Below are 72089 nucleotides of genomic sequence, written 5' to 3' on the forward strand. Positions count from 1 at the left end.
TACACATGAAGTGTGCTCCTCAGATGGGAAGTCACAGATTACAATACACATGAAGTGTGCCCCTCAGTTGGGAAGTCACAGTTTAAAATATGCATGAAGAGTGTTTCTCAGATGGGAAGTCACAGCTTACAATGCACATGAAGTGTGCTCCTCAGATTGGAAGTCACAGCTTACAATGCACATGAAGTGTGCTCCTCAGATGGGAAGTCACAGTTTAAAATACATATGAAGCGTGCTTCTCAGATGGGAAGTCAAACCTACACAATACACATGAAATGTGCTCCTCAGATGGGAAGTCACAGTTTAAAATGCACAGGAAGTGTGCTCAACAGATGGGAAGTTACAGTTTAAAATATACGTGAAGTGTGCTCCTCAGAGGGGAAGTCACAGTTTAAAATACACATGAACTGTTTTCCTCAGACAGGAAGTCACAGTTTAAAATACACATGAAGTGTGCTCCGCAGACGGGAAATCACAGTTTAAAATACACATGAACTGTGCTCCTCAGATGGGAAGTCACAGCTTACAATATACAGGAAGTGTGGTCCGCAGACGGGAAGTCACAGTTTACAATGCACATGAAGTGTGCTCCTCAGATGGGAAGTCACAGTTTAAAACACACATGAAGTGTGCTCCGCAGACGGGAAATCACAGTTTAAAATATGCATGAAGAGTGTTTCTCAGAAGGGAAGTCACAGCTTACAATGCACATGAAGTGTGCTCCTCAGATGGGAAGTCACAGCTTACAATGCACATGAAGTGTGCTCCTCAGATGGGAAGTCACAGTTTAAAATACATATGAAGCGTGCTTCTCAGATGGGAAGTCAAACCTACACAATACACATGACGTGTGCTCCTCAGATGGGAAGTCACAGCATACAAAGCACATGAAGTGTGCTCCTCAGATGGGAAGTCACAGCTTACAATGCACATGAAGTGTGCTCCTCAGATGCGAAGTCACAGATTACAATACACATGAAGTGTGCTCCTCAGATGGGAAGTCACAGTTTACAATGCACATGAAGTGTGCTCCTCAGATGGGAAGTCACAGCTTACAATGCACATGAAGTGTGCTCCTCATATTGGAAGTCACAGCTTACAATGCACATGAAGTGTGCTCCTCAGATGGGAAGTCACAGTTTAAAATACATATGAAGCGTGCTTCTCAGATGGGAAGTCAAACCTACACAATACACATGAAATGTGCTCCTCAGATGGGAAGTCACAGTTTAAAATACATATGAAGCGTGCTTCTCAGATGGGAAGTCAAACCTACACAATACACATGAAGTGTGCTCCTCAGATGGGAAGTCACAGCTTACAATACACATGAAGTGTGCTCCTCAGATGGGAAGTCACAGCTTACAATACACATGAAGTGTGTTCCTCAGATGGGAAGTCACAGTTTAAAATGCACGGGAAGTATGCTCAACAGATGGGAAGTTACAGCTTAAAATATACGTGAAGTGTGCTCCTCAGAGGGGAAGTCACAGTTTAAAATACACATGAACTGTTTTCCTCAGACAGGAAGTCACAGTTTAAAATACACATGAAGTGTGCTCCACAGACGGGAAATCACAGTTTAAAATACACATGAAGTGTGCTCCTCAGATGGGAAGTCACAGTTTAAAACACACATGAAGTGTGCTCCGCAGACGGGAAATCACAGTTTAAAATATGCATGAAGAGTGCTCCTCAGATGGGAAGTCACAGCTTACAATATACAGGAAGTGTGGTCCGCAGACGGGAAGTCACAGTTTACAATGCACATGAAGTGTGCTCCTCAGATGGGAAGTCACAGTTTAAAACACACATGAAGTGTGCTCCGCAGACGGGAAATCACAGTTTAAAATATGCATGAAGAGTGTTTCTCAGAAGGGAAGTCACAGCTTACAATGCACATGAAGTGTGCTCCTCAGATGGGAAGTCACAGCTTACAATGCACATGACGTGTGCTCCTCAGATGGGAAGTCACAGTTTAAAATACATATGAAGCGTGCTTCTCAGATGGGAAGTCAAACCTACACAATACACATGACGTGTGCTCCTCAGATGGGAAGTCACAGCTTACAATGCACATGAAGTGTGCTCCACAGATGGGAAGTCACAGCATACAAAGCACATGAAGTGTGCTCCTCAGATGGGAAGTCACAGCTTACAATGCACATGAAGTGTGCTCCTCAGATGCGAAGTCACAGATTACAATACACATGAAGTGTGCTCCTCAGATGGGAAGTCACAGCTTACAATGCACATGAAGTGCTCTCCTCAGATGGGAAGTCACATATTACAATACACATGAAGTGTGCTCCTCAGATGGGAAGTCATAGCTTACAATGCACATGAAGTGTGCTCCTCAGATGGGAAGTCACAGCTTACAATGCACATGAAGTGTGCTCCTCAGATGCGAAGTCACAGATTACAATACACATGAAGTGTGCTCCTCAGATGGGAAGTCACAGTTTACAATGCACATGAAGTGTGCTCCTCAGATGGGAAGTCACAGATTACAATACACATGAAGTGTGCTCCTCAGATGGGAAGTCACAGATTACAATACACATGAAGTGTGCTCCTCAGATGGGAAGTCACAGTTTAAAATATGCATGAAGAGTGTTTCTCAGATGGGAAGTCACAGCTTACAATGCACATGAAGTGTGCTCCTCAGATTGGAAGTCACAGCTTACAATGCACATGAAGTGTGCTCCTCAGATGGGAAGTCACAGTTTAAAATACATATGAAGCGTGCTTCTCAGATGGGAAGTCAAACCTACACAATACACATGAAATGTGCTCCTCAGATGGGAAGTCACAGTTTAAAATACATATGAAGCGTGCTTCTCAGATGGGAAGTCAAACCTACACAATACACATGAAGTGTGCTCCTCAGATGGGAAGTCACAGCTTACAATACACATGAAGTGTGCTCCTCAGATGGGAAGTCACAGCTTACAATACACATGAAGTGTGTTCCTCAGATGGGAAGTCACAGTTTAAAATGCACGGGAAGTATGCTCAACAGATGGGAAGTTACAGCTTAAAATATACGTGAAGTGTGCTCCTCAGAGGGGAAGTCACAGTTTAAAATACACATGAACTGTTTTCCTCAGACAGGAAGTCACAGTTTAAAATACACATGAAGTGTGCTCCGCAGACGGGAAATCACAGTTTAAAATACACATGAACTGTGCTCCTCAGATGGGAAGTCACAGCTTACAATATACAGGAAGTGTGGTCCGCAGACGGGAAGTCCCAGCTTGCAATACACATGAACTGTAATCCTCAGACGGAAAGTCACAGTTTAAAATGCACATGAAGCGTTTCTCCTCAGAGAGAAAGTCACAGCTTACCTTACACATGAACTGTGCTCTTCAGATGGGAAGTCACAGTTTAAAAAACACATGAGGTGTGCTTCTCAGACGGGAAGTCACAGCTTACAATACACTTGAAGGAAGCTCCTCAGAGGGGAAGTCACAGTTTACAATACACATGAACTGTGGGCCTCAGACGGAAAGTCACAGTTTAAAATACACATGAAGTGTGCTCCTAAGACAGGAAGTCACAGCTTCCAATACACATGAACTGTACTCCTCACATGAAAAGTTATAGCTTACAATACACATGAAGTGTGCTCCTCAGAAGGGAAGTCATAGTTTAAAATACACATGAATTGTGCTCCTCAGGTGGGAAGTCACAATTTACAATGCACATGAACTGTGCTCCTCAGACGGGAAGTCACAGTTTAAAATGCAAATGAAACATGCTCCTCAGACTCGTAGTCACAGCTTACATTACACATGAAGTGTGCTCCTCAGACGGGAAGTCACATATTAAAATATACAAGACGAGTGTTTCTCAGAGGGTAAGTCACAGCTTACAATGCACATGAAGTGTGCTCCTCAGATGGGAAGTCACAGTTTAAAATATGCATGAAGAGTGTTTCTCAGATGGGAAGTCACAGTTTAAAATACACATGAAGTGTGCTCCTAAGACAGGAAGTCACAGCTTCCAATACACATGAACTGTACTCCTCACATGAAAAGTTATAGCTTACAATACACATGAAGTGTGCTCCTCAGATGGGAAGTTACTGTTTAAAATACACATGAAGTGTGCTCCTCAGAAGGGAACTCGCTTACTATACACAGGAAGTGTGATCCTCAGAAGGGAAGTCATAGTTTAAAATACACATGAATTGTGCTCCTCAGGTGGGAAGTCACAATTTACAATGCACATGAACTGTGCTCCTCAGACGGGAAGTCACAGTTTAAAATGCAAATGAAACATGCTCCTCAGACTCGTAGTCACAGCTTACATTACACATGAAGTGTGCTCCTCAGACGGGAAGTCACATATTAAAATATACAAGACGAGTGTTTCTCAGAGGGTAAGTCACAGCTTACAATGCACATGAAGTGTGCTCCTCAGATGGGAAGTCACAGTTTAAAATATGCATGAAGAGTGTTTCTCAGATGGGAAGTCACAGCTTACAATACACATGAAGTGTGCTCCTCAGATGAGAAGTCACTGTTTAAAATTCATATGAAGTGTGCTCCACAGATGGGAAGTCACAGCATACAAAGCACATGAAGTGTGCTCCTCAGATGGGAAGTCACAGCTTACAATGCACATGAAGTGTGCTCCTTCAGACGGGAAGTCACAGCTTACAATGCACATGAAGTGTGCTCCTCAGATGGGAAGTCACAGTTTAAAATATGCATGAAGAGTGTTTCTCAGATGGGAAGTCACAGCTTACAATACACATGAAGTGTGCTCCTCAGATGAGAAGTCACTGTTTAAAATTCATATGAAGTGTGCTCCACAGATGGGAAGTCACAGCATACAAAGCACATGAAGTGTGCTCCTCAGATGGGAAGTCACAGCTTACAATGCACATGAAGTGTGCTCCTCAGATGGAAAGTCACAGTTTAAAATACAAATGAAGCGTGCACCTCAGACAGGAAGTCACATTTTAAAATACACATGATTGAAGCGTGCTCCTCAGATGGGAAGTCACAGCTTAGAGTACACATGAACTGTGCTCCTCAGATGGGAAGTCACAGCTTACAATACACAGGAAGTGTGGTCCGCAGACGGAAAGTCACAGCTTGCAATACACATGAACTGTGCTCCTCAGACGGGAAGTCACAGTTTAAAATGCCAGTCAGTCAGTCAAAAAAACTTTATTTCGGCTATACAGCCATAAAAGCACAAATAGTTATAACATTACATACTTTGCAATAGATTATTATACACAATTATAGAAAGCTAAAAAGGTTTTACAAAATACCATTGGCAGAATCAGGGATAAATTGCTACAGTTTTGTAGTAATGTATTCTGGCCCCCCTACTACACATCGCACTATGGTTGAGATCCTTATGTATCAACTAAAACCAAATTGTCTTATAAACTGAACTTTAAAAACAATTAAAAGCAATTCGGGTATAGGAGATTTTTTGTTATTTCTTAGTTTAAAAAAAAAAAAAAACTTTACAAAAAAACATCACCCTAGAAGGAGATATGTACAGATTTGATTCAGCAGCACATCTAACAAGAGGACACAGTTGAACTATTTTCCGACTCTTTTCCCTTTATAATGCCTCTGCGTATACACCACATCGCAAATAAAAATTTCGAGATTGTGGCTACAAATAGTGGGTGTGTCTCATATTTTAGTAGCCTGAAAACCTCGGTGTAGTTTCTAATCCCCAGTTTTCGGCAAAGTTGGAAGACCCACTTAGACCTAGACCTTCTATAGGCCGGACAGAAGAGTATAACATGAAGTTCTGTTTCATCTGACAAAGTACACCCAGGACAATCTAGTTAAATAGCTCCCTTCCATTTGTTTGTAAACGCGTGGAGTGGGAGCGTCCCGTGTCTAAATTGTAAAAATAATTTCTTTGCCATAAATGGTTGGATGCTGTCCTGGGCCAACTCCAGCTTGTATTCTTGTTAAACGTCCAGGAACCTTGATGTCAGGCAGCATGAATTCATGCTCTGGGACAAAAGAACAAATTTGTGTGCTTTAAATGCAAGGAGTAAGGACTTTTTAGAGATGGAGGGGTCGGTCTCTTCAGGGGTTAGCCATATGTTTGCCATCCCCAGTACATGCCATGTACTCCTGATGTGGGACAACCATGGTAGATTCCCTGCTCTCAAAATAGACAAAACATCCTTCAACTCCTGCCTATAGGATTCTAACTCAGGTGTGCTCCATAAGCGACGCGAAAATAAAAGTGGGCGAGAGGCAATTAAATCGGCAATAGGTCCAATGCCCAAATCCATCCTTAGTGGAGTTAATGGGGTTGTTAGAAGGTGGTTCTGACACTATGGGCCGCCCGGATTTTTCGCTTTTTGAGCACCTAATTGTTGAGCTTTTACTGTGGGGGAGCCTCATAGGTTGGGACTCACCCACAGTGAACTCAGGATGGAAGAAACATGCCAGGGAAAGTCAGTGTGTTTTACTGTGTTTTCACTTTATTATTCCCCTATGGGGATGTGGGGCCCATGGCTAGATTAACTTCAATTAGGCCTACAGATTCCAGACACACACTTAAGTCCAGTGTAGCAAATGTGAAAAGAAGTATTCTGCGGAGTCCAAAGTCATATTTGTACTGCTTTTGGGTCATCCAGAACAGTCATATTTCTCTGAGCCAGCCATGACCAGACCCAGGCTGAGGGCTGACCTCAGATGGATGGATTGATAACCTTTCTTCCACAAGCTAGGGCCTCCTCTCCACGAAGAGAAGATGGGTGGGGCTGCAGGCCAATCCATCAACTGCTGTCGCTGGGTGCCAGGCACCAGGCTGCACCAAGGAGGGAAGGAGTTGGGTTTCAGAGGCCATGTGGCCAGAGACACTGGACGACACCATTTTTTAACAAACCCAGAGGCTGGACAAGAAGGAGGGAGCAGGGGCAGGAAAGTGATGTGTCGCTGTTTGATAGGACCAACAGGGACTTCCTGCCAGCCCCCTACTCAACTTTTAAAAAGTGCTTGCACAGGAAGAGAAGCTCTCTCTGGGGTGTGGTCGGCGGAGGCTGAAGGTGCTGGAGCCTGGCGCAATGGGCAGTTGGAAGGCAGCACCAGAAGAAGAGTCCAGGACCGGTGCGAAGGAGCAGTGGCCTCTGCGCAGGGAGAAGTGAGGCCCCGAAGGAGAGCCAGGTGAAAGACTGGTGCAGGGAGCCAGTGAAGACCGTTCCCTGCAGAAGGCACCCTCTTGGAGACCCAGAGGGTGAAGGAGAGTGCTCTCAGTGGCTGGGGGGCGCCACCAGGAGCAAGAGGACATGAAAATGGAGGAGATCGGACCCCTGGGGGCTGAGATATCCCCCCCAGAAGGTACACGACCTTTGACCTTTGATGGGACCGACGACGAAGCACGTGGGGCTCCGCCGTCGGTCTGGAAACTGCCCACGGGGTGGGTCAGGTCTCGGGGGCTGCCCCCCAAGGAAGGAAAGTTGGGGTGCTCCATCGCGCACCCCGTGAAGGTTCCCCCGCGGGATGCCAGGAGCCCACCCTGGCCCCCGCCAAAAAAGGAGGAGGGGGAGCCCCATCGCACTCCCCGGGAAGGTGGCCTTTGGCAGGGGGCCAGGAGCCCACCCTGGCCACCACCGTTGCTGAGTGAGGGGGAGCGCCGTCACGCCCCCCCGAAGATGTTCGGAGCCCGGGACCCCATCCCCGGGCCCCGAGGGTGGAGAAGGTGGGGGGAAGTGCCGTAGCACTCCCCCCGAAGAACCGCTCCATGGAGGATGCGGAGTGTCTGCCCGCTGGAGCGGGCAGACGAGAAGAGTCGTGCCTGCTCCCGCGGCAGCACGCGAGGGTGCTAGCCGGGCAGGGAGCTGGTGATGGCAGCTGGGGGTGGGCTCCCCAGGCTGCCCCCCATCTCGGAGGCATGCGGGGGTCCCGGGTGGGACCGGGACCCCGAACATGAAGACGTGGAGGCGCAAGGGGCCCGGGTGTGACCGGGCCCCAGAAACAAGAAGGAGCGGCCGGGGGTGGGCTCCCCGAGCCGCCTATCGGCACCTGGGGGTCCGGGTGGGACCGGGCCCCCCACCGAAGGAAGAAGATGCGGCGAAGGCGCCGGCACCGCCAGCGCGGCTCTCTCCGGCACAGCGGGAGAGCCGCTCATCAAGTATGCAAAGGAAGGAGCTCTAAGCGCCCCATAATGCCTTGCAAGGCATGGGGAGAACCTCGTTTTTGGCGCCTGGTGGCCCCCAGAGGAGGGGGTCACCCTCAGGGGTGAATGGAAGTGCATGGGGGCTGCAGGAGCACCGCAGCCTCCCCCAGCAGAAAGGAGAACAGTCCCCCCATAAGTTTCCTGGGGCATCTGAAATAATAACCCCTCAAGGGCTCAGCCAGCATTTATCACCTTCTGGGCTGGGACTTATGTTCTACAGCTGAGGGTGTACGACGAAGTGCATCATGGACTGAAGGGCTGAGTTGGGGATGTCTGGAGAAGGGCATCCCCTGGAGGTGAAGCGGTGTAACTGCACCAAAATGCATTTACTAATGGTTATTTCTTTCAGAAGGACTGAAGTTCATTTGTTTAATGTGATGTGCTGGTGTAAGGTGATGTCATCATAAGCCAAGTGGGGTTATGTTGTCAGACAGTCCTGCTAGGGTGTCTGGCTGTATATGCGTAATCCTGTGATTTCATCTGTGATGTCTTTAGTGGCGGTAATTGTAATGCATTCAAATGATCAACTAAGGTAACGAGTACTGTCATTCTAAAGTGTGCGTAAACATGGATTCTTGCTGCTGCGCTTAGGTGAAGACCCCAGACTGCTAGCCCTTAAGATATAGAGGTGCATACTTTATGGTCAGTAGGAGATGCTCAGTCAGGGTCATGTGTCACCAAGGCAGGGTTACCCCTTTTTAATGCTTGTTGAGGTAATGGGGTGGGTCGCCACTGGGATGGTGCCAGTGCGCAGGGCTCTTGCTCCAGGTTATGTTCAACTAACTGCATTGGGGGCAAGTTGATGTGCATACATGGGAGTGGTGGTACTAGACCACACACCCCCTGCGGGAGGGGTGGAGATGTGATGCAATGTCACAAAGTAATTCCAACAGCCTATGTATATTTGTAAATTGGTGCATAGTATTGAGTAGTGTGTGTTTAATAAATGTACTCTTACTTTTATAAAGCAAAGTACAGACTGGACAATCAATTATTGAGTGTTATTTTTGTGCACCTGCAAATGGCGATTACTAGCCCACACCACCTCCCTTGAGTAAGCCTCAGACTGCTCTGCAACGCTACCCTCTGAGAGTCAGGCGCTACAATTGGGTGTATGGTTCCCAGTGAAGGACAAATGTAGTCATGTTATTTGTGCAGGTCTCACATATGCTGCCTCGTTTTCCAACAGGGGTGCTTTTTGGGAGACCTAACAGCTGCCTAATAAAAGTGTTCTCCGTTACAGATAAGATGTTGGAGAACGATGACCCCATAGTTCAGCTCCATATATTGAAGCTCCCCTTGCTTGAGTCTTGTAAATTTCTGCTGGTGGGCCAGCCACTTTCTGAGTACAGTTTTTATGTACTTTTAAAATACCCCCTATAGACTGTGTCAATTTTAGATTTGCTTTCTTTATTTGGGTCCCCTAATCCATTTTATCATTGAGGGTGAGGCCCAAATAATCAAAAATGGACACCCTCTCTAAAGGCCTGCCTTCCATTTGGGGGTGCGGGCAGTTACTAGTGTTGCATTAAAGACCATATATTTTGTTTTCTGGAGATTTATCTCCAAGTCCCTCTTCCTGCAAAATAAGCTGAACTCTTCCAATACCCGCTGCATGCCCATAGGTGATTTGGACAGGAGCAGCGTATCGTCCGCAAACATTAGTGCTGGTATTTTGCGGTTCGCTAGCCTTGGTGAATCTATATCCTTCACTGCCAGGAGAGTTTTGATTAACCCATTTAAAAAGAGGGAGAACAGGGTTGGCGCTAAGACACATCCCTGTCTCACCCTCTTCTCGACAGGGAAAGGAGCTGTCAATTGCCCTTTCTTACCATATCTAATCCTCGCATAGGTGCCTTCGTGTAAGCGCTTCAGCTGCTGGCAAAGGTATACTGGCACTCCCATATCAAGGAGTAAGCCCCATAGCTGGTCGCGCTGCACCATATCAAAAGCGGACTTGAGATCCACAAAGGTTAGGTAGAGACTACCACCCTCCAAGATTACAGTTTTCCAGTGGACCAATTGCAATCTAAAAATTTGGTCAATGATTGAGATTTTAGACCTAAAACCAGCTTGTAAAGGAGTCAACACATTCATCTCGTTCATCCAAGATTGCAATCGGCCCAAAAGGACACGGGCAAATATCTTTTGGATAACATCAATAAGGCTTATTGGCCGATAATTGCACATGAAACGTGCTCCTCAGAGTGGAAGTCACAGCTTACAATACACATGAACTGTGCTCCTCAGACGGAAAGTAACAGTTTAAAATATACATGAAGTGTGCTCCTAAGACAGGAAGTCCCAGCTTCCAATACACATGAACTGTACTCCTCATGTGAGAAGTTGTAGCTTAAAATGCACATGAAGTGTGCTCCTCAGATGGGAAGTTACTGTTTAAAATACAGATGAAGTGTGCACCTCAGACAGGAAGTCGCTTACAATACACAGGAAGTGTGCTCCTCAGAAGGGAAGTCATAGTTTAAAATACACATGAAGTGTGCTCCTCAGGTGGTAAGTCACAGCTTACAATGCACATGAACTGTTCTCCTCAGACAGGAGGTCACAGTTTAAAACACACATGAAGTGTGCTCTGCAGACGGGAAGACACAGTTTAAAATAAACACAAACTGTGCTCCTCAGATGGGAAGTCACAGCTTACAATACACAGGAAGTGTGCTCCACAGTCGGGAAGTCACAGCTTGCAATACACATGAACTGTGCTCCTCAGACGGGAAGTCACAGTTTAAAATGCACGTGAAGCGTGCTCCTCAGACTAGTAGTCACAGCTTACATTAAACATGAAGTGAGCTCCTCAGACGGGAATTCACAGTTTAAAATATACATGAAGAGTGTTTCTCAGATGGGAAGTCACAGCTTACAATACACATGAAGTGTGCTCCTCAGATGAGAAGTCACAGTTTAAAATATACATGAAGAGTGTTTCTCAGATGGGAAGTCACAGCTTACAATACACATGAAGTGTGATCCTCAGATGGGAAGTCACAGCATACAAAGCACATGAAGTGTGCTCCTCAGATGGGAAGTCACAGCTTACAATGCACATGAAGTGTGCTCCTCAGATGGGAAATCACAGCTTATAATGCACATGAAGTGTGCTCCTCATTTGGGAAGTCACAGCTTACAGTACACATGAAGTGTGCTCCTCAGATGTGAAGTCGCAGCTTACAAAACACATGATGTGTGCTCCCTCAAACGGGAAGTCACAGCACACAAAGCACATGAAGTGTGCTCCTCAGATGGGAAGTCACAGTTTACAATGCACATGAAGTGTGCTCCTCAGATGGGAAGTCACAGTTTAAAATATACATGAAGAGTGTTTCTCAGATGGGAAGTCACAGCTTACAATACACATGAAGTGTGATCCTCAGATGAGAAGTCACAGTTTAAAATTCATATGAAGTGTGCTTCACAGATGGGAAGTCACAGCATACAAAGCACATGAAGTGTGCTCCTCAGATGGGAAGTCACAGCTTACAATGCACATGAAGTGTGCTCCTTAGATGGGAAATCACAGCTTATAATGCACATGAAGTGTGCTCCTCATTTGGGAAGTCACAGCTTACAGTACACATGAAGTGTGCTCCTCAGATGGGAAGTCGCAGCTTACAAAACACATGATGTGTGCTCCCTCAAACGGGAAGTCACAGCATACAAAGCACATGAAGTGTGCTCCTCAGATGGGAAGTCACAGCTTACAATGCACATGAAGTGTGCTCCTCAGATGGGAAGTCACAGCATACAAAACACATGATGTGTGCTCCCTCAGACGGGAAGTCACAGCATACAATGCACATGAAGTGAGCTCCTCAGACGGGAATTCACAGTTTACAATATACATGAAGAGTGTTTCTCAGATGGGAAGTCACAGCTTACAATGCACATGAACTGTTCTCCTCAGACAGGAAGTCACAGTTTAAAACACACATGAAGTGTGCTCTGCAGACGGGAAGACACAGTTTAAAATAAACATAAACTGTGCTCCTCAGACGGGAAGTCACAGCTTACAATACACAGGAAGTGTGCTCCACAGACAGGAAGTCAGAGCTTGCAATACACATGAACTGTGCTCCTCAGACGGGAAGTCACAGTTTAAAATGCACGTGAAGCGTGCTCCTCAGACTAGTAGTCACAGCTTACATTAAACATGAAGTGAGCTCCTCAGACGGGAATTCACAGTTTAAAATATACATGAAGAGTGTTTCTCAGATGGGAAGTCACAGCTTACAATACACATGAAGTGTGCTCCTCAGATGAGAAGTCACAGTTTAAAATATACATGAAGAGTGTTTCTCAGATGGGAAGTCACAGCTTACAATACACATGAAGTGTGATCCTCAGATGAGAAGTCACAGTTTAAAATTCATATGAAGTGTGCTCCACAGATGGGAAGTCACAGCATACAAAGCACATAAAGTGTGCTCCTCAGATGGGAAGTCACAGCTTACAATGCACATGAAGTGTGCTCCTCAGCTGGGAAATCACAGCTTATAATGCACATGAAGTGTGCTCCTCATTTGGAAAGTCACAGCTTACAGTACACATGAAGTGTGCTCCTCAGATGGGAAGTCGCAGCTTACAAAACACATGATGTGTGCTCCCTCAAACGGGAAGTCACAGCATACAAAGCACATGAAGTGTGCTCCTCAGATGGGAAGTCACAGTTTACAATGCACATGAAGAGTGTTTCTCAGATGGGAAGTCACAGCTTACAACACACATGAAGTGTGATCCTCAGATGAGAAGTCACAGTTTAAAATTCATATGAAGTGTGCTCCACAGATGGGAAGTCACAGCATACAAAGCACATGAAGTGTGCTCCTCAGATGGGAAGTCACAGCTTACAATGCACATGAAGTGTGCTCCTCAGATGGGAAGTCACATCTTACAATGCACATGAAGTGTGCTCCTCAGATGGGAAATCACAGCTTATAATGCACATGAAGTGTGCTCCTCATTTGGGAAGTCACAGCTCACAGTACACATGAAGTGTGCTCCTCAGATGGGAAGTCGCAGCTTACAAAACACATGATGTGTGCTCCCTCAAACGGGAAGTCACAGCATACAAAGCACATGAAGTGTGCTCCTCAGATGGGAAGTCACAGTTTACAATGCACATGAAGTGTGCTCCTCAGATGGGAAGTCACAGTTTAAAATATACATGAAGAGTGTTTCTCAGATGGGAAGTCACAGCTTACAATACACATGAAGTGTGATCCTCAGATGAGAAGTCACAGTTTAAAATTCATATGAAGTGTGCTCCACAGATGGGAAGTCACAGCATACAAAGCACATGAAGTGTGCTCCTCAGATGGGAAGTCACAGCATACAATGCACATGAAGTGTGCTCCTTAGATGGGAAATCACAGCTTATAATGCACATGAAGTGTGCTCCTCATTTGGGAAGTCACAGCTTACAGTACACATGAAGTGTGCTCCTCAGATGGGAAGTCGCAGCTTACAAAACACATGATGTGTGCTCCCTCAAACGGGAAGTCACAGCATACAAAGCACATAAAGTGTGCTCCTCAGATGGGAAGTCACAGCTTACAATGCACATGAAGTGTGCTCCTCAGATGGGAAGTCACAGCATACAAAACACATGATGTGTGCTCCCTCAGACGGGAAGTCACAGCATACAATGCACATGAAGTGAGCTCCTCAGACGGGAATTCACAGTTTACAATATACATGAAGAGTGTTTCTCAGATGGGAAGTCACAGCTTACAATGCACATGAACTGTTCTCCTCAGACAGGAAGTCACAGTTTAAAACACACATGAAGTGTGCTCTGCAGACGGGAAGACACAGTTTAAAATAAACACAAACTGTGCTCCTCAGATGGGAAGTCACAGCTTACAATACACAGGAAGTGTGCTCCACAGACAGGAAGTCACAGCTTGCAATACACATGAACTGTGCTCCTCAGACGGGAAGTCACAGTTTAAAATGCACGTGAAGCGTGCTCCTCAGACTAGTAGTCACAGCTTACATTAAACATGAAGTGAGCTCCTCAGACGGGAATTCACAGTTTAAAATATACATGAAGAGTGTTTCTCAGATGGGAAGTCACAGCTTACAATACACATGAAGTGTGCTCCTCAGATGAGAAGTCACAGTTTAAAATATACATGAAGAGTGTTTCTCAGATGGGAAGTCACAGCTTACAATACACATGAAGTGTGATCCTCAGATGAGAAGTCACCGTTTAAAATTCATATGAAGTGTGCTCCACAGATGGGAAGTCACAGCATACAAAGCACATAAAGTGTGCTCCTCAGATGGGAAGTCACAGCTTACAATGCACATGAAGTGTGCTCCTCAGATGGGAAATCACAGCTTATAATGCACATGAAGTGTGCTCCTCATTTGGAAAGTCACAGCTTACAGTACACATGAAGTGTGCTCCTCAGATGGGAAGTCGCAGCTTACAAAACACATGATGTGTGCTCCCTCAAACGGGAAGTCACAGCATACAAAGCACATGAAGTGTGCTCCTCAGATGGGAAGTCACAGTTTACAATGCACATGAAGTGTGCTCCTCAGATGGGAAGTCACAGTTTAAAATATACATGAAGAGTGTTTCTCAGATGGGAAGTCACAGCTTACAATACACATGAAGTGTGATCCTCAGATGAGAAGTCACAGTTTAAAATTCATATGAAGTGTGCTCCACAGATGGGAAGTCACAGCATACAAAGCACATGAAGTGTGCTCCTCAGATGGGAAGTCACAGCTTACAATGCACATGAAGTGTGATCCTTAGATGGGAAATCACAGCTTATAATGCACATGAAGTGTGCTCCTCATTTGGGAAGTCACAACTTACAGTACACATGAAGTGTGCTCCTCAGATGGGAAGTCGCAGCTTACAAAACACATGATGTGTGCTCCCTCAAACGGGAAGTCACAGCATACAAAGCACATGAAGTGTGCTCCTCAGATGGGAAGTCACAGCTTACAATGCACATGAAGTGTGCTCCTCAGAGGGGAAGTCACAGCATACAAAACACATGATGTGTGCTCCCTCAGACGGGAAGTCACAGCATACAATGCACATGAAGTGAGCTCCTCAGACGGGAATTCACAGTTTAAAATATACATGAAGAGTGTTTCTCAGATGGGAAGTCACAGCTTACAATACACATGAAGTGTGCTCCTCAGATGAGAAGTCACAGTTTAAAATATACATGAAGAGTGTTTCTCAGATTGGAAGTCACAGCTTACAATACACATGAAGTGTGATCCTCAGATGAGAAGTCACAGTTTAAAATTCATATGAAGTGTGCTCCACAGATGGGAAGTCACAGCATACAAAGCACATGAAGTGTGCTCCTCAGATGGGAAGTCACAGCTTACAATGCACATGAAGTGTGCTCCTCAGGTGGGAAATCACAGCTTATAATGCACATGAAGTGTGCTCCTCATTTGGGAAGTCACAGCTTACAGTACACATGAAGTGTGCTCCTCAGATGGGAAGTCACAGCTTACAAAACACATGATGTGTGCTCCCTCAAACGGGAAGTCACAGCATACAAAGCACATGAAGTGTGCTCCTCAGATGGGAAGTCACAGCTTACAATGCACATGAAGTGCGCTCCTCAGATGGGAAGTCACAGTTTAAAATATACATGAAGAGTGTTTCTCAGATGGGAAGTCACAGCTTACAATACACATGAAGTGTGATCCTCAGATGAGAAGTCACAGTTTAAAATTCATATGAAGTGTGCTCCACAGATGGGAAGTCACAGCATACAAATCACATGAAGTGTGCTCCTCAGATGGGAAGTCACAGCTTACAATGCACATGAAGTGTGCTCCTTAGATGATAAATCACAGCTTATAATGCACATGAAGTGTGCTCCTCATTTGGGAAGTCACAGCTTACAGTACACATGAAGTGTGCTCCTCAGATGGGAAGTCGCAGCTTACAAAACACATGATGTGTGCTCCCTCAAACGGGAAGTCACAGCATACAAAGCACATGAAGTGTGCTCCTCAGATGGGAAGTCACAGTTTACAATGCACATGAAGTGTGCTCCTCAGATGGGAAGTCACAGCATACAAAACACATGATGTGTGCTCCCTCAGACGGGAAGTCACAGCATACAATGCACATGAAGTGTGCTCCTCAGATGGGAAGTCACAGTTTAAAATATACATGAAGAGTGTTTCTCAGATGGGAAGTCACAGCTTACAATACACATGAAGTGTGATCCTCAGATGAGAAGTCACAGTTTAAAATTCATATGAAGTGTGCTCCACAGATGGGAAGTCACAGCATACAAAGCACATGAAGTGTGCTCCTCAGATGGGAAGTCACAGCTTACAATGCACATGAAGTGTGCTCCTTAGATGGGAAATCACAGCTTATAATACACATGAAGTGTGCTCCTCATTTGGGAAGTCACAGTTTACAGTACACATGAAGTGTTCTCCTCAGATGGGAAGTCGCAGCTTACAAAACACATGATGTGGGCTCCCTCAAACGGGAAGTCACAGCATACAAAGCACATGAAGTGTGCTCCTCAGATGGGAAGTCACAGCTTACAATGCACATGAAGTGTGCTCCTCAGATGGGAAGTCACAGCATACAAAACACATGATGTGTGCTCCCTCAGACGGGAAGTCACAGCATACAATGCACATGAAGTGTGCTCCTCAGATGGGAAGTCACAGTTTAAAATGCAAATGAAGCGTGCACCTCAGACAGGAAGTCACAGTTTAAAATGCACATGAAGTGTGCTCCTCAGAATTGAAACCACATTCCCAGTCTCATGGACTTTATCAATTTTAGCTGCCTTGCATTTTTCGTTAACCTTGAACATACTAATTAAATAACATTATGATAAATAAATTGCAAAACAAAAGGAAGCAAAAGAAAAAAACCTCAAGAAGTTTCGATGTATTCTCCTCAAGCTGGTACATTTAATTGAGGGATCCGAAGTATTGGTTTTGAAGGCACCGCATACACCAATCAATGTCCTCCCCTGGTTCACTAAGGGCAGGCATCATCCTTTCCAGTCTAGGCTGGCACCACAGTAATATCATCAGCCACACTCCCAGCATAGAGCTCCAGTACCATCAGAGTCTGGGCTGGCCTCTCACTACTACCCTCAGCCACAAGCCTCTCATAGTGCTCCACATCCATCAGGGTCTGGGCTGGCACCACAGTAATATTGTATTGTATTGTAATTGCATTTATATAGCGCTTACTACCCCTGACGAGGCGTCAAAGCACTTTTTTGGTGAGTAGCATGCTACTCCGGAACCCATAAAGGATTAGTGTTGAATTAGTATAGTGAATTATGAAAGTAATTTGAGTGGTAAATAGGTTAGTCAGTTATTTGGATTCAGAAAGATAGCGGAAGGATAGAAGAGGAAAAAAAGGTTTGTATTTATATAGCGCTTGTTACCCTTGATGGGGTGTTGAATCCCTTTTTTGGCGAGTAGCACGCTACTCAGGAAACCCATAAAGGATTAGTGGTGAATTAGTATAGTTAAATATGAAAGTAATTTGAGTTGTGGATATAAGTCAGTTATTTGGAGTGAGAAGGATAGCGGAGGGATAGAAGAGGGAAAAGGTTTGTATTTATATAGCGCTTATTACCCATAATGGAGTGTTGAAGCGCTTTTTTGGTGAGTAGCGCGCTACTCCGGAACCCATAAAGGATTAGTGTTGAAAATGAGTATAGTGAAATTTGAAAGTAATTTGAGTGGTATATCATCAGTCACAATCCTGGCACAATGCACCAGTACCATCAGAATCTGGGTGGGCCTCGCAGTACTATCATCAGCCACAATCCTGGCACGGTGCACCAGTACCATCAGAATCTGGGTGGGCCTCGCAGTACTACCATCAGCCACAAGTCTGCAATAGTGCACCAGTATCATCAGAGTCTGGGCTGGCCTCACAGCACTACAATCAGCCACAAGCCTGGCGTAGTGTACCAGTACCATCAGAGCCTGGGATGACCTTGCAGTACTATCATCAGCCACAATCCTGCCACGGTGAACCACTACCATCAGCTTCTGGGATGGTGTCTCAGGACTACCATCAGCCACAAGCCTTGCATGATGCACACCAGTACCATCAGAGTGTGGCCTGGCCTTGCAGTACTATCATCAGCTCCAAGCCTGGCATAGTACACCAGTACCATCAGAGTCTGGGCTGGCCTCGCAGTACTATCATCAGCCACAATCCTGCCACGGTGCACCACTACCATCAGAGCCTGGGCTGGCCTTGCAGTACTAACATCAGCCACAAGCCTGGCATAGTATACCAGTACCATCAGAGTCTGGGCTAACATCGCAGCACTATCTTCAGCCACAAGCCTGGCATAGTACACCAGTACCATTAGAGCCTGGGCTGGCCTTGCAGTACTATCATCAGCCACAAGCCTGGCATAGTACACTTGTACCATCAGAGTCTGGGCTAACCTCGCAGTACAACCATCAGCCACAAGCCTGGCATAGTGCACCAGTACCATCAGAGCCTGGGCTGGCCTCGCAGTACTACCATCAGCCACAATCCTGGCATAGTGCACCAGTACCATCAGAGCCTGGCCTGGCCTCGCAGTACTACCATCAGCCACAAGTCTGCCATAGTGCACCAGTATCATCAGAGTCTGGGCTGGCCTCACAGCACTACAATCAGCCACAAGCCTGGCGTAGTGTACCAGTACCATCAGAGCCTGGGATGGCCTTGCAGTACTATCATCAGCCACAATCCTGCCACGGTGAACCACTACCATCAGCTTCTGGGATGGTGTCTCAGGACTACCATCAGCCACAAGCCTTGCATGGTGCACACCAGTACCATCAGAGTGTGGGCTAACCTCGCAGCACTATCATCAGCCACAAGCATGGCAAAGTGCACCAGTACCATCAGATTCTGGCCACAGGCACCCACTTAGCCTTTCATTCTTCTGAGGTAGATAAAATGAGTACCGTTGGGTACCAATAAACATCTGCTATTCAACCCCAAAATACCCTTCTGAGTGAACTGGCGCTTTACAAATACACATGCTATGCTAATCATGTACTTTTGGGAAATTTGAACAACATGATTACTGCACAATTACCAGTATTATGCTAATTATGTCAGTGTAATGTAAATGTTCCCAGGCACAACCCCAGGAACCATCATGCGCAGAACACAAGCATTACATAAGAAGCTGAACATAGACTGGGCTTGGCACAAACATGTGTTCATTGCCAAGATATCTTCACAAGTGATAGTGCTAGTTACAAATACACACAGCATGACCTGACGTTATCGCCTGAACTTGCTGCAGACAGAGCAGTCTAAGGCAGTTACCGCCAGTTTTCCTACTATTGGAAGTGTGGACTGGAATCCTCCAATGCGTGTTGTATTCTGCAATCCTGCCCTCCACTAAGAGAGCGGCTGAAAAGCGTCATGTGGCTCCATCGTCTGGCCGACCAATGGTAGGAGTGGGAGAAAAATATTCTTATTCTTCCAAAAAGGGTGAAAAAATGCTAGGAAGCTCTTGTTTTTGCGATCTTCTGCGAAAAGCATAATATTGGTGTTTCGTAGTGTTTGTTCTTTTCTTGTGTGATGGGACAGACAGCACTCAAGACCGGAAGTAGCATTTACTTCGCCATTGGGCTCCCTCATCCCTGGACCGCCCTCTAGTACCTGTGCCCATCAGCAGCTGAGATGCTCTTCAATAAGGACTTCTGGCCACAGCAAGTGCCAAAGAGGAGACACCGGTGACACCGATGCCATCAGTCCAGGATATGGAAGAACTCGCTGCCAGCCCAGGGACAGTGGCTTCCATCAGAAAGTCTTTACTGATGCAATAGGCGGGAGCTGATGGCAGTATACTGGGGTCTCCTATTGTCTACTCCCCATTTCTGGGGCCAAGTGGTACCATTCATCAAAGATAGAACAGTTACGAAGGCCAACTGGTACCATTCATCAAAGATAGCACAATTACAAAGGCCAACTGGTACCATTCATCAAATATAGCACAGTTACGGAAGCCATGTGGTACCATTCATCAAGGATAGCACAGTTGCGGAGGCCAAGTGGTACCATTCATCAAGGGTAGCACAGTTACGATGGACAAGTGGTACCATTCATCAAAGTTAGCACAGTTACGAAGGCCATGTGGTACCATTCATCAAGGATAGCACAGTTATGGAGGCCATGTGGTACCATTCATCAAGGATAGCACAGTTACGGAGGCCATGTGGTACCATTCATCAAAGATAGCACAGTTACGAAGGCCAACTGGTACCATTCATCAAAGATAGCACAGTTACGGAGGCCATGTGGTACCATTCATCAAGGATAGCACAGTTGCGGAGGCCAAGTGGTACCATTCATCATGGATGGCACAGTTACGGAGGCCATGTGCTACCATTCATCAAGGATAGCACACTTACGAAGGCCATGTGGTACCATTCATCAAGGATAGCACAGTTACGGAGGCCAAGTGGTACCATTCATCAAGGATAGCAGAGTTACGAAGGCCAAGTGGTACCATTCATCAAGGATAGCACAGTTACGGAGGCCAAGTGGTACCATTCATCAAGGATGGCACAGTTACGGAGGCCATGTGGTACCATTCATCAAGGATAGCACAGTTACGGTGGCCATGTGGTACCATTCATCAAGGATAGCACAGTTACGATGGACAAGTGGTACCATTCATCAAGGATAGCACAGTTACGAAGGTCATATGGTACCATTCATCAAGGATAGCACAGTTACGGAGGCCATGTGGTACCATTCATCAGGGATAGCACAGTTACGAAGGCCAAGTGGTACCATTCATCAAGGATAGCACAGTTACGGAGGCCAAGTGGTACCATTCATCAAGGGTAGCACAGTTACGATGGACAAGTGGTACCATTCAGCAAGGATAGCACAGTTGCGAAGGTCATGTGGTACCATTCATCAAGGATAGCACAGTTACGGAGGCCATGTGGTACCATTCATCAAGGATAGCACAGTTACGGAGGCCATGTGGTACCATTCATCAAGGATAGCACAGTTATGAAGGCCAAGTGGTACCATTCATCAAGGATAGCACAGTTACGGAGGCCAAGTGGTACCATTCATCAAGGATAGCACAGTTACGAAGGCCAACTGGTACCATTCATCAAAGATAGCACAGTTACGAAGGCCAACTGGTACCATTCATCAAAGATAGCACAGTTACGGAGGCCATGTGGTACCATTCATCAAGGATAGCACAGTTGCGGAGGCCAAGTGGTACCATTCATCAAGGGTAGCACAGTTACGATGGACAAGTGGTACCATTCATCAAAGATAGCACAGTTACGGAGGCCATATGGTACCATTCATCAAGGATAGCACAGTTGCGGAGGCCAAGTGGTACCATTCATCAAAGATAGCACAGTTACGAAGGCCAACTGGTACCATTCATCAAAGATAGCACAGTTACGGAGGCCATGTGGTACCATTCATCAAGGATAGCACAGTTGCGGAGGCCAAGTGGTACCATTCATCAAGGGTAGCACAGTTACGATGGACAAGTGGTACCATTCATCAAAGATAGCACAGTTACGAAGGCCATGTGGTACCATTCATCAAGGATAGCACAGTTACGGAGGCCATGTGGTACCATTCATCAAGGATAGCACAGTTACGGAGGCCAAGTGGTACCATTCATCAAGGATAGCACAGTTACGGAGGCCAAGTGGTACCATTCATCAAGGATAGCACAGTTACGAAGGCCATGTGGTACCATTCATCATGGATGGCACAGTTACGGAGGCCATGTGGTACCATTCATCAAGGATAGCACAGTTACGAAGGCCATGTGGTACCATTCATCAAGGATAGCACAGTTACGGAGGCCAAGTGGTACCATTCATCAAGGATAGCACAGTTACGGAGGCCAAGTGGTACCATTCATCAAGGATAGCACAGTTGCGGAGGCCAAGTGGTACCATTCATCAAGGGTAGCACAGTTACGATGGACAAGTGGTACCATTCATCAAAGATAGCACAGTTACGGAGGCCATGTGGTACCATTCATCAAGGATAGCACAGTTGCGGAGGCCATGTGGTACCATTCATCAAGGATAGCACAGTTACGGAGGCCATGTGGTACCATTCATCAAGGATAGCACAGTTACGGAGGCCAAGTGGTACCATTCATCAAGGATAGCACAGTTACGAAGGCCAACTGGTACCATTCATCAAAGATAGCACAGTTACGAAGGCCAACTGGTACCATTCATCAAAGATAGCACAGTTACGGAGGCCATGTGGTACCATTCATCAAGGATAGCACAGTTGCGGAGGCCAAGTGGTACCATTCATCAAGGGTAGCACAGTTACGATGGACAAGTGGTACCATTCATCAAAGATAGCACAGTTACGGAGGCCATATGGTACCATTCATCAAGGATAGCACAGTTGCGGAGGCCAAGTGGTACCATTCATCAAAGATAGCACAGTTACGAAGGCCAACTGGTACCATTCATCAAAGATAGCACAGTTACGGAGGCCATGTGGTACCATTCATCAAGGATAGCACAGTTGCGGAGGCCACGTGGTACCATTCATCAAGGGTAGCACAGTTACGATGGACAAGTGGTACCATTCATCAAAGATAGCACAGTTACGAAGGCCATGTGGTACCATTCATCAAGGATAGCACAGTTACGGAGGCCATGTGGTACCATTCATCAAGGATAGCACAGTTACGGAGGCCAAGTGGTACCATTCATCAAGGATAGCACAGTTACGGAGGCCAAGTGGTACCATTCATCAAGGATAGCACAGTTACGAAGGCCATGTGGTACCATTCATCATGGATGGCACAGTTACGGAGGCCATGTGGTACCATTCATCAAGGATAGCACAGTTACGAAGGCCATGTGGTACCATTCATCAAGGATAGCACAGTTACGGAGGCCAAGTGGTACCATTCATCAAGGATAGCACAGTTACGGAGGCCAAGTGGTACCATTCATCAAGGATAGCACAGTTGCGGAGGCCAAGTGGTACCATTCATCAAGGGTAGCACAGTTACGATGGACAAGTGGTACCATTCATCAAAGATAGCACAGTTACGGAGGCCATGTGGTACCATTCATCAAGGATAGCACAGTTGCGGAGGCCATGTGGTACCATTCATCAAAGATAGCACAGTTACGAAGGCCAACTGGTACCATTCATCAAAGATAGCACAGTTACGGAGGCCATGTAGTACGATTCATCAAGGATAGCACAGTTGCGGAGGCCAAGTGGTAACATTCATCAAGGGTAGCACAGTTACGATGGACAAGTGGTACCATTCATCAAAGATAGCACAGTTACGAAGGCCATGTTGTACCATTCATCAAGGATAGCACAGTTACGGAGGCCATGTGGTACCATTCATCAAGGATAGCACAGTTACGGAGGCCAAGTGGTACCATTCATCAAGGATAGCACAGTTACGGAGGCCAAGTGGTACCATTCTTCTAGCATAGCACAGTTACGAAGGCCATGTGGTACCATTCATCATGGATGGCACAGTTATGGAGGCCATGTGGTACCATTCATCAAGGATAGCACAGTTACGAAGGACATGTGGTACCATTCATCAAGGATAGCACAGTTACGGAGGCAGAGTGGTACTATTCATCAAGGATAGCAGAGTTACGAAGGCCAAGTGGTACCATTCATCAAGGATAGCACAGTTACGGAGGCCAAGTGGTACCATTCATCAAGGATAGCACAGTTGCGGAGGCCAAGTGGTACCATTCATCAAAGATAGCACAGTTACGAAGGCCAACTGGTACCATTCATCAAAGATAGCACAGTTACGGAGGCCATGTGGTACCATTCATCACGGATAGCACAGTTGCGGAGGCCACGTGGTACCATTCATCAAGGGTAGCACAGTTACGATGGACAAGTGGTACCATTCATCAAAGATAGCACAGTTACGAAGGCCATGTGGTACCATTCATCAAGGATAGCACAGTTACGGAGGCCATGTGGTACCATTCATCAAGGATAGCACAGTTACGGAGGCCAAGTGGTACCATTCATCAAGGATAGCACAGTTACGGAGGCCAAGTGGTACCATTCATCAAGGATAGCACAGTTACGAAGGCCATGTGGTACCATTCATCATGGATGGCACAGTTATGGAGGCCATGTGGTACCATTCATCAAGGATAGCACAGTTACGAAGGCCATGTGGTACCATTCATCAAGGATAGCACAGTTACGGAGGCCAAGTGGTACCATTCATCAAGGATAGCACAGTTACGGAGGCCAAGTGGTACCATTCATCAAGGATAGCACAGTTGCGGAGGCCAAGTGGTACCATTCATCAAGGGTAGCACAGTTACGATGGACAAGTGGTACCATTCATCAAAGATAGCACAGTTACGGAGGCCATGTGGTACCATTCATCAAGGATAGCACAGTTGCGGAGGCCATGTGGTACCATTCATCAAAGATAGCACAGTTACGAAGGCCAACTGGTACCATTCATCAAAGATAGCACAGTTACGGAGGCCATGTAGTACGATTCATCAAGGATAGCACAGTTGCGGAGGCCAAGTGGTAACATTCATCAAGGGTAGCACAGTTACGATGGACAAGTGGTACCATTCATCAAAGATAGCACAGTTACGAAGGCCATGTTGTACCATTCATCAAGGATAGCACAGTTACGGAGGCCATGTGGTACCATTCATCAAGGATAGCATAGTTACGGAGGCCAAGTGGTACCATTCATCAAGGATAGCACAGTTACGGAGGCCAAGTGGTACCATTCATCAAGGATAGCACAGTTACGAAGGCCATGTGGTACCATTCATCATGGATGGCACAGTTATGGAGGCCATGTGGTACCATTCATCAAGGATAGCACAGTTACGAAGGACATGTGGTACCATTCATCAAGGATAGCACAGTTACGGAGGCAGAGTGGTACTATTCATCAAGGATAGCAGAGTTACGAAGGCCAAGTGGTACCATTCATCAAGGATAGCACAGTTACGGAGGCCAAGTGGTACCATTCATCAAGGATGGCACAGTTACGGAGGCCATGTGGTACCATTCATCAAGGATAGCACAGTTACGGTGGCCATGTGGTACCATTCATCAAGGATAGCACAGTTACGATGGACAAGTGGTACCATTCATCAAGGATAGCACAGTTACGAAGGTCATATCGTACCATTCATCAAGGATAGCACAGTTACGGAGGCCAAGTGGTACCATTCATCAAGGGTAGCACAGTTACGATGGACAAGTGGTACCATTCAGCAAGGATAGCACAGTTGCGAAGGTCATGTGGTACCATTCATCAAGGATAGCACAGTTACGGAGGCCATGTGGTACCATTCATCAAGGGTAGCACAGTTACGATGGACAAGTGGTACCATTCATCAAAGATAGCACAGTTACGAAGGCCATGTGGTACCATTCATCAAGGATAGCACAGTTACGGTGGCCATGTGGTACCATTCATCAAGGATAGCACAGTTACGGAGGCCAAGTGGTACCATTCATCAAGGATAGCACAGTTACGGAGGCCAAGTGGTACCATTCATCAAGGATAGCACAGTTACGAAGGCCATGTGGTACCATTCATCATGGATGGCACAGTTACGGAGGCCATGTGGTACCATTCATCAAGGATAGCACAGTTACGAAGGCCATGTGGTACCATTCATCAAGGATAGCACAGTTACGGAGGCCAAGTGGTACCATTCATCAAGGATAGCAGAGTTACGAAGGCCAAGTGGTACCATTCATCAAGGATAGCACAATTACGGACGCCAAGTGGTACCATTCATCAAGGATGGCACAGTTACGGAGGCCATGTGGTACCATTCATCAAGGATAGCACAGTTACGGTGGCCATGTGGTACCATTCATCAAGGATAGCACAGTTACGATGGACAAGTGGCACCATTCATCAAGGATAGCACAGTTACGAAGGTCATATGGTACCATTCATCAAGGATAGCACAGTTACGGGGGCCATGTGGTACCATTCATGAGGGATAGCACAGTTACGGAGGCCATGTGGTACCATTCATGAAGGATAGCAGAGTTACGGAGGCCAAGTGGTACCATTCATCAAGGATAGCACAGTTACGAAGGCCAAGTGGTACCATTCATCAAGGAAAGCACAGTTACGGAGGCCAAGTGGTACCATTCATGAAGGATAGCACAGTTTCGGAGGCCAAGTCGTACCATTCATGAAGGATAGCTCAGTTACAGAGGCCAAGTGGTACCATTCATGAAGGATAGCACAGTTACGGAGGCCAAGTGGTACCATTCATAAAGGATAGCACAGTTACGGAGGCCAAGTGGTACCATTCAACAAGGGTGGCACAGTTACGGAGGCCATGTGGTACCATTCAACAAGGGTGGCACAGTTACGGAGGCCAAGTGGTACCATTCATCAAGGGTGGCACAGTTACGGAGGCCATGTGGCACCATTCATCAAGGATGGCAAAATTACGGAGGCCATGTGGTACCATTCATCAAGGATATCACAGTTACGGAGGCCATGTGGTACCATTCATCAAGGGTAGCACAGTTACGGAGGCCATGTGGTACCATTCATCAAGGATAGCACAGTTACGGAGGCCAAGTGGTACCATTTATCAAGGATAGCACAGTTACGAAGGCCATGTGGTACCATTCATCAAGGATAGCACAGTTGCCGAGGCCATGTGGTACCATTCATCAAGGATAGCACAGTTGCGGAGGCCATGTGGTACCATTCATCAAAGATAGCACAGTTACGAAGGCCAACTGGTACCATTCATCAAAGATAGCACAGTTACGGAGGCCATGTAGTACGATTCATCAAGGATAGCACAGTTGCGGAGGCCAAGTGGTAACATTCATCAAGGGTAGCACAGTTACGATGGACAAGTGGTACCATTCATCAAAGATAGCACAGTTACGAAGGCCATGTTGTACCATTCATCAAGGATAGCACAGTTACGGAGGCCATGTGGTACCATTCATCAAGGATAGCACAGTTACGGAGGCCAAGTGGTACCATTCATCAAGGATAGCACAGTTACGGAGGCCAAGTGGTACCATTCATCAAGGATAGCACAGTTACGAAGGCCATGTGGTACCATTCATCATGGATGGCACAGTTATGGAGGCCATGTGGTACCATTCATCAAGGATAGCACAGTTACGAAGGACATGTGGTACCATTCATCAAGGATAGCACAGTTACGGAGGCAGAGTGGTACTATTCATCAAGGATAGCAGAGTTACGAAGGCCAAGTGGTACCATTCATCAAGGATAGCACAGTTACGGAGGCCAAGTGGTACCATTCATCAAGGATGGCACAGTTACGGAGGCCATGTGGTACCATTCATCAAGGATAGCACAGTTACGGTGGCCATGTGGTACCATTCATCAAGGATAGCACAGTTACGATGGACAAGTGGTACCATTCATCAAGGATAGCACAGTTACGAAGGTCATATCGTACCATTCATCAAGGATAGCACAGTTACGGAGGCCAAGTGGTACCATTCATCAAGGGTAGCACAGTTACGATGGACAAGTGGTACCATTCAGCAAGGATAGCACAGTTGCGAAGGTCATGTGGTACCATTCATCAAGGATAGCACAGTTACGGAGGCCATGTGGTACCATTCATCAAGTGTAGGACAGTTACGATGGACAAGTGGTACCATTCATCAAAGATAGCACAGTTACGAAGGCCATGTGGTACCATTCATCAAGGATAGCACAGTTACGGTGGCCATGTGGTACCATTCATCAAGGATAGCACAGTTACGGAGGCCAAGTGGTACCATTCATCAAGGATAGCACAGTTACGGAGGCCAAGTGGTACCATTCATCAAGGATAGCACAGTTACGAAGGCCATGTGGTACCATTCATCATGGATGGCACAGTTACGGAGGCCATGTGGTACCATTCATCAAGGATAGCACAGTTACGAAGGCCATGTGGTACCATTCATCAAGGATAGCACAGTTACGGAGGCCAAGTGGTACCATTCATCAAGGATAGCAGAGTTACGAAGGCCAAGTGGTACCATTCATCAAGGATAGCACAATTACGGACGCCAAGTGGTACCATTCATCAAGGATGGCACAGTTACGGAGGCCATGTGGTACCATTCATCAAGGATAGCACAGTTACGGTGGCCATGTGGTACCATTCATCAAGGATAGCACAGTTACGATGGACAAGTGGTACCATTCATCAAGGATAGCACAGTTACGAAGGTCATATGGTACCATTCATCAAGGATAGCACAGTTACGGGGGCCATGTGGTACCATTCATGAGGGATAGCACAGTTACGGAGGCCATGTGGTACCATTCATGAAGGATAGCAGAGTTACGGAGGCCAAGTGGTACCATTCATCAAGGATAGCACAGTTACGAAGGCCAAGTGGTACCATTCATCAAGGAAAGCACAGTTATGGAGGCCAAGTGGTACCATTCATGAAGGATAGCACAGTTTCGGAGGCCAAGTGGTACCATTCATGAAGGATAGCACAGTTACAGAGGCCAAGTGGTACCATTCATGAAGGATAGCACAGTTACGGAGGCCAAGTGGTACCATTCATCAAGGATAGCACAGTTACGGAGGCCAAGTGGTACCATTCAACAAGGGTGGCACAGTTACGGAGGCCATGTGGTACCATTCAACAAGGGTGGCACAGTTACGGAGGCCAAGTGGTACCATTCATCAAGGGTGGCACAGTTACGGAGGCCATGTGGTACCATTCATCAAGGATGGCAAAGTTACGGAGGCCATGTGGTACCATTCATCAAGGATAGCACAGTTACGGAGGCCATGTGGTACCATTCATCAAGGGTAGCACAGTTACGGAGGGCATGTGGTACCATTCTTCAAGGATAGCACAGTTACGGAGGCCAAGTGGTACCATTTATCAAGGATAGCACAGTTACGAAGGCCATGTGGTACCATTCATCAAGGATAGCACAGTTACGGAGGCCATGTTTTACCATTCATCAAGGATGGCACAGTTACGGAGGCCATGTGGTGCCATTCATCAAGGATAGCACAGTTACGGAAGCCATGTGGTATCATTCATCAAGGATAGCACAGTTACGATGGACAAGTGGCACCATTCATCAAGGATAGCACAGTTACGAAGGTCATATGGTACCATTCATCAAGGATAGCACAGTTACGGGGGCCATGTGGTACCATTCATGAGGGATAGCACAGTTACGGAGGCCATGTGGTACCATTCATGAAGGATAGCAGAGTTACGGAGGCCAAGTGGTACCATTCATCAAGGATAGCACAGTTACGAAGGCCAAGTGGTAGCATTCATCAAGGAAAGCACAGTTACGGAGGCCAAGTGGTACCATTCATGAAGGATAGCACAGTTTCGGAGGCCAAGTCGTACCATTCATGAAGGATAGCTCAGTTACAGAGGCCAAGTGGTACCATTCATGAAGGATAGCACAGTTACGGAGGCCAAGTGGTACCATTCATAAAGGATAGCACAGTTACGGAGGCCAAGTGGTACCATTCAACAAGGGTGGCACAGTTACGGAGGCCATGTGGTACCATTCAACAAGGGTGGCACAGTTACGGAGGCCAAGTGGTACCATTCATCAAGGGTGGCACAGTTACGGAGGCCATGTGGCACCATTCATCAAGGATGGCAAAATTACGGAGGCCATGTGGTACCATTCATCAAGGATAGCACAGTTACGGAGGCCATGTGGTACCATTCATCAAGGGTAGCACAGTTACGGAGGCCATGTGGTACCATTCATCAAGGATAGCACAGTTACGGAGGCCAAGTGGTACCATTTATCAAGGATAGCACAGTTACGAAGGCCATGTGGTACCATTCATCAAGGATAGCACAGTTGCCGAGGCCATGTGGTACCATTCATCAAGGATAGCACAGTTGCGGAGGCCATGTGGTACCATTCATCAAAGATAGCACAGTTACGAAGGCCAACTGGTACCATTCATCAAAGATAGCACAGTTACGGAGGCCATGTAGTACGATTCATCAAGGATAGCACAGTTGCGGAGGCCAAGTGGTAACATTCATCAAGGGTAGCACAGTTACGATGGACAAGTGGTACCATTCATCAAAGATAGCACAGTTACGAAGGCCATGTTGTACCATTCATCAAGGATAGCACAGTTACGGAGGCCATGTGGTACCATTCATCAAGGATAGCACAGTTACGGAGGCCAAGTGGTACCATTCATCAAGGATAGCACAGTTACGGAGGCCAAGTGGTACCATTCATCAAGGATAGCACAGTTACGAAGGCCATGTGGTACCATTCATCATGGATGGCACAGTTATGGAGGCCATGTGGTACCATTCATCAAGGATAGCACAGTTACGAAGGACATGTGGTACCATTCATCAAGGATAGCACAGTTACGGAGGCAGAGTGGTACTATTCATCAAGGATAGCAGAGTTACGAAGGCCAAGTGGTACCATTCATCAAGGATAGCACAGTTACGGAGGCCAAGTGGTACCATTCATCAAGGATGGCACAGTTACGGAGGCCATGTGGTACCATTCATCAAGGATAGCACAGTTACGGTGGCCATGTGGTACCATTCATCAAGGATAGCACAGTTACGATGGACAAGTGGTACCATTCATCAAGGATAGCACAGTTACGAAGGTCATATCGTACCATTCATCAAGGATAGCACAGTTACGGAGGCCAAGTGGTACCATTCATCAAGGGTAGCACAGTTACGATGGACAAGTGGTACCATTCAGCAAGGATAGCACAGTTGCGAAGGTCATGTGGTACCATTCATCAAGGATAGCACAGTTACGGAGGCCATGTGGTACCATTCATCAAGTGTAGGACAGTTACGATGGACAAGTGGTACCATTCATCAAAGATAGCACAGTTACGAAGGCCATGTGGTACCATTCATCAAGGATAGCACAGTTACGGTGGCCATGTGGTACCATTCATCAAGGATAGCACAGTTACGGAGGCCAAGTGGTACCATTCATCAAGGATAGCACAGTTACGGAGGCCAAGTGGTACCATTCATCAAGGATAGCACAGTTACGAAGGCCATGTGGTACCATTCATCATGGATGGCACAGTTACGGAGGCCATGTGGTACCATTCATCAAGGATAGCACAGTTACGAAGGCCATGTGGTACCATTCATCAAGGATAGCACAGTTACGGAGGCCAAGTGGTACCATTCATCAAGGATAGCAGAGTTACGAAGGCCAAGTGGTACCATTCATCAAGGATAGCACAATTACGGACGCCAAGTGGTACCATTCATCAAGGATGGCACAGTTACGGAGGCCATGTGGTACCATTCATCAAGGATAGCACAGTTACGGTGGCCATGTGGTACCATTCATCAAGGATAGCACAGTTACGATGGACAAGTGGTACCATTCATCAAGGATAGCACAGTTACGAAGGTCATATGGTACCATTCATCAAGGATAGCACAGTTACGGGGGCCATGTGGTACCATTCATGAGGGATAGCACAGTTACGGAGGCCATGTGGTACCATTCATGAAGGATAGCAGAGTTACGGAGGCCAAGTGGTACCATTCATCAAGGATAGCACAGTTACGAAGGCCAAGTGGTACCATTCATCAAGGAAAGCACAGTTATGGAGGCCAAGTGGTACCATTCATGAAGGATAGCACAGTTTCGGAGGCCAAGTGGTACCATTCATGAAGGATAGCACAGTTACAGAGGCCAAGTGGTACCATTCATGAAGGATAGCACAGTTACGGAGGCCAAGTGGTACCATTCATCAAGGATAGCACAGTTACGGAGGCCAAGTGGTACCATTCAACAAGGGTGGCACAGTTACGGAGGCCATGTGGTACCATTCAACAAGGGTGGCACAGTTACGGAGGCCAAGTGGTACCATTCATCAAGGGTGGCACAGTTACGGAGGCCATGTGGTACCATTCATCAAGGATGGCAAAGTTACGGAGGCCATGTGGTACCATTCATCAAGGATAGCACAGTTACGGAGGCCATGTGGTACCATTCATCAAGGGTAGCACAGTTACGGAGGGCATGTGGTACCATTCTTCAAGGATAGCACAGTTACGGAGGCCAAGTGGTACCATTTATCAAGGATAGCACAGTTACGAAGGCCATGTGGTACCATTCATCAAGGATAGCACAGTTACGGAGGCCATGTTTTACCATTCATCAAGGATGGCACAGTTACGGAGGCCATGTGGTGCCATTCATCAAGGATAGCACAGTTACGGAAGCCATGTGGTATCATTCATCAAGGATAGCACAGTTACGATGGACAAGTGATACCATTCAAGGATAGCACAGTTACGAAGGTCATGTGGTACCATTCATCAAGGATAGCACAGTTACGGAGGCATTTGGTACCATTCATGAGGGATAGCACAGTTAAGAAGGCCAAGTGGTACCATTCATCAAGGATAACACCGTTACGGAGGCCAAGTGGTACCATTCATCAAGGATAGCAAAGTTACGATGGACAAGTGGTACCATTCATCAAGGATAGCACAGTTATGAAGGTCATGTGGTACCATTCATCAAGGATAGCACATTTACGGAGGCCATGTGGTACCATTCATCAAGGATGGCACAGTTACGGAGGCAATGTGGTACCATTCATCAAGGATAGCACAGTTACGAAGGCCAAGTGGTACCATTCATCAAGGATAGCACAGTTACGGAGGCCCAGTGGTACCATTCATCAAGGATAGCACAGTTACGGAGGCCATATGGTTCCATTCATCAAGGATAGCACAGTTACGGAGGCCATGTGGTACCATTCATCAAGGATAGCACAGTTACGGAGGCCATGTGGTACCATTCATCAAGGATAGCACAGTTACGGAGGCCTTGTGGTACCATTCATCAAGGATAGCACAGTTACGGAGGCCATGTGGTACCATTCATCAAGGATAGCACAGTTACGGAGGCCATGTGGTACCATTCATCAAGGTTAGCACAGTTGCGGAGGCCAAGTGGTACCATTCATCAAGGGTAGCACAGTTACGATGGACAAGTGGTACCATTCATCAAACATAGCACAGTTACGAAGGCCATGTGGTACCATTCATCAAGGATAGCACAGTTACGGAGGCCATGTGGTACCATTCATCAAGGATAGCACAGTTACGGAGGCCAAGTGGTACCATTCATCAAGGATAGCACAGTTACGGAGGCCAAGTGGTACCATTCATCAAGGATAGCACAGTTACGAAGGCCATGTGGTACCATTCATCATGGATGGCGCAGTTACGGAGGCCATGTGGTACCATTCATCAAGGATAGCACAGTTACGAAGGCCATGTGGTACCATTCATCAAGGATAGCACAGTTACGGAGGCCAAGTGGTACCATTCATCAAGGATAGCAGAGTTACGAAGGCCAAGTGGTACCATTCATCAAGGATAGCACAGTTACGGAGGCCAAGTGGTACCATTCATCAAGGATGGCACAGTTACGGAGGCCATGTGGTACCATTCATCAAGGATAGCACAGTTACGGTGGCCATGTGGTACCATTCATCAAGGATGGCACAGATACGAAGGCCATGTGGTACCATTCATCAAGGATAGCACAGTTACGGAGGCCAGGTGGTACCATTCATCAAGGATGGCACAGTTACGGAGGCCATGTGGTGCCATTCATCAAGGATAGCACAGTTACGGAAGCCATGTGGTATCATTCATCAAGGATAGCACAGTTACGATGGACAAGTGATACCATTCAAGGATAGCACAGTTACGAAGGTCATGTGGTACCATTCATCAAGGATAGCACAGTTACGGAGGCATTTGGTACCATTCATGAGGGATAGCACAGTTACGAAGGCCAAGTGGTACCATTCATCAAGGATAACACAGTTACGGAGGCCAAGTGGTACCATTCATCAAGGATAGCACAGTTACGATGGACAAGTGGTACCATTCATCAAGGATAGCACAGTTATGAAGGTCATGTGGTACCATTCATCAAGGATAGCACATTTACGGAGGCCATGTGGTACCATTCATCAAGGATGGCACAGTTACGGAGGCAATGTGGTACCATTCATCAAGGATAGCACAGTTACGAAGGCCAAGTGGTACCATTCATCAAGGATAGCACAGTTACGGAGGCCCAGTGGTACCATTCATCAAGGATAGCACAGTTACGGAGGCCATGTGGTTCCATTCATCAAGGATAGCACAGTTACGGAGGCCATGTGGTACCATTCATCAAGGATAGCACAGTTACGGAGGCCATGTGGTACCATTAATCAAGGATAGCACAGTTACGGAGGCCTTGTGGTACCATTCATCAATGATAGCACAGTTACGGAGGCCATGTGGTACCATTCATCAAGGATAGCACAGTTACGGAGGCCATGTGGTACCATTCATCAAGGTTAGCACAGTTGCGGAGGCCAAGTGGTACCATTCATCAAGGGTAGCACAGTTACGATGGACAAGTGGTACCATTCACCAAACATAGCACAGTTACGAAGGCCATGTGGTACCATTCATCAAGGATAGCACAGTTACGGAGGCCATGTGGTACTATTCATCAAGGATAGCACAGTTACGGAGGCCAAGTGGTACCATTCATCAAGGATAGCACAGTTAGGGAGGCCAAGTGGTACCATTCATCATGGATGGCACAGTTACGGAGGCCATGTGGTACCATTCATCAAGGATAGCACAGTTACGAAGGCCATGTGGTACCATTCATCAAGGATAGCACAGTTACGGAGGCCAAGTGGAACCATTCATCAAGGATAGCAGAGTTACGAAGGCCAAGTGGTACCATTCATCAAGGATAGCAGAGTTACGAAGGCCAAGTGGTACAATTCACCAAGGATAGCACAGTTACGGAGGCCAAGTGGTACCATTCATCAAGGATGGCACAGTTACGGAGGCCATGTGGTACCATTCATCAAGGATAGCACAGTTACGGTGGCCATGTGGTACCATTCATCAAGGATAGCACAGTTACGATGGACGAATGGTACCATTCATCAAGGATAGCACAGTTACGAAGGTCATTTGGTACCATTCATCAAGGATAGCACAGTTACGGAGGCCATGTGGTACCATTCATCAGGGATAGCACAGTTACGAAGGCCAAGTGGTACCATTCATCAAGGATAGCACAGTTACGGAGGCCAAGTGGTACCATTCATCAAGGGTAGCACAGTTACGATGGACAAGTGGTACCATTCAGCAAGGATAGCACAGTTGCGAACGTCATGTGGTACAGTTCATCAAGGATAGCACAGTTACGGAGGCCATGTGGTACCATTCATCAAGGATAGCACAGTTACGGAGGCCATGTGGTACCATTCATCAAGGATAGCACAGTTACGAAGGCCAAGTGGTACCATTCATCAAGGATAGCACAGTTACGGAGGCCAAGTGGTACCATTCATCAAGTATAGCACAGTTACGAAGGCCAACTGGTACCATTCATCAAAGATAGCACAGTTACGAAGGCAAACTGGTACCATTCATCAAAGATAGCACAGTTACGGAGGCCAAGTGGTACCATTCATCAAGGGTAGCACAGTTACGATGGACAAGTGGTACCATTCATCAAAGATAGCACAGTTACGGAGGCCATGTGGTACCATTCATCAAGGATAGCACAGTTGCGGAGGCCAAGTGGTACCATTCATCAAGGGTAGCACAGTTACGATGGACAAGTGGTACCATTCATCAAAGATAGCACAGTTACGAAGGCCATGTGGTACCATTCATCCATCATAGCACAGTTACGGAGGCCATGTGGTACCATTCATCAAGGATAGCACAGTTACGGAGGCCAAGTGGTACCATTCATCAAGGATAGCACAGTTACGGAGGCCAAGTGGTACCATTCATCAAGGATAGCACAGTTACGAAGGCCATATGGTACCATTCATCATGGATGGCACAGTTACGGAGGCCATGTGGTACCATTCATCAAGGATAGCACAGTTACGAAGGCCATGTGGTACCATTCATCAAGGATAGCACAGTTACGGAGGCCAAGTGGTACCATTCATCAAGGATAGCAGAGTTACGGAGGCCAAGTGGTACCATTCATCAAGGATGGCACAGTTACGGAGGCCATGCGGTACCATTCGTCAAGGATAGCACAGTTACGGTGGCCATGTGGTACCATTCATCAAGGATAGCACAGTTACGATGGACAAGTGGTACCATTCATTAAGGATAGCACAGTTACGAAGGTCATATGGTACCATTCATCAAGGATGGCACAGTTACGGAGGCCATGTGGTACCATTCATCAAGGATAGCACAGTTACGGTGGCCATGTGGTACCATTCATCAAGGATAGCACAGTTACGATGGACAAGTGGTACCATTCATTAAGGATAGCAAAGTTACGAAGGTCATATGGTACCATTCATCAAGGATAGCACAGTTACGGAGGCCATGTGGTACCATTCATCAGGGATAGCACAGTTACGAAGGCCAAGTGGTACCATTCATCAAGGATAGCACAGTTACGGAGGCCAAGTGGTACCATTCATCAAGGGTAGCACAGTTACGATGGACAAGTGGTACCATTCAGCAAGGATAGCACAGTTACGAAGGTCATGTGGTACCATTCATCAAGGATAGCACAGTTACGGAGGCCATGTGGTACCATTCATCAAGGATAGCACAGTTACGAAGGCCAAGTGGTACCATTCATCAAGGATAGCACAGTTACGGAGGCCATGTGGTACCATTCATCAAGGATAGCACAGTTACGAATGCCAAGTGGTAACATTCATCAAGGATAGCACAGTTACGGAGGCCATGTGGTACCATTCATCAAGGATAGCACAGTTACGGAGGCCAAGTGGTACCATTCATCAAGGATAGCACAGTTACGAAGGCCAACTGGTACCATTCATCAAAGATAGCACAGTTACGAAGGCCGAATGGTACCATTCCTCAAAGATAGCACAGTTACGGAGGCCATGTGGTACCATTCATCAAGGATAGCACAGTTGCGGAGGCCAAGTGGTACCATTCATCAAGGGTAGCACAGTTACGATGGACAAGTGGTACCATTCATCAAAGATAGCACAGTTACGGAGGCCATATGGTACCATTCATCAAGGATAGCACAGTTGCGGAGGCCAAGTGGTACCATTCATCAAAGATAGCACAGTTACGAAGGCCAACTGGTACCATTCATCAAAGATAGCACAGTTACGGAGGCCATGTGGTACCATTCATCAAGGATAGCACAGTTGCGGAGGCCACGTGGTACCATTCATCAAGGGTAGCACAGTTACGATGGACAAGTGGTACCATTCATTAAGGGTAGCACAGTTACGAAGGCCATGTGGTACCATTCATCAAGGATAGCACAGTTACGGAGGCCATGTGGTACCATTCATCAAGGATAGCACAGTTACGGAGGCCAAGTGGTACCATTCATCAAGGATAGCACAGTTACGGAGGCCAAGTGGTACCATTCATCAAGGATAGCACAGTTACGAAGGCCATGTGGTACCATTCATCATGGATGGCACAGTTACGGAGGCCATGTGGTACCATTCATCACGGATAGCACAGTTAGGAAGGCCATGTGGTACCATTCATCAAGGATAGCACAGTTACGGAGGCCAAGTGGTACCATTCATCAGGGATAGCACAGTTACGGAGGCCAAGTGGTACCATTCATCAAGGATAGCACAGTTGCGGAGGCCAAGTGGTACCATTCATCAAGGGTAGCACAGTTACGATGGACAAGTGGTACCATTCATCAAAGATAGCACAGTTACGGAGGCCATGTGGTACCATTCATCAAGGATAGCACAGTTGCGGAGGCCATGTGGTACCATTCATCAAAGATAGCACAGTTACGAAGGCCAAGTGGTACCATTCATCAAGGGTAGCACAGTTACGATGGACAAGTGGTACCATTCATCAAGGATAGCACAGTTACGGTGGCCATGTGGTACCATTCATCAAGGATAGCACAGTTACGATGGACAAGTGGTACCATTCATTAAGGATAGCACAGTTACGAAGGTCATATGGTACCATTCATCAAGGATGGCACAGTTACGGAGGCCATGTGGTACCATTCATCAAGGATAGCACAGTTACGGTGGCCATGTGGTACCATTCATCAATGATAGCACAGTTACGATGGACAAGTGGTGCCATTCATTAAGGATAGCACAGTTACGAAGGTCATATGGTACCATTCATCAAGGATAGCACAGTTACGGAGGCCATGTGGTACCATTCATCAGGGATAGCACAGTTACGAAGGCCAAGTGGTACCATTCATCAAGGATAGCACAGTTACGGAGGCCAAGTGGTACCATTCATCAAGGGTAGCACAGTTACGATGGACAAGTGGTACCATTCAGCAAGGATAGCACAGTTACGAAGGTCATGTGGTACCATTCATCAAGGATAGCACAGTTACGGAGGCCATGTGGTACCATTCATCAAGGATAGCACAGTTACGGGGGCCATGTGGTACCATTCATCAAGGATAGCACAGTTACGAAGGCCAAGTGGTACCATTCATCAAGGATAGCACAGTTACGGAGGCCATGTGGTACCATTCATCAAGGATAGCACAGTTACGAAGGCCAAGTGGTAACATTCATCAAGGATAGCACAGTTACGGAGGCCATGTGGTACCATTCATCAAGGATAGCACAGTTACGGAGGCCAAGTGGTACCATTCATCAAGGATAGCACAGTTACGAAGGCCAACTGGTACCATTCATCAAAGCTAGCACAGTTACGAAGGCCAACTGGTACCATTCATCAAAGATAGCACAGTTACGGAGGCCATGTGGTACCATTCATCAAGGATAGCACAGTTGCGGAGGCCAAGTGGTACCATTCATCAAGGGTAGCACAGTTACGATGGACAAGTGGTACCATTCATCAAAGATAGCACAGTTACGGAGGCCATATGGTACCATTCATCAAGGATAGCACAGTTGCGGAGGCCAAGTGGTACCATTCATCAAAGATAGCACAGTTACGAAGGCCAACTGGTACCATTCATCAAAGATAGCACAGTTACGGAGGCCATGTGGTACCATTCATCAAGGATAGCACAGTTGCGGAGGCCACGTGGTACCATTCATCAAGGGTAGCACAGTTACGATGGACAAGTGGTACCATTCATCAAGGGTAGCACAGTTACGAAGGCCATGTGGTACCATTCATCAAGGATAGCACAGTTACGGAGGCCATGTGGTACCATTCATCAAGGATAGCACAGTTACGGAGGCCAAGTGGTACCATTCATCAAGGATAGCACAGTTACGGAGGCCAAGTGGTACCATTCATCAAGGATAGCACAGTTACGAAGGCCATGTGGTACCATTCATCATGGATGGCACAGTTACGGAGGCCATGTGGTACCATTCATCAAGGATAGCACAGTTACGAAGGCCATGTGGTACCATTCATCAAGGATAGCACAGTTACGGAGGCCAAGTCGTACCATTCATCAAGGATAGCACAGTTACGGAGGCCAAGTGGTACCATTCATCAAGGATAGCACAGTTGCGGAGGCCAAGTGGTACCATTCATCAAGGGTAGCACAGTTACGATGGACAAGTGGTACCATTCATCAAAGATAGCACAGTTACGGAGGCCATGTGGTACCATTCATCAAGGATAGCACAGTTGCGGAGGCCATGTGGTACCATTCATCAAAGATAGCACAGTTACGAAGGCCAACTGGTACCATTCATCAAAGATAGCACAGTTACGGAGGCCATGTGGTACGATTCATCAAGGATAGCACAGTTGCGGAGGCCAAGTGGTAACATTCATCAAGGATAGCACAGTTACGGAGGCCAAGTGGTACCATTCATCAAGGATAGCACAGTTACGGAGGCCAAGTGGTACCATTCATCAAGGATAGCACAGTTGCGGAGGCCAAGTGGTACCATTCATCAAGGGTAGCACAGTTACGATGGACAAGTGGTACCATTCATCAAAGATAGCACAGTTACGGAGGCCATGTGGTACCATTCATCAAGGATAGCACAGTTGCGGAGGCCATGCGGTACCATTCATCAAAGATAGCACAGTTACGAAGGCCAACTGGTACCATTCATCAAAGATAGCACAGTTACGGAGGCCATGTGGTACGATTCATCAAGGATAGCACAGTTGCGGAGGCCAAGTGGTAACATTCATCAAGGGTAGCACAGTTACGATGGACAAGTGGTACCATTCATCAAAGATAGCACAGTTACGAAGGCCATGTGGTACCATTCATCAAGGATAGCACAGTTACGGAGGCCATGTGGTACCATTCATCAAGGATAGCACAGTTACGGAGGCCAAGTGGTACCATTCATCAAGGATAGCACAGTTACGGAGGCCAAGTGGTACCATTCATCAAGGATAGCACAGTTACGAAGGCCATGTGGTACCATTCATCATGGATGGCACAGTTATGGAGGCCATGTGGTACCATTCATCAAGGATAGCACAGTTACGAAGGACATGTGGTACCATTCATCAAGGATAGCACAGTTACGGAGGCAGAGTGGTACTATTCATCAAGGATAGCAGAGTTACGAAGGCCAAGTGGTACCATTCATCAAGGATAGCACAGTTACGGAGGCCAAGTGGTACCATTCATCAAGGATGGCACAGTTACGGAGGCCATGTGGTACCATTCATCAAGGATAGCACAGTTACGGTGGCCATGTGGTACCATTCATCAAGGATAGCACAGTTACGATGGACAAGTGGTACCATTCATCAAGGATAGCACAGTTACGAAGGTCATATGGTACCATTCATCAAGGATAGCACAGTTACGGAGGCCAAGTGGTACCATTCATCAAGGGTAGCACAGTTACGATGGACAAGTGGTACCATTCAGCAAGGATAGCACAGTTGCGAAGGTCATGTGGTACCATTCATCAAGGATAGCACAGTTACGGAGGCCATGTGGTACCATTCATCAAGGGTAGCACAGTTACGATGGACAAGTGGTACCATTCATCAAAGATAGCACAGTTACGAAGGCCATGTGGTACCATTCATCAAGGATAGCACAGTTACGGTGGCCATGTGGTACCATTCATCAAGGATAGCACAGTTGCGGAGGCCAAGTGGTACCATTCATCAAGGATAGCATAGTTACGGAGGCCAAGTGGTACCATTCATCAAGGATAGCACAGTTACGAAGGCCATGTGGTACCATTCATCATGGATGGCACAGTTACGGAGGCCATGTGGTACCATTCATCAAGGATAGCACAGTTACGAAGGCCATGTGGTACCATTCATCAAGGATAGCACAGTTACGGAGGCCAAGTGGTACCATTCATCAAGGATAGCAGAGTTACGAAGGCCAAGTGGTACCATTCATCAAGGATAGCACAGTTACGGAGGCCAAGTGGTACCATTCATCAAGGATAGCAGAGTTACGAAGGCCAAGTGGTACCATTCATCAAGGATAGCACAATTACGGACGCCAAGTGGTACCATTCATCAAGGATGGCACAGTTACGGAGGCCATGTGGTACCATTCATCAAGGATAGCACAGTTACGGTGGCCATGTGGTACCATTCATCAAGGATAGCACAGTTACGATGGACAAGTGGTACCATTCATCAAGGATAGCAGAGTTACGAAGGCCAAGTGGTACCATTCATCAAGGATAGCACAGTTACGGAGGCCAAGTGGTACCATTCATCAAGGATAGCAGAGTTACGAAGGCCAAGTGGTACCATTCATCAAGGATAGCACAATTACGGACGCCAAGTGGTACCATTCATCAAGGATGGCACAGTTACGGAGGCCATGTGGTACCATTCATCAAGGATAGCACAGTTACGGTGGCCATGTGGTACCATTCATCAAGGATAGCACAGTTACGATGGACAAGTGGTACCATTCATCAAGGATAGCACAGTTACGAAGGTCATATGGTACCATTCATCAAGGATAGCACAGTTAGGGAGGCCATGTGGTACCATTCATCAGGGATAGCACAGTTATGAAGGCCAAGTGGTACCATTCATCAAGGATAGCACAGTTACGGAGGCCAAGTGGTACCATTCACCAAACATAGCACAGTTACGAAGGCCATGTGGTACCATTCATCAAGGATAGCACAGTTACGGAGGCCATGTGGTACTATTCATCAAGGATAGCACAGTTACGGAGGCCAAGTGGTACCATTCATCAAGGATAGCACAGTTAGGGAGGCCAAGTGGTACCATTCATCATGGATGGCACAGTTACGGAGGCCATGTGGTACCATTCATCAAGGATAGCACAGTTACGAAGGCCATGTGGTACCATTCATCAAGGATAGCACAGTTACGGAGGCCAAGTGGAACCATTCATCAAGGATAGCAGAGTTACGAAGGCCAAGTGGTACCATTCATCAAGGATAGCAGAGTTACGAAGGCCAAGTGGTACAATTCACCAAGGATAGCACAGTTACGGAGGCCAAGTGGTACCATTCATCAAGGATGGCACAGTTACGGAGGCCATGTGGTACCATTCATCAAGGATAGCACAGTTACGGTGGCCATGTGGTACCATTCATCAAGGATAGCACAGTTACGATGGACGAATGGTACCATTCATCAAGGATAGCACAGTTACGAAGGTCATTTGGTACCATTCATCAAGGATAGCACAGTTACGGAGGCCATGTGGTACCATTCATCAGGGATAGCACAGTTACGAAGGCCAAGTGGTACCATTCATCAAGGATAGCACAGTTACGGAGGCCAAGTGGTACCATTCATCAAGGGTAGCACAGTTACGATGGACAAGTGGTACCATTCAGCAAGGATAGCACAGTTGCGAACGTCATGTGGTACAGTTCATCAAGGATAGCACAGTTACGGAGGCCATGTGGTACCATTCATCAAGGATAGCACAGTTACGGAGGCCATGTGGTACCATTCATCAAGGATAGCACAGTTACGAAGGCCAAGTGGTACCATTCATCAAGGATAGCACAGTTACGGAGGCCAAGTGGTACCATTCATCAAGTATAGCACAGTTACGAAGGCCAACTGGTACCATTCATCAAAGATAGCACAGTTACGAAGGCAAACTGGTACCATTCATCAAAGATAGCACAGTTACGGAGGCCAAGTGGTACCATTCATCAAGGGTAGCACAGTTACGATGGACAAGTGGTACCATTCATCAAAGATAGCACAGTTACGGAGGCCATGTGGTACCATTCATCAAGGATAGCACAGTTGCGGAGGCCAAGTGGTACCATTCATCAAGGGTAGCACAGTTACGATGGACAAGTGGTACCATTCATCAAAGATAGCACAGTTACGAAGGCCATGTGGTACCATTCATCCATCATAGCACAGTTACGGAGGCCATGTGGTACCATTCATCAAGGATAGCACAGTTACGGAGGCCAAGTGGTACCATTCATCAAGGATAGCACAGTTACGGAGGCCAAGTGGTACCATTCATCAAGGATAGCACAGTTACGAAGGCCATATGGTACCATTCATCATGGATGGCACAGTTACGGAGGCCATGTGGTACCATTCATCAAGGATAGCACAGTTACGAAGGCCATGTGGTACCATTCATCAAGGATAGCACAGTTACGGAGGCCAAGTGGTACCATTCATCAAGGATAGCAGAGTTACGGAGGCCAAGTGGTACCATTCATCAAGGATGGCACAGTTACGGAGGCCATGCGGTACCATTCGTCAAGGATAGCACAGTTACGGTGGCCATGTGGTACCATTCATCAAGGATAGCACAGTTACGATGGACAAGTGGTACCATTCATTAAGGATAGCACAGTTACGAAGGTCATATGGTACCATTCATCAAGGATGGCACAGTTACGGAGGCCATGTGGTACCATTCATCAAGGATAGCACAGTTACGGTGGCCATGTGGTACCATTCATCAAGGATAGCACAGTTACGATGGACAAGTGGTACCATTCATTAAGGATAGCAAAGTTACGAAGGTCATATGGTACCATTCATCAAGGATAGCACAGTTACGGAGGCCATGTGGTACCATTCATCAGGGATAGCACAGTTACGAAGGCCAAGTGGTACCATTCATCAAGGATAGCACAGTTACGGAGGCCAAGTGGTACCATTCATCAAGGGTAGCACAGTTACGATGGACAAGTGGTACCATTCAGCAAGGATAGCACAGTTACGAAGGTCATGTGGTACCATTCATCAAGGATAGCACAGTTACGGAGGCCATGTGGTACCATTCATCAAGGATAGCACAGTTACGAAGGCCAAGTGGTACCATTCATCAAGGATAGCACAGTTACGGAGGCCATGTGGTACCATTCATCAAGGATAGCACAGTTACGAATGCCAAGTGGTAACATTCATCAAGGATAGCACAGTTACGGAGGCCATGTGGTACCATTCATCAAGGATAGCACAGTTACGGAGGCCAAGTGGTACCATTCATCAAGGATAGCACAGTTACGAAGGCCAACTGGTACCATTCATCAAAGATAGCACAGTTACGAAGGCCGAATGGTACCATTCCTCAAAGATAGCACAGTTACGGAGGCCATGTGGTACCATTCATCAAGGATAGCACAGTTGCGGAGGCCAAGTGGTACCATTCATCAAGGGTAGCACAGTTACGATGGACAAGTGGTACCATTCATCAAAGATAGCACAGTTACGGAGGCCATATGGTACCATTCATCAAGGATAGCACAGTTGCGGAGGCCAAGTGGTACCATTCATCAAAGATAGCACAGTTACGAAGGCCAACTGGTACCATTCATCAAAGATAGCACAGTTACGGAGGCCATGTGGTACCATTCATCAAGGATAGCACAGTTGCGGAGGCCACGTGGTACCATTCATCAAGGGTAGCACAGTTACGATGGACAAGTGGTACCATTCATTAAGGGTAGCACAGTTACGAAGGCCATGTGGTACCATTCATCAAGGATAGCACAGTTACGGAGGCCATGTGGTACCATTCATCAAGGATAGCACAGTTACGGAGGCCAAGTGGTACCATTCATCAAGGATAGCACAGTTACGGAGGCCAAGTGGTACCATTCATCAAGGATAGCACAGTTACGAAGGCCATGTGGTACCATTCATCATGGATGGCACAGTTACGGAGGCCATGTGGTACCATTCATCACGGATAGCACAGTTAGGAAGGCCATGTGGTACCATTCATCAAGGATAGCACAGTTACGGAGGCCAAGTGGTACCATTCATCAGGGATAGCACAGTTACGGAGGCCAAGTGGTACCATTCATCAAGGATAGCACAGTTGCGGAGGCCAAGTGGTACCATTCATCAAGGGTAGCACAGTTACGATGGACAAGTGGTACCATTCATCAAAGATAGCACAGTTACGGAGGCCATGTGGTACCATTCATCAAGGATAGCACAGTTGCGGAGGCCATGTGGTACCATTCATCAAAGATAGCACAGTTACGAAGGCCAAGTGGTACCATTCATCAAGGGTAGCACAGTTACGATGGACAAGTGGTACCATTCATCAAGGATAGCACAGTTACGGTGGCCATGTGGTACCATTCATCAAGGATAGCACAGTTACGATGGACAAGTGGTACCATTCATTAAGGATAGCACAGTTACGAAGGTCATATGGTACCATTCATCAAGGATGGCACAGTTACGGAGGCCATGTGGTACCATTCATCAAGGATAGCACAGTTACGGTGGCCATGTGGTACCATTCATCAATGATAGCACAGTTACGATGGACAAGTGGTGCCATTCATTAAGGATAGCACAGTTACGAAGGTCATATGGTACCATTCATCAAGGATAGCACAGTTACGGAGGCCATGTGGTACCATTCATCAGGGATAGCACAGTTACGAAGGCCAAGTGGTACCATTCATCAAGGATAGCACAGTTACGGAGGCCAAGTGGTACCATTCATCAAGGGTAGCACAGTTACGATGGACAAGTGGTACCATTCAGCAAGGATAGCACAGTTACGAAGGTCATGTGGTACCATTCATCAAGGATAGCACAGTTACGGAGGCCATGTGGTACCATTCATCAAGGATAGCACAGTTACGGGGGCCATGTGGTACCATTCATCAAGGATAGCACAGTTACGAAGGCCAAGTGGTACCATTCATCAAGGATAGCACAGTTACGGAGGCCATGTGGTACCATTCATCAAGGATAGCACAGTTACGAAGGCCAAGTGGTAACATTCATCAAGGATAGCACAGTTACGGAGGCCATGTGGTACCATTCATCAAGGATAGCACAGTTACGGAGGCCAAGTGGTACCATTCATCAAGGATAGCACAGTTACGAAGGCCAACTGGTACCATTCATCAAAGCTAGCACAGTTACGAAGGCCAACTGGTACCATTCATCAAAGATAGCACAGTTACGGAGGCCATGTGGTACCATTCATCAAGGATAGCACAGTTGCGGAGGCCAAGTGGTACCATTCATCAAGGGTAGCACAGTTACGATGGACAAGTGGTACCATTCATCAAAGATAGCACAGTTACGGAGGCCATATGGTACCATTCATCAAGGATAGCACAGTTGCGGAGGCCAAGTGGTACCATTCATCAAAGATAGCACAGTTACGAAGGCCAACTGGTACCATTCATCAAAGATAGCACAGTTACGGAGGCCATGTGGTACCATTCATCAAGGATAGCACAGTTGCGGAGGCCACGTGGTACCATTCATCAAGGGTAGCACAGTTACGATGGACAAGTGGTACCATTCATCAAGGGTAGCACAGTTACGAAGGCCATGTGGTACCATTCATCAAGGATAGCACAGTTACGGAGGCCATGTGGTACCATTCATCAAGGATAGCACAGTTACGGAGGCCAAGTGGTACCATTCATCAAGGATAGCACAGTTACGGAGGCCAAGTGGTACCATTCATCAAGGATAGCACAGTTACGAAGGCCATGTGGTACCATTCATCATGGATGGCACAGTTACGGAGGCCATGTGGTACCATTCATCAAGGATAGCACAGTTACGAAGGCCATGTGGTACCATTCATCAAGGATAGCACAGTTACGGAGGCCAAGTCGTACCATTCATCAAGGATAGCACAGTTACGGAGGCCAAGTGGTACCATTCATCAAGGATAGCACAGTTGCGGAGGCCAAGTGGTACCATTCATCAAGGGTAGCACAGTTACGATGGACAAGTGGTACCATTCATCAAAGATAGCACAGTTACGGAGGCCATGTGGTACCATTCATCAAGGATAGCACAGTTGCGGAGGCCATGTGGTACCATTCATCAAAGATAGCACAGTTACGAAGGCCAACTGGTACCATTCATCAAAGATAGCACAGTTACGGAGGCCATGTGGTACGATTCATCAAGGATAGCACAGTTGCGGAGGCCAAGTGGTAACATTCATCAAGGATAGCACAGTTACGGAGGCCAAGTGGTACCATTCATCAAGGATAGCACAGTTACGGAGGCCAAGTGGTACCATTCATCAAGGATAGCACAGTTGCGGAGGCCAAGTGGTACCATTCATCAAGGGTAGCACAGTTACGATGGACAAGTGGTACCATTCATCAAAGATAGCACAGTTACGGAGGCCATGTGGTACCATTCATCAAGGATAGCACAGTTGCGGAGGCCATGCGGTACCATTCATCAAAGATAGCACAGTTACGAAGGCCAACTGGTACCATTCATCAAAGATAGCACAGTTACGGAGGCCATGTGGTACGATTCATCAAGGATAGCACAGTTGCGGAGGCCAAGTGGTAACATTCATCAAGGGTAGCACAGTTACGATGGACAAGTGGTACCATTCATCAAAGATAGCACAGTTACGAAGGCCATGTGGTACCATTCATCAAGGATAGCACAGTTACGGAGGCCATGTGGTACCATTCATCAAGGATAGCACAGTTACGGAGGCCAAGTGGTACCATTCATCAAGGATAGCACAGTTACGGAGGCCAAGTGGTACCATTCATCAAGGATAGCACAGTTACGAAGGCCATGTGGTACCATTCATCATGGATGGCACAGTTATGGAGGCCATGTGGTACCATTCATCAAGGATAGCACAGTTACGAAGGACATGTGGTACCATTCATCAAGGATAGCACAGTTACGGAGGCAGAGTGGTACTATTCATCAAGGATAGCAGAGTTACGAAGGCCAAGTGGTACCATTCATCAAGGATAGCACAGTTACGGAGGCCAAGTGGTACCATTCATCAAGGATGGCACAGTTACGGAGGCCATGTGGTACCATTCATCAAGGATAGCACAGTTACGGTGGCCATGTGGTACCATTCATCAAGGATAGCACAGTTACGATGGACAAGTGGTACCATTCATCAAGGATAGCACAGTTACGAAGGTCATATGGTACCATTCATCAAGGATAGCACAGTTACGGAGGCCAAGTGGTACCATTCATCAAGGGTAGCACAGTTACGATGGACAAGTGGTACCATTCAGCAAGGATAGCACAGTTGCGAAGGTCATGTGGTACCATTCATCAAGGATAGCACAGTTACGGAGGCCATGTGGTACCATTCATCAAGGGTAGCACAGTTACGATGGACAAGTGGTACCATTCATCAAAGATAGCACAGTTACGAAGGCCATGTGGTACCATTCATCAAGGATAGCACAGTTACGGTGGCCATGTGGTACCATTCATCAAGGATAGCACAGTTGCGGAGGCCAAGTGGTACCATTCATCAAGGATAGCATAGTTACGGAGGCCAAGTGGTACCATTCATCAAGGATAGCACAGTTACGAAGGCCATGTGGTACCATTCATCATGGATGGCACAGTTACGGAGGCCATGTGGTACCATTCATCAAGGATAGCACAGTTACGAAGGCCATGTGGTACCATTCATCAAGGATAGCACAGTTACGGAGGCCAAGTGGTACCATTCATCAAGGATAGCAGAGTTACGAAGGCCAAGTGGTACCATTCATCAAGGATAGCACAGTTACGGAGGCCAAGTGGTACCATTCATCAAGGATAGCAGAGTTACGAAGGCCAAGTGGTACCATTCATCAAGGATAGCACAATTACGGACGCCAAGTGGTACCATTCATCAAGGATGGCACAGTTACGGAGGCCATGTGGTACCATTCATCAAGGATAGCACAGTTACGGTGGCCATGTGGTACCATTCATCAAGGATAGCACAGTTACGATGGACAAGTGGTACCATTCATCAAGGATAGCAGAGTTACGAAGGCCAAGTGGTACCATTCATCAAGGATAGCACAGTTACGGAGGCCAAGTGGTACCATTCATCAAGGATAGCAGAGTTACGAAGGCCAAGTGGTACCATTCATCAAGGATAGCACAATTACGGACGCCAAGTGGTACCATTCATCAAGGATGGCACAGTTACGGAGGCCATGTGGTACCATTCATCAAGGATAGCACAGTTACGGTGGCCATGTGGTACCATTCATCAAGGATAGCACAGTTACGATGGACAAGTGGTACCATTCATCAAGGATAGCACAGTTACGAAGGTCATATGGTACCATTCATCAAGGATAGCACAGTTAGGGAGGCCATGTGGTACCATTCATCAGGGATAGCACAGTTATGAAGGCCAAGTGGTACCATTCATCAAGGATAGCACAGTTACGGAGGCCAAGTGGTACCATTCATCAAGGGTAGCACAGTTACGATGGACAAGTGGTACCATTCAGCAAGGATAGCACAGTCACGAAGGTCATGTGGTACCATTCATCAAGGACAGCACAGTTACGGAGGCCATGTGGTACCATTCATGAAGGATAGCAGAGTTACGGAGGCCAAGTGGTACCATTCATCAAGGATAGCACAGTTACGAAGGCCAAGTGGTGCCATTCATCAAGGAAAGCACAGTTACGGAGGCCAAGTGGTACCATTCATGAAGGATAGCACAGTTTCGGAGGCCAAGTGGTACCATTCATGAAGGATAGCACAGTTACAGAGGCCAAGTGGTACCATTCATGAAGGATAGCACAGTTACGGAGGCCAAGTGGTACCATTCATCAAGGATAGCACAGTTACGGAGGCCAAGTGGTACCATTCAACAAGGGTGGCACAGTTACGGAGGCCATGTGGTACCATTCAACAAGGGTGGCACAGTTACGGAGGCCAAGTGGTACCATTCATCAAGGGTGGCACAGTTACGGAGGCCATGTGGTACCATTCATCAAGGATGGCACAGTTACGGAGGCCATGTGGTACCATTCATCAAGGATAGCACAGTTACGGAGGCCATGTGGTACCATTCATCAAGGGTAGCACAGTTACGGAGGCCATGTGGTACCATTCATCAAGGATAGCACAGTTACGGAGGCCAAGTGGTACCATTTATCAAGGATAGCACAGTTACGAAGGCCAAGTGGTACCATTCATCAAGGATAGCACAGTTACGGAGGCCATGTTTTACCATTCATCAAGGACGGCAAAGTTACGAAGGCCATGTGGTACCATTCATCAAGGATAGCACAGTTACAGAGGCCAAGTGCTACCATTCATCAAGGATGGCACAGATACGAAGGCCATGTGGTACCATTCATCAAGGATAGCACAGTTACGGAGGCCAGGTGGTACCATTCATCAAGGATGGCACAGTTACGGAGGCCATGTGGTGCCATTCATCAAGGATAGCACAGTTACGGAAGCCATGTGGTATCATTCATCAAGGATAGCACAGTTACGATGGACAAGTGATACCATTCAAGGATAGCACAGTTACGAAGGTCATGTGGTACCATTCATCAAGGATAGCACAGTTACGGAGGCATTTGGTACCATTCATGAGGGATAGCACAGTTACGAAGGCCAAGTGGTACCATTCATCAAGGATAGCAAAGTTACGATGGACAAGTGGTACCATTCATCAAGGATAGCACAGTTATGAAGGTCATGTGGTACCATTCATCAAGGATAGCACATTTACGGAGGCCATGTGGTACCATTCATCAAGGATGGCACAGTTACGGAGGCAATGTGGTACCATTCATCAAGGATAGCACAGTTACGAAGGCCAAGTGGTACCATTCATCAAGGATAGCACAGTTACGGAGGCCCAGTGGTACCATTCATCAAGGATAGCACAGTTACGGAGGCCATATGGTTCCATTCATCAAGGATAGCACAGTTACGGAGGCCATGTGGTACCATTCATCAAGGATAGCACAGTTACGGAGGCCATGTGGTACCATTCATCAAGGATAGCACAGTTACGGAGGCCTTGTGGTACCATTCATCAAGGATAGCACAGTTACGGAGGCCATGTGGTACCATTCATCAAGGATAGCACAGTTACGGAGGCCATGTGGTACCATTCATCAAGGTTAGCACAGTTGCAGAGGCCAAGTGGTACCATTCATCAAGGGTAGCACAGTTACGATGGACAAGTGGTACCATTCATCAAACATAGCACAGTTACGAAGGCCATGTGGTACCATTCATCAAGGATAGCACAGTTACGGAGGCCATGTGGTACCATTCATCAAGGATAGCACAGTTACGGAGGCCAAGTGGTACCATTCATCAAGGATAGCACAGTTACGGAGGCCAAGTGGTACCATTCATCAAGGATAGCACAGTTACGAAGGCCATGTGGTACCATTCATCATGGATGGCGCAGTTACGGAGGCCATGTGGTACCATTCATCAAGGATAGCACAGTTACGAAGGCCATGTGGTACCATTCATCAAGGATAGCACAGTTACGGAGGCCAAGTGGTACCATTCATCAAGGACAGCAGAGTTACGAAAGCCAAGTGGTACCATTCATCAAGGATAGCACAGTTACGGAGGCCAAGTGGTACCATTCATCAAGGATGGCACAGTTACGGAGGCCATGTGGTACCATTCATCAAGGATAGCACAGTTACGGTGGCCATGTGGTACCATTCATCAAGGATGGCACAGATACGAAGGCCATGTGGTACCATTCATCAAGGATAGCACAGTTACGGAGGCCAGGTGGTACCATTCATCAAGGATGGCACAGTTACGGAGGCCATGTGGTGCCATTCATCAAGGATAGCTCAGTTACGGAAGCCATGTGGTATCATTCATCAAGGATAGCACAGTTACGATGGACAAGTGATACCATTCAAGGATAGCACAGTTACGAAGGTCATGTGGTACCATTCATCAAGGATAGCACAGTTACGGAGGCATTTGGTACCATTCATGAGGGATAGCACAGTTACGAAGGCCAAGTGGTACCATTCATCAAGGATAACACAGTTACGGAGGCCAAGTGGTACCATTCATCAAGGATAGCACAGTTACGATGGACAAGTGGTTCCATTCATCAAGGATAGCACAGTTATGAAGGTCATGTGGTACCATTCATCAAGGATAGCACATTTACGGAGACCATGTGGTACCATTCATCAAGGATGGCACAGTTACGGAGGCAATGTGGTACCATTCATCAAGGATAGCACAGTTACGAAGGCTAAGTGGTACCATTCATCAAGGATAGCACAGTTACGGAGGCCCAGTGGTACCATTCATCAAGGATAGCACAGTTACGGAGGCCATGTGGTTCCATTCATCAAGGATAGCACAGTTACGGAGGCCATGAGGTACCATTCATCAAGGATAGCACAGTTACGGAGGCCTTGTGGTACCATTCATCAATGATAGCACAGTTACGGAGGCTATGTGGTAACATTCATCAAGGATAGCACAGTTACGGAGGCCATGTGGTACCATTCATCAAGGTTAGCACAGTTGCGGAGGCCATGTGGTACCATTCATCAAGGGTAGCACAGTTACGATGGACAAGTGGTACCATTCATCAAAGATAGCACAGTTACGAAGGCCATGTGGTACCATTCATCAAGGATAGCACAGTTACGGTGGCCATGTGGTACCATTCATCAAGGATAGCACAGTTACGGAGGCCAAGTGGTACCATTCATCAAGGATAGCATAGTTACGGAGGCCAAGTGGTACCATTCATCAAGAATAGCACAGTTACGAAGGCCATGTGGTACCATTCATCATGGATGGCACAGTTCACGGAGGCCATGTGGTACCATTCATCAAGGATAGCACAGTTACGAAGGCCATGTGGTACCATTCATCAAGGATAGCACAGTTACGGAGGCCAAGTGGTACCATTCATCAAGGATAGCAGAGTTACGAAGGCCAAGTGGTACCATTCATCAAGGATAGCACAGTTACGGAGGCCAAGTGGTACCATTCATCAAGGATAGCAGAGTTACGAAGGCCAAGTGGTACCATTCATCAAGGATAGCACAATTACGGACGCCAAGTGGTACCATTCATCAAGGATGGCACAGTTACGGAGGCCATGTGGTACCATTCATCAAGGATAGCACAGTTACGGTGGCCATGTGGTACCATTCATCAAGGATAGCACAGTTACGATGGACAAGTGGTACCATTCATCAAGGATAGCAGAGTTACGAAGGCCAAGTGGTACCATTCATCAAGGATAGCACAGTTACGGAGGCCAAGTGGTACCATTCATCAAGGATAGCAGAGTTACGAAGGCCAAGTGGTACCATTCATCAAGGATAGCACAATTACGGACGCCAAGTGGTACCATTCATCAAGGATGGCACAGTTACGGAGGCCATGTGGTACCATTCATCAAGGATAGCACAGTTACGGTGGCCATGTGGTACCATTCATCAAGGATAGCACAGTTACGATGGACAAGTGGTACCATTCATCAAGGATAGCACAGTTACGAAGGTCATATGGTACCATTCATCAAGGATAGCACAGTTAGGGAGGCCATGTGGTACCATTCATCAGGGATAGCACAGTTATGAAGGCCAAGTGGTACCATTCATCAAGGATAGCACAGTTACGGAGGCCAAGTGGTACCATTCATCAAGGGTAGCACAGTTACGATGGACAAGTGGTACCATTCAGCAAGGATAGCACAGTCACGAAGGTCATGTGGTACCATTCATCAAGGACAGCACGGTTACGGAGGCCATGTGGTACCATTCATCAAGGATAGCACAGTTACGGGGGCCATGTGGTACCATTCATGAGGGATAGCACAGTTACGGAGGCCATGTGGTACCATTCATGAAGGATAGCAGAGTTACGGAGGCCAAGTGGTACCATTCATCAAGGATAGCACAGTTACGAAGGCCAAGTGGTGCCATTCATCAAGGAAAGCACAGTTACGGAGGCCAAGTGGTACCATTCATGAAGGATAGCACAGTTTCGGAGGCCAAGTGGTACCATTCATGAAGGATAGCACAGTTACAGAGGCCAAGTGGTACCATTCATGAAGGATAGCACAGTTACGGAGGCCAAGTGGTACCATTCATCAAGGATAGCACAGTTACGGAGGCCAAGTGGTACCATTCAACAAGGGTGGCACAGTTACGGAGGCCATGTGGTACCATTCAACAAGGGTGGCACAGTTACGGAGGCCAAGTGGTACCATTCATCAAGGGTGGCACAGTTACGGAGGCCATGTGGTACCATTCATCAAGGATGGCACAGTTACGGAGGCCATGTGGTACCATTCATCATGGATGGCGCAGTTACGGAGGCCATGTGGTACCATTCATCAAGGATAGCACAGTTACGAAGGCCATGTGGTACCATTCATCAAGGATAGCACAGTTACGGAGGCCAAGTGGTACCATTCATCAAGGACAGCAGAGTTACGAAAGCCAAGTGGTACCATTCATCAAGGATAGCACAGTTACGGAGGCCAAGTGGTACCATTCATCAAGGATGGCACAGTTACGGAGGCCATGTGGTACCATTCATCAAGGATAGCACAGTTACGGTGGCCATGTGGTACCATTCATCAAGGATGGCACAGATACGAAGGCCATGTGGTACCATTCATCAAGGATAGCACAGTTACGGAGGCCAGGTGGTACCATTCATCAAGGATGGCACAGTTACGGAGGCCATGTGGTGCCATTCATCAAGGATAGCTCAGTTACGGAAGCCATGTGGTATCATTCATCAAGGATAGCACAGTTACGATGGACAAGTGATACCATTCAAGGATAGCACAGTTACGAAGGTCATGTGGTACCATTCATCAAGGATAGCACAGTTACGGAGGCATTTGGTACCATTCATGAGGGATAACACAGTTACGAAGGCCAAGTGGTACCATTCATCAAGGATAACACAGTTACGGAGGCCAAGTGGTACCATTCATCAAGGATAGCACAGTTACGATGGACAAGTGGTTCCATTCATCAAGGATAGCACAGTTATGAAGGTCATGTGGTACCATTCATCAAGGATAGCACATTTACGGAGACCATGTGGTACCATTCATCAAGGATGGCACAGTTACGGAGGCAATGTGGTACCATTCATCAAGGATAGCACAGTTACGAAGGCTAAGTGGTACCATTCATCAAGGATAGCACAGTTACGGAGGCCCAGTGGTACCATTCATCAAGGATAGCACAGTTACGGAGGCCATGTGGTTCCATTCATCAAGGATAGCACAGTTACGGAGGCCATGAGGTACCATTCATCAAGGATAGCACAGTTACGGAGGCCTTGTGGTACCATTCATCAATGATAGCACAGTTACGGAGGCTATGTGGTAACATTCATCAAGGATAGCACAGTTACGGAGGCCATGTGGTACCATTCATCAAGGTTAGCACAGTTGCGGAGGCCATGTGGTACCATTCATCAAGGGTAGCACAGTTACGATGGACAAGTGGTACCATTCATCAAAGATAGCACAGTTACGAAGGCCATGTGGTACCATTCATCAAGGATAGCACAGTTACGGTGGCCATGTGGTACCATTCATCAAGGATAGCACAGTTACGGAGGCCAAGTGGTACCATTCATCAAGGATAGCATAGTTACGGAGGCCAAGTGGTACCATTCATCAAGGATAGCACAGTTACGAAGGCCATGTGGTACCATTCATCATGGATGGCACAGTTCACGGAGGCCATGTGGTACCATTCATCAAGGATAGCACAGTTACGAAGGCCATGTGGTACCATTCATCAAGGATAGCACAGTTACGGAGGCCAAGTGGTACCATTCATCAAGGATAGCAGAGTTACGAAGGCCAAGTGGTACCATTCATCAAGGATAGCACAGTTACGGAGGCCAAGTGGTACCATTCATCAAGGATAGCAGAGTTACGAAGGCCAAGTGGTACCATTCATCAAGGATAGCACAATTACGGACGCCAAGTGGTACCATTCATCAAGGATGGCACAGTTACGGAGGCCATGTGGTACCATTCATCAAGGATAGCACAGTTACGGTGGCCATGTGGTACCATTCATCAAGGATAGCACAGTTACGATGGACAAGTGGTACCATTCATCAAGGATAGCAGAGTTACGAAGGCCAAGTGGTACCATTCATCAAGGATAGCACAGTTACGGAGGCCAAGTGGTACCATTCATCAAGGATAGCAGAGTTACGAAGGCCAAGTGGTACCATTCATCAAGGATAGCACAATTACGGACGCCAAGTGGTACCATTCATCAAGGATGGCACAGTTACGGAGGCCATGTGGTACCATTCATCAAGGATAGCACAGTTACGGTGGCCATGTGGTACCATTCATCAAGGATAGCACAGTTACGATGGACAAGTGGTACCATTCATCAAGGATAGCACAGTTACGAAGGTCATATGGTACCATTCATCAAGGATAGCACAGTTAGGGAGGCCATGTGGTACCATTCATCAGGGATAGCACAGTTATGAAGGCCAAGTGGTACCATTCATCAAGGATAGCACAGTTACGGAGGCCAAGTGGTACCATTCATCAAGGGTAGCACAGTTACGATGGACAAGTGGTACCATTCAGCAAGGATAGCACAGTCACGAAGGTCATGTGGTACCATTCATCAAGGACAGCACGGTTACGGAGGCCATGTGGTACCATTCATCAAGGATAGCACAGTTACGGGGGCCATGTGGTACCATTCATGAGGGATAGCACAGTTACGGAGGCCATGTGGTACCATTCATGAAGGATAGCAGAGTTACGGAGGCCAAGTGGTACCATTCATCAAGGATAGCACAGTTACGAAGGCCAAGTGGTGCCATTCATCAAGGAAAGCACAGTTACGGAGGCCAAGTGGTACCATTCATGAAGGATAGCACAGTTTCGGAGGCCAAGTGGTACCATTCATGAAGGATAGCACAGTTACAGAGGCCAAGTGGTACCATTCATGAAGGATAGCACAGTTACGGAGGCCAAGTGGTACCATTCATCAAGGATAGCACAGTTACGGAGGCCAAGTGGTACCATTCAACAAGGGTGGCACAGTTACGGAGGCCATGTGGTACCATTCAACAAGGGTGGCACAGTTACGGAGGCCAAGTGGTACCATTCATCAAGGGTGGCACAGTTACGGAGGCCATGTGGTACCATTCATCAAGGATGGCACAGTTACGGAGGCCATGTGGTACCATTCATCAAGGATAGCACAGTTACGGAGGCCATGTGGTACCATTCATCAAGGGTAGCACAGTTACGGAGGCCATGTGGTACCATTCATCAAGGATAGCACAGTTACGGAGGCCAAGTGGTACCATTTATCAAGGATAGCACAGTTACGAAGGCCAAGTGGTACCATTCATCAAGGATAGCACAGTTACGGAGGCCATGTTTTACCATTCATCAAGGACGGCAAAGTTACGAAGGCCATGTGGTACCATTCATCAAGGATAGCACAGTTACAGAGGCCAAGTGCTACCATTCATCAAGGATGGCACAGATACGAAGGCCATGTGGTACCATTCATCAAGGATAGCACAGTTACGGAGGCCAGGTGGTACCATTCATCAAGGATGGCACAGTTACGGAGGCCATGTGGTGCCATTCATCAAGGATAGCACAGTTACGGAAGCCATGTGGTATCATTCATCAAGGATAGCACAGTTACGATGGACAAGTGATACCATTCAAGGATAGCACAGTTACGAAGGTCATGTGGTACCATTCATCAAGGATAGCACAGTTACGGAGGCATTTGGTACCATTCATGAGGGATAGCACAGTTACGAAGGCCAAGTGGTACCATTCATCAAGGATAGCAAAGTTACGATGGACAAGTGGTACCATTCATCAAGGATAGCACAGTTATGAAGGTCATGTGGTACCATTCATCAAGGATAGCACATTTACGGAGGCCATGTGGTACCATTCATCAAGGATGGCACAGTTACGGAGGCCATGTGGTACCATTCATCAAGGATAGCACAGTTACGGTGGCCATGTGGTACCATTCATCAAGGATAGCACAGTTACGGAGGCCAAGTGGTACCATTCATCAAGGATAGCATAGTTACGGAGGCCAAGTGGTACCATTCATCAAGGATAGCACAGTTACGAAGGCCATGTGGTACCATTCATCATGGATGGCACAGTTCACGGAGGCCATGTGGTACCATTCATCAAGGATAGCACAGTTACGAAGGCCATGTGGTACCATTCATCAAGGATAGCACAGTTACGGAGGCCAAGTGGTACCATTCATCAAGGATAGCAGAGTTACGAAGGCCAAGTGGTACCATTCATCAAGGATAGCACAGTTACGGAGGCCAAGTGGTACCATTCATCAAGGATAGCAGAGTTACGAAGGCCAAGTGGTACCATTCATCAAGGATAGCACAATTACGGACGCCAAGTGGTACCATTCATCAAGGATGGCACAGTTACGGAGGCCATGTGGTACCATTCATCAAGGATAGCACAGTTACGGTGGCCATGTGGTACCATTCATCAAGGATAGCACAGTTACGATGGACAAGTGGTACCATTCATCAAGGATAGCAGAGTTACGAAGGCCAAGTGGTACCATTCATCAAGGATAGCACAGTTACGGAGGCCAAGTGGTACCATTCATCAAGGATAGCAGAGTTACGAAGGCCAAGTGGTACCATTCATCAAGGATAGCACAATTACGGACGCCAAGTGGTACCATTCATCAAGGATGGCACAGTTACGGAGGCCATGTGGTACCATTCATCAAGGATAGCACAGTTACGGTGGCCATGTGGTACCATTCATCAAGGATAGCACAGTTACGATGGACAAGTGGTACCATTCATCAAGGATAGCACAGTTACGAAGGTCATATGGTACCATTCATCAAGGATAGCACAGTTAGGGAGGCCATGTGGTACCATTCATCAGGGATAGCACAGTTATGAAGGCCAAGTGGTACCATTCATCAAGGATAGCACAGTTACGGAGGCCAAGTGGTACCATTCATCAAGGGTAGCACAGTTACGATGGACAAGTGGTACCATTCAGCAAGGATAGCACAGTCACGAAGGTCATGTGGTACCATTCATCAAGCACAGCACGGTTACGGAGGCCATGTGGTACCATTCATCAAGGATAGCACAGTTACGGGGGCCATGTGGTACCATTCATGAGGGATAGCACAGTTACGGAGGCCATGTGGTACCATTCATGAAGGATAGCAGAGTTACGGAGGCCAAGTGGTACCATTCATCAAGGATAGCACAGTTACGAAGGCCAAGTGGTGCCATTCATCAAGGAAAGCACAGTTACGGAGGCCAAGTGGTACCATTCATGAAGGATAGCACAGTTTCGGAGGCCAAGTGGTACCATTCATGAAGGATAGCACAGTTACAGAGGCCAAGTGGTACCATTCATGAAGGATAGCACAGTTACGGAGGCCAAGTGGTACCATTCATCAAGGATAGCACAGTTACGGAGGCCAAGTGGTACCATTCAACAAGGGTGGCACAGTTACGGAGGCCATGTGGTACCATTCAACAAGGGTGGCACAGTTACGGAGGCCAAGTGGTACCATTCATCAAGGGTGGCACAGTTACGGAGGCCATGTGGTACCATTCATCAAGGATGGCACAGTTACGGAGGCCATGTGGTACCATTCATCAAGGATAGCACAGTTACGGAGGCCATGTGGTACCATTCATCAAGGGTAGCACAGTTACGGAGGCCATGTGGTACCATTCATCAAGGATAGCACAGTTACGGAGGCCAAGTGGTACCATTTATCAAGGATAGCACAGTTACGAAGGCCAAGTGGTACCATTCATCAAGGATAGCACAGTTACGGAGGCCATGTTTTACCATTCATCAAGGACGGCAAAGTTACGAAGGCCATGTGGTACCATTCATCAAGGATAGCACAGTTACAGAGGCCAAGTGCTACCATTCATCAAGGATGGCACAGATACGAAGGCCATGTGGTACCATTCATCAAGGATAGCACAGTTACGGAGGCCAGGTGGTACCATTCATCAAGGATGGCACAGTTACGGAGGCCATGTGGTGCCATTCATCAAGGATAGCACAGTTACGGAAGCCATGTGGTATCATTCATCAAGGATAGCACAGTTACGATGGACAAGTGATACCATTCAAGGATAGCACAGTTACGAAGGTCATGTGGTACCATTCATCAAGGATAGCACAGTTACGGAGGCATTTGGTACCATTCATGAGGGATAGCACAGTTACGAAGGCCAAGTGGTACCATTCATCAAGGATAGCAAAGTTACGATGGACAAGTGGTACCATTCATCAAGGATAGCACAGTTATGAAGGTCATGTGGTACCATTCATCAAGGATAGCACATTTACGGAGGCCATGTGGTACCATTCATCAAGGATGGCACAGTTACGGAGGCAATGTGGTACCATTCATCAAGGATAGCACAGTTACGAAGGCCAAGTGGTACCATTCATCAAGGATAGCACAGTTACGGAGGCCCAGTGGTACCATTCATCAAGGATAGCACAGTTACGGAGGCCATATGGTTCCATTCATCAAGGATAGCACAGTTACGGAGGCCATGTGGTACCATTCATCAAGGATAGCACAGTTACGGAGGCCATGTGGTACCATTCATCAAGGATAGCACAGTTACGGAGGCCTTGTGGTACCATTCATCAAGGATAGCACAGTTACGGAGGCCATGTGGTACCATTCATCAAGGATAGCACAGTTACGGAGGCCATGTGGTACCATTCATCAAGGTTAGCACAGTTGCAGAGGCCAAGTGGTACCATTCATCAAGGGTAGCACAGTTACGATGGACAAGTGGTACCATTCATCAAACATAGCACAGTTACGAAGGCCATGTGGTACCATTCATCAAGGATAGCACAGTTACGGAGGCCATGTGGTACCATTCATCAAGGATAGCACAGTTACGGAGGCCAAGTGGTACCATTCATCAAGGATAGCACAGTTACGGAGGCCAAGTGGTACCATTCATCAAGGATAGCACAGTTACGAAGGCCATGTGGTACCATTCATCATGGATGGCGCAGTTACGGAGGCCATGTGGTACCATTCATCAAGGATAGCACAGTTACGAAGGCCATGTGGTACCATTCATCAAGGATAGCACAGTTACGGAGGCCAAGTCGTACCATTCATCAAGGACAGCAGAGTTACGAAAGCCAAGTGGTACCATTCATCAAGGATAGCACAGTTACGGAGGCCAAGTGGTACCATTCATCAAGGATGGCACAGTTACGGAGGCCATGTGGTACCATTCATCAAGGATAGCACAGTTACGGTGGCCATGTGGTACCATTCATCAAGGATGGCACAGATACGAAGGCCATGTGGTACCATTCATCAAGGATAGCACAGTTACGGAGGCCAGGTGGTACCATTCATCAAGGATGGCACAGTTACGGAGGCCATGTGGTGCCATTCATCAAGGATAGCTCAGTTACGGAAGCCATGTGGTATCATTCATCAAGGATAGCACAGTTACGATGGACAAGTGATACCATTCAAGGATAGCACAGTTACGAAGGTCATGTGGTACCATTCATCAAGGATAGCACAGTTACGGAGGCATTTGGTACCATTCATGAGGGATAGCACAGTTACGAAGGCCAAGTGGTACCATTCATCAAGGATAACACAGTTACGGAGGCCAAGTGGTACCATTCATCAAGGATAGCACAGTTACGATGGACAAGTGGTTCCATTCATCAAGGATAGCACAGTTATGAAGGTCATGTGGTACCATTCATCAAGGATAGCACATTTACGGAGACCATGTGGTACCATTCATCAAGGATGGCACAGTTACGGAGGCAATGTGGTACCATTCATCAAGGATAGCACAGTTACGAAGGCTAAGTGGTACCATTCATCAAGGATAGCACAGTTACGGAGGCCCAGTGGTACCATTCATCAAGGATAGCACAGTTACGGAGGCCATGTGGTTCCATTCATCAAGGATAGCACAGTTACGGAGGCCATGAGGTACCATTCATCAAGGATAGCACAGTTACGGAGGCCTTGTGGTACCATTCATCAATGATAGCACAGTTACGGAGGCCATGTGGTAACATTCATCAAGGATAGCACAGTTACGGAGGCCATGTGGTACCATTCATCAAGGTTAGCACAGTTGCGGAGGCCAAGTGGTACCATTCATCAAGGGTAGCACAGTTACGATGGACAAGTGGTACCATTCATCAAACATAGCACAGTTACGAAGGCCATGTGGTACCATTCATCAAGGATAGCACAGTTACGGAGGCCATGTGGTACTATTCATCAAGGATAGCACAGTTACGGAGGCCAAGTGGTACCATTCATCAAGGATAGCACAGTTACGGTGGCCATGTGGTACCATTCATCAAGGATAGCAGAGTTACGAAGGCCAAGTGGTACCATTCATCAAGGATAGCAGAGTTACGAAGGCCAAGTGGTACCATTCATGAAGGATAGCACAGTTACGGAGGCCAAGTGGTACCATTCATCAAGGATGGCACAGTTACGGAGGCCATGTGGTACCATTCATCAAGGATAGCACAGTTACGGTGGCCATGTGGTACCATTCATCAAGGATAGCACAGTTACGATGGACGAATGGTACCATTCATCAAGGATAGCACAGTTACGAAGGTCATTTGGTACCATTCATCAAGGATAGCACAGTTACGGAGGCCATGTGGTACCATTCATCAGGGATAGCACAGTTACGAAGGCCAAGTGGTACCATTCATCAAGGATAGCACAGTTACGGAGGCCAAGTGGTACCATTCATCAAGGGTAGCACAGTTACGATGGACAAGTGGTACCATTCAGCAAGGATAGCACAGTTGCGAAGGTCATGTGGTACCATTCATCAAGGATAGCACAGTTACGGAGGCCATGTGGTGCCATTCATCAAGGATAGCACAGTTACGGAGGCCATGTGGTACCATTCATCAAGGATAGCACAGTTACGAAGGCCAAGTGGTACCATTCATCAAGGATAGCACAGTTACGGAGGCCAAGTGGTACCATTCATCAAGGATAGCACAGTTACGAAGGCCATGTGGTACCATTCATCCATCATAGCACAGTTACGGAGGCCATGTGGTACCATTCATCAAGGATAGCACAGTTACGGAGGCCAAGTGGTACCATTCATCAAGGATAGCACAGTTACGGAGGCCAAGTGGTACCATTCATCAAGGATAGCACAGTTACGAAGGCCATGTGGTACCATTCATCATGGATGGCACAGTTACGGAGGCCATGTGGTACCATTCATCAAGGATAGCACAGTTACGAAGGCCATGTGGTACCATTCATCAAGGATAGCACAGTTACGGAGGCCAAGTGGTACCATTCATCAAGGATGGCAGAGTTACGGAGGCCAAGTGGTACCATTCATCAAGGATGGCACAGTTACGGAGGCCATGTGGTACCATTCATCAAGGATAGCACAGTTACGGTGGCCATGTGGTACCATTCATCAAGGATAGCACAGTTACGATGGACAAGTGGTACCATTCATTAAGGATAGCACAGTTATGAAGGTCATATGGTACCATTCATCAAGGATGGCACAGTTACGGAGGCCATGTGGTACCATTCATCAAGGATAGCACAGTTACGGTGGCCTTGTGGTACCATTCATCAAGGATAGCACAGTTACGATGGACAAGTGGTACCATTCATTAAGGATAGCACAGTTACGAAGGTCATATGGTACCATTCATCAAGGATAGCACAGTTACGGAGGCCATGTGGTACCATTCATCAGGGATAGCACAGTTACGAAGGCCAACTGGTACCATTCATCAAGGATAGCACAGTTATGGAGGCCAAGTGGTACCATTCATCAAGGGTAGCACAGTTACGATGGACAAGTGGTACCATTCAGCAAGGATAGCACAGTTACGAAGGTCATGTGGTACCATTCATCAAGGATAGCACAGTTACGGAGGCCATGTGGTACCATTCATCAAGGATAGCACAGTTACGGGGGCCATGTGGTACCATTCATCAAGGATAGCACAGTTATGAAGGCCAAGTGGTACCATTCATCAAGGATAGCACAGTTACGGAGGCCATGTGGTACCATTCATCAAGGATAGCACCGTTACGAAGGCCAAGTGGTAACATTCATCAAGGATAGCACAGTTACGGAGGCCATGTGGTACCATTCATCAAGGATAGCACAGTTACGGAGGCCAAGTGGTACCATTCATCAAGGATAGCACAGTTACGAAGGCCAACTGGTACCATTCATCAAAGATAGCACAGTTACGAAGGCCAACTGGTACCATTCATCAAAGATAGCACAGTTACGGAGGCCATGTGGTACCATTCATCAAGGATAGCACAGTTGCGGAGGCCAAGTGGTACCATTCATCAAGGGTAGCACAGTTACGATGGACAAGTGGTACCATTCATCAAAGATAGCACAGTTACGGAGGCCATATGGTACCATTCATCAAGGATAGCACAGTTGCGGAGGCCAAGTGGTACCATTCATCAAAGATAGCAAAGTTACGAAGGCCAACTGGTACCATTCATCAAAGATAGCACAGTTACGGAGGCCATGTGGTACCATTCATCAAGGATAGCACAGTTGCGGAGGCCACGTGGTACCATTCATCAAGGGTAGCACAGTTACGATGGACAAGTGGTACCATTCATCAAGGGTAGCACAGTTACGAAGGCCATGTGGTACCATTCATCAAGGATAGCACAGTTACGGAGGCCATGTGGTACCATTCATCAAGGATAGCACAGTTACGGAGGCCAAGTGGTACCATTCATCAAGGATAGCACAGTTACGGAGGCCAAGTGGTACCATTCATCAAGGATAGCACAGTTACGAAGGCCCTGTGGTACCATTCATCATGGATGGCACAGTTACGGAGGCCATGTGGTACCATTCATCAAGGATGGCACAGTTACGGAGGCCATGTGGTACCATTCATCAAGGATAGCACAGTTACGAAGGCCATGTGGTACCATTCATCAAGGATAGCACAGTTACGGAGGCCAAGTGGTACCATTCATCAAGGATAGCACAGTTGCGGAGGCCAAGTGGTACCATTCATCAAGGGTAGCACAGTTACGATGGACAAGTGGTACCATTCATCAAAGATAGCACAGTTACGGAGGCCATGTGGTACCATTCATCAAGGATAGCACAGTTGCGGGGGCCATGTGGTACCATTCATCAAAGATAGCACAGTTACGAAGGCCAACTGGTACCATTCATCAAAGATAGCACAGTTACGGAGGCCATGTGATACGATTCATCAAGGATAGCACAGTTGCGGAGGCCAAGTGGTAACATTCATCAAGGGTAGCACAGTTACGATGGACAAGTGGTACCATTCATCAAAGATAGCACAGTTACGAAGGCCATGTGGTACCATTCATCAAGGATAGCACAGTTACTGAGGCCATGTGGTACCATTCATCAAGGATAGCACAGTTACGGAGGCCAAATGGTACCATTCATCAAGGATAGCACAGTTACGAAGGCCATGTGGTACCATTCATCATGGATGGCACAGTTACGGAGGCCATGTGGTACCATTCATCAAGGATAGCACAGTTACGAAGGACATGTGGTACCATTCATCAAGGATAGCACAGTTACGGAGGCCAAGTGGTACTATTCATCAAGGATAGCAGAGTTACGAAGGCCAAGTGGTACCATTCATCAAGGATAGCACAGTTACGGAGGCCAAGTGGTACCTTTCATCAAGGATGGCACAGTTACGGAGGCCATGTGGTACCATTCATCAAGGATAGCACAGTTACGAATGCCATGTGGTACCATTCATCAAGGATAGCACAGTTACGGAGGCCATGTGGTACCATTCATCAAGTATAGCACAGTTACGAAGGCCAAGTGGTACCATTCATCAAGGATAGCACAGTTACGGAGGCCATGTGGTACCATTCATCAAGGATAGCACAGTTACAAAGGCCAACTGGTACCATTCATCAAAGATAGCACAGTTACGAAGGCCAACTGGTACCATTCATCAAAGATAGCACAGTTAGGGAGGCCATGTGGTACCATTCATCAAGGATAGCACAGTTTCGGAGGCCAAGTGGTACCATTCATCAAGGGTAGCACAGTTACGATGGACAAGTGGTACCATTCATCAAAGATAGCACAGTTACGGAGGCCATGTGGTACCATTCATCAAGAATAGCACAGTTGCGGAGGCCAAGTGGTACCATTCATCAAGGGTAGCACAGTTACGATGGACAAGTGGTACCATTCATCAAAGATAGCACAGTTACGAAGGCCATGTGGTACCATTCATCCATCATAGCACAGTTACGGAGGCCATGTGGTACCATTCATCAAGGATAGCACAGTTACGGAGGCCAAGTGGTACCATTCATCAAGGATAGCACAGTTACGGAGGCCAAGTGGTACCATTCATCAAGGATAGCACAGTTACGAAGGCCATGTGGTACCATTCATCATGGATGGCACAGTTACGGAGGCCATGTGGTACCATTCATCAAGGATAGCACAGTTACGAAGGCCATGTGGTACCATTTATCAAGGATAGCACAGTTACGGAGGCCAAGTGGTACCATTCATCAAGGATAGCACAGTTACGAAGGCCAAGTGGTACCATTCATCAAGGATAGCACAGTTACGGAGGCCAAGTGGTACTATTCATCAAGGATGGCACAGTTACGGAAGCCATGTGGTACCATTCATCAAGGATAGCACAGTTACGGTGGCCATGTGGTACCATTCATCAAGGATAGCACAGTTACGATGGACAAGTGGTACCATTCATCAAGGATAGCACAGTTACGAAGGTCATATTTTACCATTCATCAAGGATAGCACAGTTACGGAGGCCATGTGGTACCATTCATCAGAGATAGCACAGTTACGAAGGCCAAGTGGTACCATTCATCAAGGATAGCACAGTTACGGAGGCCAAGTGGTACCATTCATCAAGGGTAGCACAGTTACGATGGACAAGTGGTACCATTCAGCAAGGATAGCACAGTTACGAAGGTCATGTGGTACCATTCATCAAGGATAGCACAGTTACGGAGGCCATGTGGTACCATTCATCAAGGATAGCACAGTTACGGGGGCCATGTGGAACCATTCATCAAGGATAGCACAGTTACGAAGGCCAAGTGGTACCATTCATCAAGGATAGCATAGTTACAGAGGCCAAGTGGTACCATTCATCAAGGATAGCACAGTTACGAAGGCCAAGTGGTACCATTGATCAAGGATAGCACAGTTACGGAGGCCATGTGGTACCATTCATCAAGGATAGCACAGTTACGAAGGCCAAGTGGTACCATTCATCAAGGATAGCACAGTTACGGAGGCCAAGTGGTACCATTCATCAAGGATAGCACAGTTACGAAGGCCAAGTGATACCATTCATCAAGGATAGCACTGTTACGAAGGCCAAGTGGTACCATTCATCAAGGATAGCACAGTTACGAAGGCCATGTGGTAGCATTCATCAAGGATAGCACAGTTACGAAGGCCAAGTGGTACCATTCATCAAGGATAGCACAGTTACGAAGGCCATGTGGTACCATTCATCAAGGATAGCACAGTTGCGGAGGCCAAGTGGTACCATTCATCAAAGATAGCACAGTTACGAAGGCCAACTGGTACCATTCATCAAAGATAGCACAGTTACGGAGGCCATGTGGTACCATTCATCAAGGATAGCACAGTTGCGGAGGCCACGTGGTACCATTCATCAAGGGTAGCACAGTTACGATGGACAAGTGGTACCATTCATCAAGGGTAGCACAGTTACGAAGGCCATGTGGTACCATTCATCAAGGATAGCACAGTTACGGAGGCCATGTGGTACCATTCATCAAGGATAGCACAGTTACGGAGGCCAAGTGGTACCATTCATCAAGGATAGCACAGTTACGGAGGCCAAGTGGTACCATTCATCAAGGATAGCACAGTTACGAAGGCCCTGTGGTACCATTCATCATGGATGGCACAGTTACGGAGGCCATGTGGTACCATTCATCAAGGATGGCACAGTTACGGAGGCCATGTGGTACCATTCATCAAGGATAGCACAGTTACGAAGGCCATGTGGTACCATTCATCAAGGATAGCACAGTTACGGAGGCCAAGTGGTACCATTCATCAAGGATAGCACAGTTGCGGAGGCCAAGTGGTACCATTCATCAAGGGTAGCACAGTTACGATGGACAAGTGGTACCATTCATCAAAGATAGCACAGTTACGGAGGCCATGTGGTACCATTCATCAAGGATAGCACAGTTGCGGAGGCCATGTGGTACCATTCATCAAAGATAGCACAGTTACGAAGGCCAACTGGTACCATTCATCAAAGATAGCACAGTTACGGAGGCCATGTGATACGATTCATCAAGGATAGCACAGTTGCGGAGGCCAAGTGGTAACATTCATCAAGGGTAGCACAGTTACGATGGACAAGTGGTACCATTCATCAAGGATAGCACAGTTGCGGAGGCCATGTGGTACCATTCATCAAAGATAGCACAGTTACGAAGGCCAACTGGTACCATTCATCAAAGATAGCACAGTTACGGAGGCCATGTGATACGATTCATCAAGGATAGCACAGTTGCGGAGGCCAAGTGGTACCATTCATCAAGGATGGCACAGTTACGGAGGCCATGTGGTACCATTCATCAAGGATAGCACAGTTACGGTGGCCATGTGGTACCATTCATCAAGGATAGCACAGTTACGATGGACAAGTGGTACCATTCATCAAGGATAGCACAGTTACGAAGGTCATATGGTACCATTCATCAAGGATAGCACAGTTACGGAGGCCATGTGGTACCATTCATCAGGGATAGCACAGTTACGAAGGCCAAGTGGTACCATTCATCAAGGATAGCACAGTTACGGAGGCCAAGTGGTACCATTCATCAAGGGTAGCACAGTTACGATGGACAAGTGGTACCATTCAGCAAGGATAGCACAGTTACGAAGGTCATGTGGTACCATTCATCAAGGATAGCACAGTTACGGAGGCCATGTGGTACCATTCATCAAGGATAGCACAGTTACGGGGGCCATGTGGTACCATTCATCAAGGATAGCACAGTTACGAAGGCCAAGTGGTACCATTCATCAAGGATAGCACAGTTACAGAGGCCAAGTGGTACCATTCATCAAGGATAGCACAGTTACGAAGGCCAAGTGGTACCATTGATCAAGGATAGCACAGTTACGGAGGCCATGTGGTACCATTCATCAAGGATAGCACAGTTACGAAGGCCAAGTGGTACCATTCATCAAGGATAGCACAGTTACGGAGGCCAAGTGGTACCATTCATCAAGGATAGCACAGTTACGAAGGCCAAGTGATACCATTCATCAAGGATAGCACAGTTACGAAGGCCAAGTGGTACCATTCATCAAGGATAGCACAGTTACGAAGGCCAAGTGGTACCATTCATCAAGGATAGCACAGTTATGAAGGCCATGTGGTACCATTCATCAAGGATAGCACAGTTACGGAGGCCAAGTGGTACCATTCATCAAGGATAGCACAGTTACGGAGGCCAAGTGGTACCATTCATCAAGGATAGCACAGTTACGGAAGCCAAGTGGTACCATTCATCAAGGATAGCACAGTTACGGAGGCCAAGTGGTACCATTCATCAAGGATAGCACAGTTACGGAGGCCAAGTGGTACCATTCATCAAGGATAGCACAGTAACGGAGGCCAAGTGGTACCATTCATGAGGGATAGCACAGTTACGGAGGCCATGTGGTACCATTCATGAAGGATAGCACAGTTACGGAGGCCAAGTGGTACCATTCATCAAGGATAGCACAGTTACGAAGGCCAAGTGGTACCATTCATCAAGGAAAGCACAGTTACGGAGGCCAAGTGGTACCATTCATGAAGGATAGTACAGTTACGGAGGCCAAGTGGTACCATTCATGAAGGATAGCACAGTTACGGAGTCCAAGTGGTACCATTCATGAAGGATAGCACAGTTACGGAGGCCAAGTGGTACCATTCATCAAGGGTAGCACAGTTACGATGGACAAGTGGTACCATTCATCAAAGATAGCACAGTTACGAAGGCCATGTGGTACCATTCATCCATCATAGCACAGTTACGGAGGCCATGTGGTACCATTCATCAAGGATAGCACAGTTACGGAGGCCAAGTGGTACCATTCATCAAGGATAGCACAGTTACGGAGGCCATGTGGTACTATTCATCAAGGATAGCACAGTTACGAAGGCCAACTGGTACCATTCATCAAAGATAGCACAGTTACGGAGGCCATGTGATACGATTCATCAAGGATAGCACAGTTGCGGAGGCCAAGTGGTAACATTCATCAAGGGTAGCACAGTTACGATGGACAAGTGGTACCATTCATCAAAGATAGCACAGTTACGAAGGCCATGTGGTACCATTCATCAAGGATAGCACAGTTACTGAGGCCATGTGGTACCATTCATCAAGGATAGCACAGTTACGGAGGCCAAATGGTACCATTCATCAAGGATAACACAGTTACGAAGGCCATGTGGTACCATTCATCATGGATGGCACAGTTACGGAGGCCATGTGGTACCATTCATCAAGGATAGCACAGTTACGAAGGACATGTGGTACCATTCATCAAGGATAGCACAGTTACGGAGGCCAAGTGGTACTATTCATCAAGGATAGCAGAGTTACGAAGGCCAAGTGGTACCATTCATCAAGGATAGCACAGTTACGGAGGCCAAGTGGTACCTTTCATCAAGGATGGCACAGTTACGGAGGCCATGTGGTACCATTCATCAAGGATAGCACAGTTACGAATGCCATGTGGTACCATTCATCAAGGATAGCACAGTTACGGAGGCCATGTGGTACCATTCATCAAGTATAGCACAGTTACGAAGGCCAAGTGGTACCATTCATCAAGGATAGCACAGTTACGGAGGCCATGTGGTACCATTCATCAAGGATAGCACAGTTACAAAGGCCAACTGGTACCATTCATCAAAGATAGCACAGTTACGAAGGCCAACTGGTACCATTCATCAAAGATAGCACAGTTACGGAGGCCATGTGGTACCATTCATCAAGGATAGCACAGTTTCGGAGGCCAAGTGGTACCATTCATCAAGGGTAGCACAGTTACGATGGACAAGTGGTACCATTCATCAAAGATAGCACAGTTACGGAGGCCATGTGGTACCATTCATCAAGAATAGCACAGTTGCGGAGGCCAAGTGGTACCATTCATCAAGGGTAGCACAGTTACGATGGACAAGTGGTACCATTCATCAAAGATAGCACAGTTACGAAGGCCATGTGGTACCATTCATCCATCATAGCACAGTTACGGAGGCCATGTGGTACCATTCATCAAGGATAGCACAGTTACGGAGGCCAAGTGGTACCATTCATCAAGGATAGCACAGTTACGGAGGCCAAGTGGTACCATTCATCAAGGATAGCACAGTTACGAAGGCCATGTGGTACCATTCATCATGGATGGCACAGTTACGGAGGCCATGTGGTACCATTCATCAAGGATAGCACAGTTACGAAGGCCATGTGGTACCATTTATCAAGGATAGCACAGTTACGGAGGCCAAGTGGTA

The sequence above is a fragment of the Triturus cristatus genome, chromosome 10, assembly GCF_964204655.1.
Source record: "Triturus cristatus chromosome 10, aTriCri1.1, whole genome shotgun sequence".
Taxonomy (NCBI): Eukaryota; Metazoa; Chordata; class Amphibia; order Caudata; family Salamandridae; genus Triturus; species Triturus cristatus.